At 35.2% G+C, this 70,972-nt stretch overlaps 8 protein-coding genes across 12 annotated transcripts; 5 read left to right on the top strand and 3 right to left on the bottom strand.

Annotated features, from left to right (window-relative positions):
- Positions 1-4,477: 4,477 nt before the first annotated feature.
- Positions 4,478-6,687, top strand: LOC126716589 (uncharacterized). 3 transcript variants are annotated; one of them, XM_050417422.1, is made up of 4 exons: positions 4,478-4,810; positions 4,945-5,147; positions 5,641-5,799; positions 6,438-6,687. In XM_050417422.1, the coding sequence occupies exons 3-4, from the start codon at positions 5,652-5,654 to the stop codon at positions 6,578-6,580; spliced, it is 291 nt and encodes a 96-aa protein (XP_050273379.1). In that variant the 5' UTR covers positions 4,478-4,810; positions 4,945-5,147; positions 5,641-5,651; the 3' UTR covers positions 6,581-6,687. The 3 variants fall into 3 exon arrangements, with proteins under 3 accessions (XP_050273379.1, XP_050273378.1, XP_050273377.1); XM_050417421.1 differs by lacking the exon at positions 4,478-4,810 and having other exon boundaries at positions 4,867-5,147; positions 5,624-5,799; XM_050417420.1 differs by lacking the exon at positions 4,478-4,810 and having other exon boundaries at positions 4,867-5,147.
- A 4,012-nt stretch (positions 6,688-10,699) lies between these two features.
- Positions 10,700-14,593, top strand: LOC126716590 (probable L-cysteine desulfhydrase, chloroplastic). Of its 2 annotated transcripts, none has more exons than XM_050417424.1 (2): positions 10,700-12,378; positions 12,575-14,325. In XM_050417424.1, the coding sequence occupies exon 1, from the start codon at positions 11,013-11,015 to the stop codon at positions 12,372-12,374; it is 1,362 nt and encodes a 453-aa protein (XP_050273381.1). In that variant the 5' UTR covers positions 10,700-11,012; the 3' UTR covers positions 12,375-12,378; positions 12,575-14,325. The 2 variants fall into 2 exon arrangements, with proteins under 2 accessions (XP_050273381.1, XP_050273380.1); XM_050417423.1 differs by having other exon boundaries at positions 10,703-12,378; positions 14,254-14,593.
- Positions 14,594-16,694: 2,101 nt separating this feature from the next.
- On the top strand, positions 16,695-21,566 carry LOC126716591 (uncharacterized). 2 transcript variants are annotated; one of them, XM_050417426.1, is made up of 4 exons: positions 16,695-17,062; positions 18,104-18,453; positions 18,538-20,504; positions 21,271-21,566. In XM_050417426.1, exons 2-3 carry the CDS (start codon positions 18,107-18,109, stop codon positions 20,489-20,491), a joined length of 2,301 nt encoding a protein of 766 aa, XP_050273383.1. In that variant the 5' UTR covers positions 16,695-17,062; positions 18,104-18,106; the 3' UTR covers positions 20,492-20,504; positions 21,271-21,566. The 2 variants fall into 2 exon arrangements, with proteins under 2 accessions (XP_050273383.1, XP_050273382.1); XM_050417425.1 differs by lacking the exon at positions 21,271-21,566 and having other exon boundaries at positions 18,538-20,760.
- A 7,119-nt stretch (positions 21,567-28,685) lies between these two features.
- On the bottom strand, positions 28,686-33,105 carry LOC126716592 (uncharacterized). The gene is made up of 5 exons (XM_050417427.1): positions 32,674-33,105; positions 30,972-31,473; positions 30,665-30,866; positions 29,908-30,429; positions 28,686-29,391 (listed from the first exon to the last, which is right to left on the bottom strand). Exons 1-5 carry the CDS (start codon positions 33,023-33,025, stop codon positions 28,939-28,941), a joined length of 2,031 nt encoding a protein of 676 aa, XP_050273384.1. The 5' UTR covers positions 33,026-33,105; the 3' UTR covers positions 28,686-28,938.
- Positions 33,106-43,472: 10,367 nt separating this feature from the next.
- Positions 43,473-43,970, bottom strand: LOC126716492 (DELLA protein GAI-like). The gene has a single exon (XM_050417312.1). The coding sequence runs from the start codon at positions 43,968-43,970 to the stop codon at positions 43,473-43,475; it is 498 nt and encodes a 165-aa protein (XP_050273269.1).
- A 2,913-nt stretch (positions 43,971-46,883) lies between these two features.
- LOC126716493 (uncharacterized) lies at positions 46,884-51,080 on the bottom strand. Its single transcript, XM_050417313.1, has 3 exons — positions 51,026-51,080; positions 49,657-49,740; positions 46,884-49,201 (listed from the first exon to the last, which is right to left on the bottom strand). Exons 1-3 carry the CDS (start codon positions 51,078-51,080, stop codon positions 46,884-46,886), a joined length of 2,457 nt encoding a protein of 818 aa, XP_050273270.1.
- A 3,716-nt stretch (positions 51,081-54,796) lies between these two features.
- On the top strand, positions 54,797-57,181 carry LOC126716494 (receptor-like protein 9DC3). Its single transcript, XM_050417314.1, has one exon. The coding sequence runs from the start codon at positions 54,797-54,799 to the stop codon at positions 57,179-57,181; it is 2,385 nt and encodes a 794-aa protein (XP_050273271.1).
- A 4,214-nt stretch (positions 57,182-61,395) lies between these two features.
- LOC126716495 (uncharacterized) lies at positions 61,396-64,394 on the top strand. Its single transcript, XM_050417315.1, has 2 exons — positions 61,396-62,570; positions 63,197-64,394. Exons 1-2 carry the CDS (start codon positions 61,396-61,398, stop codon positions 64,392-64,394), a joined length of 2,373 nt encoding a protein of 790 aa, XP_050273272.1.
- The last annotated feature ends 6,578 nt before the right edge of the window (positions 64,395-70,972 follow it).

Here is a 70,972-nt window from a genome sequence, read left to right on the forward strand (position 1 = left end):
AAAAAAAAAAAACGCAGAAAACACAACGCAAGAAACGCAATACCCAAACGCCACCTTAATATCATAATAACAAATGATATTAGATCAACTTGATCACACCGTGACTAGCAATTCCTAATTTAATCCGTAAGAAATTAGATGAGTTCTATTCGTATCAACTTGAATCATGAATGTCTTTATTTGAAACACATAAGCGACAGTTGAGATAACAAAAACTTTTGGCATACTTTAAGATTCTCATCTATATATATATATATATAAAACCGAAGCCTTTGCTGGCACCACAATTTTCCACGTCAGCACAATATTTAAAAATAAAAATATTATAATACCTCAAAACCCTAGCAACCTTACCCCTCTCTCAAGTTAAGAAATATAAAGCCACAGTTTCTGCAAACTCTCTCTCTCCAAACGTAAATATCAAATTCAACCCCTTTAATTTCTCTTTATATTTTTGAGGCCTCTATAGAGTTATAGTGAATAGGGATGGCAATTTAGATCCGACCCGTGGATACCCGGTCTGGCCCGACCCTAATGGGCCGGATTTTATCCGGTCCGATAAAGAATAGGATCGGGTATGGGTTTTAAAAAAAAAAACCCGAAGCGGATCCGGGTCGGGTCCGGGTTTTATTAAAAAAATCCGAAACTCGACCCGGATAAGACCCGGTTACCATAAAATTACTAAAAAACCCCCTATATATATATAGCTAAACAGAACACAAACCCTAACTCCCTCATTTCTCAGCTCACGCCTCCAGCCTCCTCACCCTCACTCCCTCATTTCTGCTCAAACCTTTTTAGTCCTCACCCTCGCCCCTCACTGCCTTACACAGCACACGGCCTCACACCTCACGTAGCCACGCTCCGTCTCAGGGCCTCACACCTCACGCTCCGTCTCACGCATGGTCGTCGCCCCCCTCACGGACTCACTCTCACTCTCCAGGCACAGCCGATCGCACCAGATCCTTCAAAGCCCAGCAGATGTTTTTCCTTGTTGGCTGATTGTAAGATTCATCTAGTCATCTGTGTCAATCAAAACAGTGATGTCTTCCTCCGACGATCTATGCAACCTAGCCTCAGCTGCGCACGCTGCCGTGGCGCGTATGTCGCTCGGCGACATCGACGAGACGACGACGGTATCAGATACAAAAGAATCAAAATAGGGTTTTATTTTATATTTTTTTTTGTTTGTGATTTGTGTTTTTTTTCTTTTAGTAAAAATTATGTATTAACAGAGAAGAGCAAAAAATCAAGCTGATTTGTGTTTCTGTTCATGTTTGGGATTGTGATTTGTATTTTTTTTTTTTTTTTTTTATGGTGAAAATTTTGTATTAACAAAGAAGAGAAAAAAAAGAAAAAAGAAAAAAAAAAAGAACTGATTTGTTTCCTCTTTTTTTTACAAAAAAAAAAAAAAAAGGAAAAAAAATCTTACACTATGGCATAATGCATATGCATATACTGATATACTCAAGATCTTTACACAAGCTGATTTGGTGTGAGATTTTTTTTAAAATTTTTTTCCCCTTCACATTTTAAACTGGTTGGGCCTATTTTTGGCATCTGGGCGTTAAAAAAAAATTGGTTGTGATTGGGCCATGATTTGGTCCGAGAATTAGGCCTAGCTGGACGGGGCCCGCGGGGCCCGTGGAGCCCAGTGGGGCGGGTCTGGGCCCTGGAAAAAAAAAACCCGTTTAGTAAACGGGCCGGGTCCGGGCCGTGGGTCTTGGCCCGCGGGTGGGTCCGGGTATGGAAAAACCCGGCCCGAATCCGACCCGTTGCCATCCCTAATAGTGAGTTATATTGATTTTGTTTTTCGTTTGTGTGTGTATAGATGGTCATAATACTCCGGTATTCCAAGAGAAGTTTGTGTTTACGTTAATTGAAGGCCTTAAAGAGATAAGTGTTGCAGTTTGGAATAGCAATACAAAAGATGATTTCATTGGCAGCGGAAAGTAATTACTTTGTCTCATATTTTTGTTTTTTGAATTGATTTTGTGTGCTTTTTAGACCCTTTTGGATCAATTTTGTTAATTGGGTGTTTTTTTTTTTTTTTTTTTTTTTTTATAGGGTCCAATTGGGGAAGGTTCTTTCAAAGGGTTACGACGACCGCACTTGGTGTCTGTATACTAATAGTGGGGGGTAAGTGTTATAAATTACTAACCCTTTTAAGTGTATAATCTGTTTCTAAAATTATCTATAATATTTTGTCCTCCGAAAATTTTATCTCTTTAATTTTAGTATATTGTGTTTCTTAAACTATAGACAGATTTTCTTTGTTTCTTATTTTCAATAATAAATCATTTTATTGCAATACCGGTAATTGTTTGAGAAATCCAATATGTTCATATCTCTATAGAATAGAGAATAGTAGAAGCCAATTTTATTACAACTACTTAAATTGAGTTGACTTAATTCTGTACAGTTACAAAGTATAGCATGAAAGATAATGGAATTAATTGTTGTAAATTTTTCAGAAAGCTACTTTAAATAATAAGTCAATGTGTCTCTTACATTTGGGTATTAGTTAGAATTATTTTTCAAATGATTGTACTAATAAAAGTGAATGTGTATAAATTTTGTTTAACTATCCCGTGCATCGCACGGGTTAGCGACTAGTAATATAAATAACACCAACTTTTTAACCTACCATACCAACGTGTGGAGCACAAAAGGTCAATTATTCTTTTAAATAAATTATAAATGTGACAATGTTGTGCCACTAAATTCACTTAGTTTTTTAATGAAAAATTTTAATTACATTTCCTTATATATTATATTAAGTTTCTCAATTAAATTTAAACTCTTGGTTGTAGACTTGTAGTGATTAATGTACCACAAATAGTATTATCCGTTGCAAGTACAATTAAATTCAATATAGTTATGTGTTTGAATTTAATTGACAAACCTAATATACAACTACAACATCTACAAATTACTTATGAAAAAATAATTTTTTTTGCAAAATTTTATTATTCTAAATTTCAAATATTTAATGAATTTCTCATATCTTTCAACTAGTTGTCCTAAAAAAAACACCCTATAGTTATCAAGCACCAGTATATGAATTACAGGCCCATTGGCATAGAGACCCAAACTCTTGAAAACAGAAGTACATTATAGGTAACTGGCCCATAATCATGTCTCCGTTGGATAGTATAAGTATTTGATCCAACATCCAAATTTGAACCCGTCCCATCTGGCATTTATTTGGATATTTAGACTATTTGAAAAAAAGTTAGCTTATTTTTTAGCTTATTTTTTCACTTAAAGTGGATTACATTGCACTGTTAAGCAGGTCTTATTATTTCAAAATTCTGCTTTATATATATATATATATATATGAGAAATGCTAATGAATGCGTATTTGTTAATAATCCATTTAAAGAAAATTTTTATGCGAAAAAAAAAAAAATTAGGTTATGTTTGGTAATAGATTTTATTTTCTATTTTCAAAAACTTGTTTTTGGGAATATTAAAAAAAAAAACAATTTTCTTATATTTTTGAAATCAAAAACATATTTGATTAGTTGAAATTAAAAAAATAGTTTTTTTTAAAAAAATAGAAAATACTAAAATATGTTGTTACTAGGATTTGAACTCTAATACTAATTCATTAAATGAGACAAATTTATTAAATTAAATGTGTGTTTTCATTAACTTTTGAAAATTAGAAACTGAAAATAGTTTTTTGTAGGTTTTCAGTTTCTTTCACAAATTGAGTTTTGAGAACATTTTTTTGTTTTTGGGTTGCCAAACAAGTTTTTTAATTTAAAAAATATAAAATTTTTTTTGAAAACAAAAAATAATGGAAAAAAATAGTTGCCAAACATACCCTTAAAATTTTGACAATTTTTTTATTTTCCATAAAAGTTGTGTCAAAACTTTCCTAAATGAATTGTTAACCAATGCCTTAAGAGTATTTGTTAGTATAACCATTTTTCTATATACTTTCAGTAAAAAAAAAAAAAAAAAAAAGTTTTAACAAAATAAGTTGATCTCAGTCCTTTATACACAGAAGTGAGAAAGTGAAATAAGAAATCACACCAGTTTTTCTAAAATTTTTGAACTATTTTAGTATAAAAACTTACCTTTTTTTTTTTTTTTTTTTTTACACAATATAAATCCCTACATTAGATATTTTTTTTACACGTACACTTTTAATAAATCCCTTTATCAGTATACAGTACACTCTCTATTATTTAAATGATATTTGTATTTCTTTTATTATTATTTTATGGGTAAATTTCACAAACTTACCTGAGGTTTGTAATAATTAGGTTCAGAATATTTTAAAACCCATCAATTTAGTCCTTGAAAGACAACTTTGTCCTAATATACCAAACGCCGTTAGTGATCCTCTCTTCTGTCTCTCTTTCTTCACTCTTAGAAAACCTCCATGAATACTCTTTACAAATAATCTAAAAAAAAAAAAAAAAAAACTCACTGACCTGAAAACGCTAAGCACAAAAAAAAAAAAAAACACTAATAGCATTCTTCACTATCCACCACACACAGAAACGATCCAAAACTCGTACTATCGAATCTAATGGCTGCGTTCTGATCTGCCTCCTCGTCAGCCAGAGGAGTGTTCGCTCTTTCGCCGTGGCTAAGATTCAGTTAGAGAGGAAAAGAGAGTTATGAGATAGAGAACTCAGGGAAGAGAGTTTTCTTTTTCTTTTTGAGAAACAGAGAAGAGAGTAAGAGTGGAGAGAAACGAGACAGAATCGAGAGAGGGAGAGAGAGAGAAAGAAGAGAGCAGTAACGGGGTTTGGTCCGTTAGGGACAAAGTTGTCTTTTGAGGATCAAATGGGTAGGTTTTAAAATGTTTTGGATCTGATTGGTATTATCACAAATCTCAGGTAGGTTTGTGAAATTTACCCTTATTTTATTAATATCTCATGTATTTGTCTCTCTTCTCAACACTCTCTCGCACTCTGTTTGTAGTTTTACTCCACGTCTCTCCTCCCTCCTCAACTCTTTGCTGCCTCTCCAGTCTTCTCCCTAACTCTCTGCTTCTCTCGTATCCCAAACCCCGACACTCACACACGGTGGCAAGGTGATATCGTCAGCAGCAACATCGGCTCAACAATAGAGCTAGTCGGCTCGAAGCCATCTATAATCTATAGAATCAATCAAAGCTCAACAAGGTATAACTTTTCTATCAGTATTAGCTCCTTTCTACCTGGGTACTTCTTACATTTTCTTCATTGCTTAAAATTATTTGAAATTTATAGTTGAAATGATGCTCTATGGCCATTTTTGAGCTTGCCTTCTAAATGTTTGACATAATGCCTCACCGAGCTATTGATTTAAAAGCACAGAATATATTTTTACCCAAAACTAATATAAAAAAATTGTTTCTTTCCTGTGGTTCGTATTATTAAACCATGCTTGTAGACATGAGATATAAGTGGGTTTTCCAAATGTTTGATGTTTATTTGTGTATGAATAAGTAGAGGAATCAATAACAAGAAACATTTTGAAGCAGGTTATTTTATATGTAATTGAGTATAAGATGGCCCTTTGGTTGTACTCTCATCTGGGTTTGTGTCAGTTTTCAGTTTCCCTGGTGAAAGATTTCAAATTTTGAAGTTTGGGCATGTTTGTTGTTGTGTGATTAAAGGCTTTGGATTGCATCAGGGAAGTGCTAGATGGCGTTGAGGCGGTTCCTTGGGTTTTCTGATGGTGAGTTGATGAGGTCGGATTCAAAACCTTGTTCCAGACTAATGAGACAGACGGCTGGAATTTTTACCGTTGGAGGAGGATTAGGATTTTGGATTCTTTGTAGATTGCACTATGGTATGTCTAATGTTTTCCATTGCTTTTGTTATTTATGTTTTGTTTGTCTCTGGTAAATGACTAATTAGTATGATCCTTAATCTTTACCTTGGAGGAAGATGTGAGCGGTATTATATTTGCTGTATTTTATGCTATTGCTCTTTCTCAAATTTTGTCGTCTTCTCTAAGTTTGATATTTTGAAAAGTGATTGGTCTTCAATCGGCAATCTACATGCTAAAGTTTGGTATTGATTCTCTATCCTTTCCAGGGAAATTTGACCATTAGGACCCAGCTATTTATTTTTCATTGTCACAAGTACTTGTTTATACTTTATAAAATTCAAAGGCTGTTTGATGCTGAATATTTCATGGTATAAGAAATATCAAATTATGTGAATGTGTTATCTTGTTTATGGGGATGTTTTTAACTAAAGGACTGTTTATGATTGCGTCATAAGGCAATGAATCTGAACTACTGTTTTTATTTCTTGCCATCTAACATGATTGATCTAGTAATAACTACAATAAATTTCAAGATCAAATGCAGGCACTTGAAAGGGACCTTATGCTTTCAGTTCTTCCATCTCCCACTCGTGACTGTATTTTACTTATTTACTGTATCTGTGGTAACAAGAAATACGATTCCTCTGCTCATGCAGGTCCAAGAATTACGGTGCCTAGGAGCCTTCGGTGGGCAGCTTGTGGAGCAGTATCTGTTAGCTCTACGACTGCTTTACTGGTTCGCTTATTTAGTCCTGAATGTGAACCACAGAACATAGCTGCTTATGACAAGGGAAGTTAGTTTTAACTACTAGAGTTTGGTTTGGTTTTTGTTTCTGTGTCTGTAGGTTTGAAGCTTGTCTTGGATCTATTTTCTCATCAATAATGCAAGACCAATATTATTACTCATTCCTAACATGGACTACCATGATATAAACTTGTGGCATGCTAACTCACTTTCATTTACAGGATGAACAGGAATCTGAAATGTTGGTCTCGCAAGAGAAAGTTATCTTTAATTTAGTGTAAGCATACAATTTCTTTATGCATATTCTGTGTTGGCTACCATCACTAAAAATTAATAGATCAAAGTTTTCCTACAAATTGAGTTGGATGAATCTCTTCCAACACACCATGTGCTGGTTCGTAAAACTATCTAAGTTCATTAAATCATTTAAATAAGTCACTTGACTAATTAAATCATGTGGCTAAAAAGTACAGGTAGATAGTCATTGGAATCACCATGTAGTCTTCAACAAAATCAAACTAGTAATCTATATACTTGAAATTCTAACAAAGGTTTGTTTGAAGTTTGAACCGCCATGTAATTTGTTTCCCTTGTGGGTGGCGATATTTGTTCCTTTTTAGCTAGAAACCTTACCCTATATGCGATTTATTCTTTTGCAATGGGCTTAACGGATGAAATGGGCTTTGGAACACAAGTTGGCACGCTAAAAGTTTAGAACTTGCTATAGCCCAATGGACTAAGAATATTGCTTCCTTGTCTATATGAAAACTCTGAATCCCAACTCTTGCCCAATCTAAGACCTAGAAATTTTTCTTAAAAAAAAAAAAATCCATTTGAGCTATAATCAGTGCCCTCAACGTCACCATCCAAAATTTCATTCATGAATTGATAACTGGGGCCAAGGAGCAACCTAGACGCAACCTATTACCTGTCCACCTTATCATGTGGATCTTCACAAATGCCAAATGATATTTGCCAATGACAAATGTGACGAGTACAATGAGAAAAATTAGATTAGCTTTATGTCATTGTAATGTCAGCTGCATAATGCAAGCCAAAATTGAAGCCGATGAGGTCAACATCAAAAAGCCCCAACAAAAAGAAACACACACAGTCCATTATTAAGTTTCAACTTAAAATAATGGATTTGGTTGCCTTGTATTAAGTTTGATTAGGCTGCCACACATTTTCTAACCTCTTCCTTGAAACCAAAGGTAAATATTGATTAGGCTGAATAGAGGCTTATTAGTGTAGTAAAGTATAAACCTCTTTTAAGTAAATTTAAAAAGAAAAAAAAAATGTCGTCATGAGAATATGAATTCTTGTATTATGAAATGAACATCATCTTGTGTTATTATGAAGGATGATTTGAGTTTCAAACACAATCCATCACAATTTATTTTTATTATAATAACATATTCCCCACAATACACATATTTAGTTGACCCCTTATTAGAAGCCGGTCAAGCCATGTTAGTCGTGCATATCCCATTAGATTTTAGATTCATTTTGTTTATTGTTCTCAAGCAATTTAACAAAGCATGAAAAAACACAGTGCATCCCTATGATTCATCTCTATAAAAGTCAAGTTTAGCTTTCATTAATTTTGTTAATAAACTTTCTTGGAGTAACAATACAAAATATTCATCAAAAAAAAAAAAAAAAACAATACAAAACATCACCAATTCATTATGTACATAAACAAAATAACAAAACTTAGGTACAATACTTCAGGTGCAGTTCCTTAGGTTCTTTTTTTAAGATCCTGACATGTAGATACTTAACTAAAAACTAAAGTTTCATTTCATGAGAAAAAATTCACATGACAGAATTTTAAAAGAGAAACCTAAGAAATAGCACCTAAGTATTGTACCTAAGTCTTTCCCTAAACAAAATACATTTCTAACTCATTAATCCGTTCAAACCCATAGAAAATAAACAAATAATTAAGATCTTTTGACCCAAAAAAATGGACAAACATAAACTCAAGCTATATATATCCTAATCTAACTTGGAGAACCCAACCAGCCAATGATTTTACATTAAACAACACTCCCAAGTTCCAACTCATACAAACAAACGTGTCTATAATAATAATAAATCAAGCAATTTGTAATCATATAACATAAACATCCCCAAAATTTAGGTACATGTCACAGGAGAAACAAAAGTGGCAACAAGTATGAGAAGAAAGATGCATAAGATAATTTATCAAAAAGTAAAGAGTATAAGATTTTTTTTTTCTTAATAATTTAATAGTTACAATAGAGTAAGGGAGATTTAAATTTTGAAAATTTCTATAAAAAATTATAGAACTTTTCTTATGGGGCGACACACCTACACAACGGCATGTGCACCTCATTAAATGGGACACAATCACCAAGCTTAAGGTCTGTGGTGGGTTGGGTATTAGGGATTCCAAAACTACTAATGATGCCTTTCTTATGAATCAGGCATGGCGAATATGGTAGAACCTGCATTCTCTATTAGCCAAATTTCTCTCCCAAAAGCATTACCGAACAACTGATCTCTTGCAGACCACTTCGCATACTAGATCTCACTTGTGGAAGGCTCTGTTGTGGGGGTGGGACCTCTTACAGGGTGGTCTGCAGTGGATTATTCATAATGGCCGTAATATAAATTTTTGGACGGATCATTGGCTGCCCCCAAGACCAATCCACGGTCTAGAATGATCACTAACACTCACCAATGGGATTTCACACCTCTTAGTATGATATTGCCATCAACAATAACCCAATTTATTTATGCTCAGCCACTACCTATTCCTGGTTCTCTTGCTATTCTTACTGACGACCGTGTCTGGGACCACCACACGGGTATTTGCTCAGTAAAATCCGCTTACCATTCTCTTGTACCTAAATCCAACGAGGCTACATGGCAGTCTTCTGTATCATGGTCTTGGATTTGGAAGTTAAAAATACCTCCTAAAATTTGACTTTTTGTTTAGAAATATGCGCACCATTGTATTTCCACCAAATCAGTCATTTTCCCTCATGCTGCCTTGAGTGACCAAGTGTGTCCCTGTTGCAATGAGATTGAAACGCCAATTCATGTTTTACATGATTGCCACTTTGCACGTCTTATTTGGTCCTCCTTTCTTGTGCACTTCCTCATTTCTAATTTTTTCAGGCTTGAGCTCCATGATTGGTGCAAGCTTAATTCCAAACTTAATTCCCCTTTGTGTTATATCCCATGGAACATTATATTTTCTTTTATCATATGGGCGATTTGGTTGGGTCAAAATTCTTTGATTTTTACAGGAAAATTCATTCCTTATCATATTTTAAAACAAAACGCTATATTTCATGTCACAAAGTTTTTCTTCCTCAGCATTGTTTCGTTGGGGCACCCATCCCCGTCTTCCCTCAAATACATTAGGTGGAGCTCGGCTCCTTTTCCTTACCTAACTCTTAATACAGATGGAAGCTCTTTAGGCAACCCCAGAGAGTCTAGTGCAGGTGGCATGGCACGCAGAGCTAATGGAGAATGGTTGTGGGGTTTCTCATTACACCTAGGAGTCACCAATAATACTATGGCTGAACTGTGGGGTATCAGAGAGGCGTTGGCTCGAGCATGGGCCAAGGGTCATCATCGAGTTTGTCTTCAAATAGATTCTCTTCTTGCTTACAAATGGTTAAAAACTAATGAAGATTATCCTATGGAATTTGCTAACTTGATCTTGGATTGCAGGTGGCTCCTCAATAGGGATTGGGAGGTGCACGTTGACCATATTTGGAGAGAGGCTAATAGCTGTGCAGACTTATTGGCAAAGAGGGGTATTTCTTAGTCGGAAAGTGAAGTGTTGTATGATACATGTCCTACCTTTTTGTGGCAATTTTTATATTGGGACTCCATGGGTTTTGTCTCGGTTAATAACGATCCAGTAGTGTTTTGTTTAGTTTCAGCTATTCCTCTCTTCGTTTGGTATTGTTTGGATTGTGTTCAATTTGCTTCAGTTTAGTTTGTGTGGTTTGTGTATTGATGTGTTTACTTGTACTGTAGTCCTGTTGTAATATATTCCTGTTTGTAAGACTTCTGTTTATCTTGTATATCTCCCGTTTATGTAAAAAAAAAAGAAAAAAAAAGAAAAAAAAAAGAAAAGAATATTAAGGTTTATTCTTTTCCTTTCTCACAATAATGCGAGAACTATACTGGGATACCAAATTACCAATATCTTTCTCACACGTGAGTAACACACACATAAAAAAGAGTAGCAGAGAGAGAGCGAGAGAGAGAAGGAGACAAGAAGAGTGGAGGGTATGAAATGTCAGAAGCTGATTAGTTTATTCAGTTAATGGAAGGTGGAACCTCCCATGACACCCACTTGTAACTGGTTCTTGTTTTTTTCAACTCAGTTTCTGACCCTTTCTTCTCTCAAATTCAACCTCTTCAAACTCCAAACCCTACAAACTCTACCGCCCCCCACAAAAACCGCCACCACCACCACCCAAAACTCCATCACACCATGGGCTCCCAATCTCACCCTCACCCTCACCCTCATCTCAATGGTGACTCCAATACCCACATCCCAAAAAAGCCAAAGCTTTCATCTTTATCATCTTCTTTAATCACTGAAGCTGAAATCCAAAACGAATTCAACCACCATGACCCCACCGTAGCTCGCATCAACAATGGTTCCTTTGGCTGTTGCCCTCTCTCCATTATCCAGTCCCAGCAAGAACTGCAACTCGAATTCCTTCGCCAACCTGATCACTTCTACTTTTCCGAACTCAAACCGGGCATTCTCAAGTCCCGCATCCTCATCCAACGCCTCATCAATGCCCACCACCTTGATGAAATCTCCATCGTCGATAACGCCACCACTGCAGCCGCCATCGTCCTCCAAAACATCGCCTGGTCTTTCGCTGAAGGCAAATTCAATCATGGTGATGTTGCCATTATGCTTCACTATGCTTATGGTGCTGTGAAAAAGTCCATTGAGGCCTATGTTACCCGTGCCGGCGGGCATGTCATCGAGGTACATTTGCCCTTCCCTGTGAATTCTAAAGATGAGATTGTGTTTGAGTTTAGGAAGGCTTTAGAGAAAGGGAAAGAGAACGGTAAGAAAGTGAGGTTAGCTGTGATTGATCACATAACTTCAATGCCTAGTGTGGTTATACCCGTTAAGGAATTGGTTAGGATTTGTAGGGAGGAAGGTGTGGATCAAGTTTTTGTGGATGCAGCTCATGGAATTGGGTGTACTGATGTTGATATGCAAGACATTGGTGCTGATTTTTACACTAGTAATTTGCATAAGTGGCTCTTTTGCCCGCCTTCCATTGCGTTTTTGTATTGTAGGAAGTCGCCTGGGTGCATAGATTTGCACCATCCGGTTGTGTCTCACGAGTATGGAAATGGGTTGGCTGTGGAAAGTGCTTGGATTGGAACTAGGGACTATAGTGCTCAGTTGGTGGTTCCTAAGGTGTTTGATTTTGTCAATAGGTTTGAGGATGGTATTGAGGGGATCAAGAAGAGGAATCATGATAATGTTGTGGAGATGGGGCAGATGTTGGCAAAAGCGTGGGAGACAAATCTTGGATGCCCTCCGGAGATGTGTGCTAGCATGATCATGGTTGGGTTGCCAGCTTGTTTGGGGATTTCAAGTGATTTGGATACTTTGAAGTTGAGGACACATTTGAGGGAGAAGTTTGGTGTGGAAGTGCCTATTTATTACAGGGCACCAAAAGATGGGGAGGTTGATGTGGTAACTGGGTATGCAAGGATTTCTTATCAAGTCTACAACAAAGTTGAGGATTATCACAAGTTCCGGGACGCAATCAATCAGCTTGTTGGTGATGGGTTCACTTGCGCTCTTCTTTATAATTGAAGAGGTGTGTTTTCCTTTCATCTACTTTTTAATGGTTTATAGGTTATTTGTCGGTCCTACAAGGTACAATTTCATTTCCTTGTGTCTGGTACTCTAGTTGACCTGCTCTTTTGTGAAGTAGTAGTTAGTATTCTGTTGAATGAGTGTGATTTCAGATTTTGTATATTTTAAGCCTGAAAGTATCACTCCTCACTCTTCAGGTATGTGCCATAACTTGTTGAAGTATTCTGCCCCCGAGCAAGAGGATGCATTCATACTTTTCTCATAGAAACAGTAGTTTAGTGCCTTTAAAAAGTGATAACATTGAAATCTGCTGCATTTCATTATGTTGTTTAAATTGGAAGTTTAGTAATTTGTAATATATTTTTTTCTTTTCTGGCAAAAACCACATAAGGTTGTTTTTTTTAAATGCATAAGAAAAAAGAAGAAAAAAAAAAGGGTTATTCCTTGAGATTCAAATGATTATGTAGCTTATGCAGCAGACCCATTAGCACTTGTTTTTGTTTTAGGCAACTCAGTATTTATTATTCATCACTTTATTCATAACTTGGATCTTTTCCTACTCCTTATCTTTAAAATCTTTCATCGACATTTTCTAATTTGCAGACCTTCCACTTGTTTTATACCATCTCTCCTACCAATGAGATTTATAACTTGTCACAACTCAATTCTTACCACAGAAAAGCAAAGCTCCTTTCTGAAAAGGAGGCACATCAAGTACAAATATTTTTTTAAACCTATAGAGTACACTTTTTCTATGAGATTCTTGAAAATTTGTATAATCACCTTAACCACAAGGGTAAGCATTGATATGATCTTTGTGCGTCATTCTCATTACTTGCAACTAGACATTAGTTTGTAATCAGAGTGGTTAGGTCTCTGTGTGTTTCAGATTGCTCGGAGTGTTATTACTTGATCTTTGTTAGCTTGTCTATCTCAAATATAATTTCAATGTGTCACTTTCTGAAAACTCTTTGGATTAGTTGTTGCTGAACAACAAAGGAAAACATTATCAGAACAAATTATTATTCCTTTCCCTTCCCCTGCCCTGTTAATTCCATTATGTGTGTAATTTGGCAATCTTTTCAAGCACAATGCACAGATTGTCTCCCTTCACCCCTTTCTTCCCTCCTTTTGAGATTAAGCACTTCTAATATCTTTCCAATTTTGCTGTTAGATTTTGGTCTCACCAATTTTTGTAAGTCTGAAAACTCATAACCTACTACTCCTTCTTTATTAATCTTATTTTGGTTTGCATTTTTAATTTCTTAATTTAAAAAGCTAAAATCAGTTTCTTGGTTCAGTTTAATGAATCTTGTTTTGTCATTCCTGTCAACTGAAACTAAAAATCATTTTCAATGTTGTGATGAAAACTAATAAAAGCTCAATATTGTTGTCAGCAGCTCAACTAAGAACATTAATTTTTCATGTAGTAGTTAAAGTGTTTGTATGATATTTCTGACTTGGAATATTTCATGTGTGTGTATCTTTGAACAGAAGTAGTTTTGTTAGCACCTATTATTATTCATGGGTATGAAACCAGTGAATCATAGAACTCTTGTTAGCCACATCAAACATGAGGCATAGTAGTGATTAATTAATGCCTTTATGAGATAAGTGGTTTTCCCTAGAAATGCCTTGTGTTGTGATGAGATGAAAGGAGGAAGCCTTCTTTTGGTTCTTCAAATCCTCTTGTAAACATAAATAGGTGAGCAGTATGTTTATCAGACTCTTGGTTAATTCCGAATAGCTATTGCAAATTTGTGCAATAACTTGAGAATCTGATAGTCATTGCTATTCTTTTTTTTTTTTTTTGATGTGTTGTCGATTTATCTTACTTCAATGAGGCACTAAATACGTTTTTTTATTTAAATAACAGCTGTGTCTTGTGTGCTCGGCTACTTTTCATGGTTTCGCTACCATGAACTCCCAAAATCAGAGGAGAAACAAACTGCAGAGATGCAAGTAGCGGGGCAGAACAATAAGCTTTCGTAATTTGAGAAGAGATGTTTATCTATCTGTTGGGCTCCATGAGAGCTATTCTCCTGACTATTTGACATATGTATGCTTTTAACTTTTAGCTGCGAATTGAATTGAGTTTACATTAGTTGCTTGTGCTATCCTCTCTGTGTGATGATGTAAATTACTTTGCTGATTTTACTCTTTAATAAAGGCTAATGGAAGAGGGCATGGCTCTCATCCAAATCCTTCGAATGGTTTGCAACGTGTAAGTAGATAGTACATATATAGCTGATGATATCAGAGATTTGACTTTATGCCAATAAACTTGGACTACCGAAACATTGGAATTTATGCTAATACTCAACAGGGCACAGTTACTGTTTGATCCCTTCAATATCACTTGTCAACGTTGACTTCCCAAATCCTCTCACCAAAAATAGAAAGGATACGAATAAAACATTGCTATCACTTGCAATTTGAGATGTGGACTTTTAATAATGCACAAGTACTTATCACATTTATTCTCCATATTATGGCACATTTCGTACTTTACAAGGGGAGTTTGATTTATTTTTCTTGCCTACCTTATCTCACAATTATTGATAAATTGACTGTCCCAAGGCAGCAGATGGAAGGTAGAGAAGAGTAGAAGATTCTCCCCTCCCATCCTCCCCTTCATTTATGCATCGGGCTAATATCTTGACATTTTTTCATAAAATATGAGAGACACTAAATGACCACAAAGATGGGTGATAAATACTCATTTAGATGAGGTGTAGTTAATAAAGAAGGTACGATTGATAGGTTTGCAAGGCAAGTCTATGAAGTTGTAGATGTACACTCCAATTGCGCATAGTATGGGTGGGCTAATAACCTAATCTACATCCATAAAGGGGTTTTCGTTTTGGGTTTATTTGAGTGAGTTCTTCGAGCATGTGAGGTATTTTGAGCCCCCTCCCACATTTATCACGTAAATATGAGAAGGATTACTTGGAGCTGGCTCTAAAATATTAGTTAGAAGTTTTGAACTTAGAATATCATGAATTTCATAAGACTTTAGAAACCATTACATTAACCTTCAAGAAAAAAAAGAAAAAAAAGAAAAAAAAGAGGGTGGGAGTGAAGAAGGGTTATATGTAATTGCAAGTGGTGCCAACTTGATTCATAAACTATTTGAAAAAACAAATTGAAAAATAAAAGAAAGTACTGGTTTAATTTGATAATTTTAATTTTTAACATGTATTTTGTAAAGGTGTTACCAGTTTATTGGCAAAATCACTACCAAGTTACTTGTAAATTTTTAATAACACCCCAATCCAAAAAGAAAAAAAGAAAAAGAAGAAAAAGAAGAAGAGAGAAAACAGAATAAAATGGTGAATCATCCAATAGAGAAGAGATTTCATCTATTCAAACTTTACCCAATCTTGGTTATGGACCAAAGCATAATATTAGCAACTTTTGTGACCCTCGCAACTCATGAGTGTAATCAAATTTCTTTCCAATTTGATTTAAAATAATCTCACTTAACCCATTGCTTAAATCACTTACATTCGGTTATGATTCTAAAAAAGGGGGGGGGGGTGTTATTGATCACAGTAGAGTTTATCATGCTTAAGTTCTTGAAAAATCATTTTTATCACAAGTATTAGAGAATGACAATTAGTAATCTTTGTGATACTCACATGTCTAACCAAAATTATATTGGACAAAATTTTTTCCTAAAAAACTAATTTGTAAGAATTCTCTCCAAATTATTACTCTATATAATGATTGTTCTATAAGAGTTTGGTATGAACCATCCTCTAACCCAAATTTGGTGGACTATTTAAAACACCAATTGTTGTTGATCTAGTTCTTACTTGAGCAGGTGGGTTTGAATAGAGTCTTGGGTCTAATAGGGTTAGGCCACCCTTTTTAGGCCTTCAATGAAAAAAAAAAAAAAAAACCCAACTTCATATTACTTGGTTCCCTAGAGTTAGTTTGGAAGGTAAACATTTCTCATACTTGACATTTAGACCCAATGCATGGGAAAAACAAAATTACATACTCAATATTCATCCAATCCATCAGTCAAAATCGTTGACAATCCTTTAGGTGGAGCCAGCTCAATTGGGTGGGTCGAGTTTTATGGATGCTTGAGCGGCCCTAGTCAAGAGTTCGATTTAGGAGTTATCACAAACTTAGAGGGGTCAATAATATTTTTTAAAAATGATTATAAGTGAAATAAAAAGAGTAGTACCCATCATACAATTTTGTGTTATAATTTTCTAGGTGGAGAGTTGTGGTATAAAATTGTACTTAAAGTTGTGTCTTGATTATTACTAAAAAAAATAAAATAAAAAATAAAAAAAAAAAGTGAAAAAACAAGAGTGATAGAAGAATAAACAAACAAGAGAAGAGAAACATATCTAATCAAGATCAATTTTTGCATTAATACTAATACTAGGAGTAGTGGTAGTAGTAACGTTTGATTTCTAAGACTTTGGTTTTTTGTTGTGGTATTACCGACATAACTTTCCAGCCTCCCCCAAATTTAACCCTGAACAATTTCTCTCTCTCTCTCTCTCTCTGTGACTCTCTGTTTTTGTGTTTTGGACGTATTTTACGTAGATGTAAGCAAATTGTGGCGAATTTGTGGGCGAGAGAGGCAGAGACAGAGACAGAGCCCAATTTCAATTTAGATTCTGAACCCAACACCTCTCTTTAGCTTTCTTGCCTCCTCTCAGGTAACAATTTTCTATCTTCACATATATATTTTTTTTGAATTTTCAATTCTGTATAATCTTAGGGTTTACCAATCATCCCCTCTAATGCAATTTGGGGTTTTTGTTCAATGGCTTCTATGATCGAAAATTTTGAATTTTTTGTTCTCTAGGGCGCATTGGGTGTTTTTATTATTATTTGTGTTTATTTATGCTTTCTGGGTTAGGCATGGGGATGATTAGTTTCAATTTATTGTGCTTGAATTGTGAGGGTAAAGTTTCGAAATTTTTGTTATTTGGGGCTATTGGTGAGGTTTCTGTGCAATTTTTGCTTCTGGGTTTTTCTTTTGCTGACCTTTTGGATGCACCTTTGCTGTTTCTGAGGTCCCTTCTGTGTTTGGCTGCTGAGAAAATCTCCAAATTATGAATAAAATAAAAATGGGGTTAAAATTATTAGAGTTCAAATCAGTTGCCTAATACCCGCATCTAATGCAATTGGAATTTTCTTTTGCGTGTCAATTGGTTATATAAGTATGCATTAATTAGTGGAAGTAGTAAAAAAAGGCCTCGTTTAGGAGGTAAGAGAGAGTATGATTTCGGATAAAATAGAATGATTAGAAAAGAATACATGTGGGCAAATTCATAGATAACCCAAAATTTTGGTACTAGGGCTTGGTTCTTGTTGTTGTAATTGGTTTTATAAGCTGTTCGTTTTCTTTAATTTATCATGTTGAATTAGCTTTGTTGAGGGCCTGAGGCCGTGCATGTTGATACTTTAATTGTTTTTAGTTGTACTTTCAACTTGTTTCCAACATTTTCACAAAAATCAGAATGGTTTTGGGGATGTTAATTTTTATGGCTTCCTTTTTATTTTCTTTTTTTGAGAAAATTTTTTATGGCTTACTTGAGTGGAGAGGGTTTACGATAATAGTGATTTTGTATGCAATGTGTTAAATTTCAATGGCTTCATTCTTTATGAAAGTGTTTTAATGTCTGAAATTGATAAGTTTGTTTGTTATCCTTTTGAATGATTTGAAATAAGAGTATACTTTTTGACCAAAGCAGGTCATGGCAGGGAAGAAAATTATAGCGATATGTCAGTTAGGAGGAGAATTTGAGACAAATAGAGATGGTTCATTGTCGTACAGAGGTGGTGATGCTCATGCTATAGACGTTGATGACCAAATGAAGTTTAATGAGTTTAAGATGGAAGTGGCAGAAATGTTTAATTGTAGCATTGATACCATGTATATTAAATACTTCCTTCCTGGCAATAAGAAGACTCTCATTACGATTTCCAATGACAAAGATCTAAAGCGCATGATAAAGTTCCATGGAGACTCTCTTACTGCTGATGTTTATGTCATTATGGAAGAAATTGTTGCTCTTGATGTATCAAACTTGCCTGCCAGTAGGTAGTCTTCTTGATGTCTAAGCTTAAGTTTATTTGTTACTTTTGGATCTTTTGGTTTAAATTTGTAAAGCCTTGGATTTTGTAGGTCAAGCAGAACAACTTTGTCAGAAACTGTTCTTCCAGTTGATGCCCCTCTTGACATTGTAGATGGTATTGTGGATGATACCACCCAGCCTGAAGTCACACTTGATGCTGCTCTTGATATTGTAGATGATACCAATCATGTTGACACCCATATGATCATACCTGCTGAAATTTCTCCCATTTTCTCTATAGTTAGTTCCAATGATGAGAAGCATGCTAAAGGTGCACAGCAGTGGCAGAATACCATTACAGGTGTGGGGCAAAGGTTCAACAGTGTTCATGAATTTCGTGAGTCTCTGCGTAAATATGCAATTGCACATCAGTTTGCATTCAGGTACAAGAAGAATGATAGTCATCGTGTGACTGTCAAATGCAAAGCAGAAGGCTGTCCTTGGAGAATACATGCCTCAAGGTTGTCAACCACTCAATTAATATGTATTAAAAAGATGAATCCAACGCATACGTGTGAGGGGGCTGTTGCAACAACAGGGCATCAGGCAACTAGGAGCTGGGTGGCTAGTATTATTAAGGAGAAGTTGAAAGTTTTCCCGAATTATAAGCCCAAGGATATTGTCAATGACATCAAACAGGAATATGGAATACAACTGAACTACTTCCAGGCATGGCGTGGGAAAGAAATTGCAAAGGAGCAGCTTCAGGGTTCATACAAAGAAGCTTATAATCAGTTACCTTTTTTCTGTGAGAGGATAATGGAGACCAATCCAGGAAGTCTGGCTACATTCACCACTAAGGAAGACTCAAGTTTCCATCGTCTCTTTGTCTCGTTCCATGCCTCGTTATACGGTTTCCAACAAGGTTGTCGGCCTCTTCTTTTTCTTGATAGCATACCCTTAAAGTCAAAATATCAAGGCACGCTGTTAGCTGCAACAGCAGCAGATGGAGATGATGGTGTATTTCCTGTTGCTTTTGCTGTAGTTGATGCAGAATCTGACGATAATTGGCATTGGTTCTTGTTACAATTGAAATCTGCCCTCTCAACATCTTGTCCAATAACATTTGTGGCAGACAGACAGAAGGGGTTAAGGGAGTCCATTGCTGATATATTTACAGGCTCGTACCATGCATACTGCCTACGTTACTTGACTGAGCAATTTATTAGAGACTTAAAAGGGCAGTTTTCTCATGAGGTGAAGCGACTCATGGTTGAGGATTTTTATGCTGCTGCTTATGCACCTACGCCTGAAAGCTTCCAAAGATCTATTGAAAGCATTAAAAGTATTTCTCTTGAAGCTTACAATTGGATTGTACAAAGTGAACCCCTGAACTGGGCAAATTCATATTTTCATGGTGCCAGATATAACCATATGACATCAAACTTTGGGGAGCTATTCTATAGTTGGGCTTCAGATGCACATGAATTACCAATAACACAGATGGTTGATGTGATAAGGGGCAAGATTATGGAGTTGATTTACACACGGCGAGCAGATTCCATCCAGTGGTTGACTAGACTAACTCCATCCATGGAGGAAAAACTCAAAAAGGAAAACCATAAAGTTCCTCCCCTTCAAGTGCTACTGTCAGCTGGTAGCACATTTGAGGTTCGTGGTGACACCATTGAAATGGTTGATATTGATCATTGGGATTGTAGTTGCAAAGGGTGGCAGTTAACTGGTTTACCATGCTGCCATGCAATTGCTGTTCTTGGTTGCATGGGTCGGAGCCCATATGATTATTGTTCCAGATACTTCACAACGGAGAGCTACAGATTAACTTATTCAGAGTCTGTAAATCCTATTCCAAATGCGGACGTGCCTGTGCTAAAAGATTCTTCTCAGCTCACTGTAACTGTAACCCCACCTCCCACCCGCCGCCCACCAGGCCGGCCCACTACGAAGCGGTATGGATCACAAGAGGTAGTGAAACGTCAACTCCAGTGCAGCAGATGCAAGGGTCATGGACACAACAAGTCCACTTGCAAAGAGTTCATTTAGAGTTTTAGACATTGTAAGCATCGGCTTCTTGTATATAATGCATCTTTATACCCATTTCATGTAATGGTATGATGCTTGTTTTTATCACCTGTTCTGTGGATTGTCTATCTTCACTGATTATGCTCACAAGCATATGTTCTAGCTCAAATGATTCTTTCCCCCCTTCCATAATAATGGATTGGAGGGTGAGGTTTTGGGTTCATGATCAATTGAGTGTGCATGTGTTACTTCCTAATCAAAGAAAAAGAAAAGTGCAAACCCTGTTCATAGTATTTATTTGCATCTGTAGTTATGGTTCCCTTTGCATTACTCTGTTGTCCATAGGAGCTTATGTCTGTGTATGTTCTGTCACGCGTATATAATCTTCAATGGTTTAGCTGCGCATATCTTATGGATGTTTATCTGTTGTAAAAACTAAGGTGCATCTATTGGTATGGTCTCCCTTTCTTTGCTTTCTTGTTCGTTTAAAAATGTACATATAAATTACCTTTTAACCTCTTAATTTGTAAACAGGATGATCATTTCAACTTTTGCACTGCCAGCCCAGTTGGTAGCTCTTTTTTAATACATGAATGTGCTGATGCATACCTAATTTGATGGACAGTGTTGATTTCTGTTGATGACATGGTTGTATGTTAGCACTGAGTTTTTAGATGACCCAACAGGGTTCCCTAGGAGTCAATGAGCCCGCAGGATTTTATTTTTTTTCCTTTTTCCCCTGTTTAAACAAATTTTGTTGACTATTAACTAATAGAACCTGTTTTGTTTTCTGCTAATAGGATTGCACCAAAGGACACTGCGCATCATAATCTTGTACATCTAACAACTCTTTTGGAGTGGATGAAAAATAGACCTGTAATTTAGTTTAAAATAACCAAGCCATGGGACCTGATGTATGCAATGGAAGTGTTAGAGAAGGTAGTTTCTCTTGTTATTCTGTGTCTTACTAACTTCAGTTTTTGCTAGTATAAGTGACATTTAGCGACTGTGACATAATAATATATAAAGATTTTCTTACTGTTGTTTGAAAGTTCTATACAAGATGCAGTCATTATGCTGATCTAAACTTTAAATATATTCGTTATTTTAGTTTTACCATCCATAAGATTTAAGAGCAACCATATATAATTATGAGTTTACTGGAATGTATTTTAATATGTTATTTCTATTTTTTGAGAATGATAGCTGGGTTTAGCAGCCATGATCTGAATTATTTTCTTCCGATGTGATAAAGCACATCACAAATATGGTTTGTTGAGTATTACTAGCTCAATAACTCCAGAGCAAAAATAATTTCACTTTTTTTTTGGTTGCAATCGTCGAGGCAACAAGTTATTAACAATAAATGATAAAATGATATTAGTGGTGAGTTTAAATGAGAAGTAATAAAAATTTGTCAAATCAATTATTGTGATGGGTTGAATACATTTTGAGTGTGGCATCTACTTTGAACATTACTGGGACCTTGGTGACTTTGATGGCCACAGGAAATCAGCTTCAAAATTCCCAAAATGAGCCTTGCAATTGTGCTGCTGATTTGAACTAATCGTATGGGTATTATCTGGCATGTGGCATAAGCATAAAACCGTAGAATACAACTTTGATATTGTTTGAGGCCTTATGGTAGGGTCACAACAAAAATTCATAATGGTATTACAACAGTCCTTAATTTTCTTACCACCCAGACGGCTGAGACGGGTCATAAAAAAAAGATGTAAATTATGGTGGGCTCAAGTGTGAGATGGTAGGCAAATTGGAGGTGTTAAAGAATTTTGTTGTGGCCCTAAGGCCCCTAACTTGATTGTATTGTTTTCAAGTGCTTGATGTAAATAGAATTTATCAATTTGACTCGAGAGTTCTTCTGGATATTAGGAGCTAAAAATTTTGGCGTGAAAATTTCCAAGAGTATTGATGAATCAACAATTGCTCTATTTATGGCTTCGGATTGTCTATTTGACTGGAAAAAGAAAGTTAGCAATAGCATAACAAAAAATAAAAGAAAAGAAAAGAAAAAAGAAACTCTACTTTCCAATGATATTAGTCATCATGGCATAGAACAATCTCTACAACATGCTTCATGGTGGGTCTTTCATCCTTGTGTTCTGCGCACATTGCAAAGCCACTCTAACCAATAAGCAACTGAGTTTTGCTAAGGAAAAAAAAAAACATGTGTCATTGAATTTTCTATTAGATAAATCCATAAGTTTCGAAAATTTAAACCTAGAAAATCAATGTTCTTTAGATAACAAATAAAACACCTTATATTATCATTTCAATTTTCCAATCATTACTTCCATCTAAAATTCCAAATACATGAAAAAAATTTTTGGGATGTTAAAACTTAGTGGGAGTATTTTAGACATTACACAAAAAAATATTTTAAGAATCATAAGCTTTTATTATGGTTTAACTGAGAGAATCACAATATGAAATATTTGCTATTTTCTAAAATATTAAAGGAAAAATTGCTTGATTTTAAAGTTAAAGAAGGAATTGTAGACTACCTCAAACATAAAGGATGAAAAGTGTTTTTATCCTAAGTTTTTGTTTTTTGTTTTTGTTTTTTTTTTTTTTTTTTTTTTTTTTGTTTTTGTAAAACTATATGTTTTTACTTAAAATGGTGTATAAAGAAAAAAAAAAAAAATTACATGTCAACCCAAGAAAATTGTATGTGAAAAAGTGAATTTTGGCTCAACATCGTTGATTAAACCAATAAATTTTTTTTAGAAACACAATAAAATGGCACAACATTTTTATAATACCTTTATAATTTTGTTATATTTTATACTTGTAAAAAATTGATAACTCAGTAATTTTGAAAATATTTTGATGACAACAAAATGTCTTAACATTTTTACAAAAGAAATTTTATGTCCACTACTACATTTTCATAACAAATTATAAGTAATAGGTTGTTACAAGTTGTTATTGGTGGGCAAAAAAGTTATTTCATTAGCAAGTTTAAATTAGAACCAATAACAATTTACCACTTATGGTTTGTTATGAAAGTGTTGTGAAAAATGTTGTAGATGTAGCACTTGTTTTGCACAATAACTTTATTTTTAGTTGTGATTAGTTCCAATATGATATTTTATTATTTTATTTTGATCTATAAGAAATTAACACTTCAACAATTGTGAAAATATTGTGCCAATTCGTTGTGTTAATATTTTATTTTTTTGTGAAACATTGCGAGTTGAACAAACCAAAATTAATGTAGCAAAACTACTGTAACTTTACGAATTAAAAAAAATGCGGCCGGTGAAATAGTGCAAGTTGAACAAGCGAAAAATACTATAACTTCAAGGCATTTTCTCTTTTTATATATAGATAATATAATATAAAATAAAATAAAAAAACTAATTGGTGTACATGAGAAGAAAAAAAATCCATCTCCCCAAATTGGCCAAATGCCTTGAATAAGTATGAAAAGTTTTTTAGTAGCATTAGAATGAGTCCAAAAACTTGACTAAACCAACACACTATTCCTAAGCCTATTGAAAATAATTTTGTGAAACATTGCGAATAGAACAAACCAAATATAATGTAGCAAAACTATTGTAACTTTATTAATTCAAAAAAAAAAAAAAAATAGTGGCCAGTGAAACAGTGCAAGTTGAACAAACCAAAAATACTGTAGCTTCAAGGCATTTTCTCTTTTTATATATAGATAATATAATATAAAACAAAACAAAAACAAATTAGTGTACATGAGAAGAAAAAAAATCCATCTCACTAGATTGACTAAATGCCTTGAATAAGTATTAAAGGTTATTTAGTTGCATTAGAATGAGTCCAAAAACTTGACTAAACCAAAACACTATTCCTAAGCCTATTGAAAATAATTTTGTGAAACATTGCGAGTTGAACAAACCATAGCAAAACTATTGTAGCTTTACACATTAAAAAAAAAGTGGCTGGTGAAATAGTGCAAGTTGAACAAACCAAAAATACTGTAACTTCACTCTTTTAATATATAGATAATATAATATAAAAAAAAACAAAAATAAATTGGTGTACATGAGAAGAAAAAAAATCCATCTCACTAGATTGACTAAATGCCTTGAATAAGTATTAAAGGTTATTTAGTTGCATTAGAATGAGTCCAAAAACTTGACTAAACCAAAACACTATTCCGAAGCCTATTGAAAATAATTTTGTGAAACATTGCGAATTGAACAAACCAAAAATAACGTAGCAAAACTATTGTAGCTTTACACATTAAAAAAAAAAGTGGCCGGTGAAACAGTGCAAGTTGAACAAATCAAAAATACTGTAACTTCACTCTTTTTATATATAGATAATATAATATAAAACAAAACAAAAACAAATTAGTGTACATGAGAAGAAAAAACATCCATCTCACTAGATTGGCCAAATGCCTTGAATAAGTATAAAATGTTTTTTAGTTGCATTAGAATAAGTCCAAAAACTTGACTAAACCAAAACACTATTCCTAAGTCTATTGACTCTTTATATAGTTAATAGATTAAATTGTTTAATTATATGAGATTATGATGCCGTTTGGATTGCGCTGAAACCTGCGTCTGCATTTGTTGCGTTTGCGTTCCTTCTTCTTTTTTTTTTTTTTTTTTTTTTTCATTTCACGCGTTTTGCTGAAAGGCAGGTGACAATTATCACTGTAGTAGTACTGTTTATGAGACCCATAGCCACTTTATTAAAAAAAAAAAAATATTAAAAATGGGTCCCATGATACTATTCACACATTTAAAAATTACTTTGCTACAGTGTTTTCAGTTTTCAGTTTCAGCAACGTACAATAAGTTCAATCCAAATGGACTCTATTTGTAAATGAACTAATTGAACATTATCATAGTCTTTGAGATGCATTGTATGTGATTTAGTTATAGAAGATATAAATCACAAGTTCCTTATAAACTCGAAATGTAGTTCATAATCGGTGATGAAATTGGGCGTTTTATCTGCGAACATTATAACATATCAATTAAGATGGTTTGTTTTGAACATGGAAGTGAAGACTTCTAGTTAATGTGTCTTAAGTAAGACATATTGAACTTGACCGTTGTGAGATTAATTATTCAACTAACAACTGTCACCTGAATAATAAATCTCACGACTTCTAATTTTATAGACTCTCAAACCTGAGAGGATAATGAATCTGATTATGAAATGTAGGTTACTTTGATATATTAGGAGTGAGATCTAATTTAACGATCAAAATCTTAGTATGTTGGGTAACCGCACATAGTGTTAAGGGAACACATATTCTCAAGATAAAATCTATAATCTCTTTTTATAGAGACACGAAATATCCCCTTGAGATAAGTTTAATAAGAACTGGTTATTTAGGGCCGGCTACTTTAGTAAAGAGTTACTAAAGTTTATATTTAATGAAATTAGATTTTATAAATATGAATAAATAAAAGATTAAATTGGAAACTCAAGGAATAAAATAGTTATTTACAAAGTAACAGTTTATTATGACTTTGTTCACTATGGATATATCATGGAGGGGTCAAATGATATCATATTAGAGTCTTGAGATATAATTTATTAATAAGGCCTAGAGTGTAATTATATTCCATAATGGTACTTTTTATATAATCAATGATAACTCTAGGTTTGTCAAGAGTTGATAGATAAGCCTGAGGCCCATTAGAGAGCTGGAGCCTTATTTGTCTCTTTGGTCTCATCCCAAGCCATACACTAAAACCCAATTAGGCTAGCCCAAAAGGCTAACCCAATTAAATAATTAGTTTTTATTTAATAAGAGTTATTAAATAAAGTAACTATCCAGGCAGTTAAAAGTACGTATGATTAAAAAGAAGGAAAAAAAAAAGTTTTATCTGTAAGATCTTTTGAATACATTTTTCTTTTGGAAAATTAATGTACTTAAGAATTGATTGAGAGACCACTCATCTTGGGCATTATGTGGAATTGTGATGTAAATTGGAGGTTTTCTCAAGTCTTGTTTTTGAATTTTATTACATCAAGGTACACTTTTTCTTCTTTGTTCTAGAATTCAAGGTTATATGTTATTTTTTATGATTGAAGTAGATACTTATGTTGCTTCCGTTGCATGTTTTGTATGAAATACAAAACTAGTTTTTCCAACTATATTATGGTTTGTTTTGATCTGTGTTGGTATTTAAATTGATATAGTTTAATATCAAGAGAAATACAATACAAAATGGTCTACAAAATCTCAATATATTATCAAAGAAACCAAATGGTATTATAAAAATACCTAAGAATTGCATACTAAGCCAAAATGCGAATTAGACACTAGCATGGTCGATATTGATATGGTGGATGGAACAACTCTACAGAGCATTAGCATCAAGTGTGCTAAATCCTAAATTTTTATCAGTTAGCACACCAAACATAAAAAAACAATACCTTATTTAGATGTTTCAAATGCTAAGAGGTGCATATAGGAGCTTGACTTGAAGCTGGGGGCATGTGGCTTGGTTGGCAGATCGTCGGGGGTGGCGCGTGAGGGTGCTGACAGGTTCATTGGGCCATATTCAAATTCTTCTAGCAATATTTTTTAGATGGTCAAGAGCTGAGTGGTATGCTCAGGACTTGAAATTTGAAAAGGAGCTAGGCTCGAAGGGCATAGAGCCATAGACATGAGAGAAACAATGCACTAGTGATATGAGAACACGGGCATTTTTTTTTTAATACTTAAATATCGCTTAAAGAACATTTAGTTAATATTTTATATGAAATTTCTTTTATTATTAAAATATATTATTTATTATTTTTTGATATTACTAATTCACATAATAGTGAACCATTTTTAAAAATTTTTTAAAGTAGGTAAAATTGCATACTTGAACCATTTTTCTAAGAGCTGGCCCCCATACGAAAAATTATTTGGCACCCCCATTTGTCCATGTTTAGTGTTCCTTCCAAACTTGCTTTTCATCTTTTAATATTTTCCCTCATTTATTATTAGTCTTTACTATTGACACACCTTCACATGTCAGACCATTGGCTGATTAAAAGTTTTACTTTTTCAATTCCCAAGCTTCAATATATTTTTCTGATCTAGAGTGAGCTGATATTGCTCTTTATTGTTATTATATTGCTTTATGTTGTAAGCTGATATTGTTGTCCGCATTTGTTTGCTACTTGCTAGTAAATGTTGCTCTTTATTACTGAATATACCTGTTACTGTTTTTTTTTTTTTGCTCTATTTTGCTATGACCCCATTCTTTTGGCTTTGTATTTTTTTTTTCTTTGCATAAAATTTTTAATTTTGCCTCAAAAAAGAGTGCTGAGCTGATGCAACTAGCAAAAATGACTTTAAAATCTTGAGAAGTACTAGAGTATTATTCTCCTTTTTTTTTTTTTTTAATTAAACCAATTGATAAGCTTTATTCAAAATTTTATTTTTTGGCTTCTATTCGACTCAAACAACCAAATGTGAAAGTCATCTTGTATTTTTATATATAATTTCATATTGGCTTATAAGGATTTTGTTATTTTTAATTCTAAAAATTTTATATTTTCTTGTAGATGTAGTTGTTATATTTATATTTAATTTCTTGAATGGTTTGAACTTATGGTTGTTAAAAGGACTAAGAGAAACTTAGAAGGGAAAATGAACTTAAGATACTTAATTGGTCACTTAGGTTTTTTTAAGTGCTAATAAGAATTACATTGATTATACCAATGCACAAAAACATATATGTACCATTTTGAGTTTTTCTTGAATTGTGACTCACTATGAGATAGTTTAACCTCGGTCCCCCAAACCAAAATTTCTAACTCCGCCTTGGATGCATCAAGTTTTGGGCTTTCTTAATGGAGGAAAAATACACAACTCACACACACACACACACACACACACACACATATATTTAAAAAAATCACTTTATTTGTGACATAAAAAAGTTTTAGAAAAAAGAACAAAGTTTAACTATAAAATTGATTGTAACCTAAGGTTATAATTTTACTCAATATCTTTTTATTGGAGGTAATTTTAACAAATTCACCATTGGATTTACATCTTTTTCTTATATCCTCCGTACTTACAAAATTTATAGAAAATTAAAGATCAATAAGTTATGTCATCAATAATTGTTTAAATTGTAAGCTTTTGTAATTTAAAATTATGTATAAAATATAAACTTATAGATCATATAGTAAATAATTTTCGATTAATACAAAATTAAAAATGTGTATTAAGTACATAAAGAACATATAATTCAACGGTTAGATTTTCATAATATGTAGTAATATTTATTTTCTTGAGTAAAGTTGTAGTTTTAGGCTGCCATATTTGGAGGTCTTTCTCTACTAAAGAGTAGGTCATCGCCTAAGTGGTATAAGCCTAGAGAGGCTGTGGTATATATATTGTAAAAAATGAAAATACACAAGTTCAAGAGGTAAATGCAATACAAAGGAGTCGGTGCAGTGGTCCAAGAGATACAGCAACGTACAGATCGAGAAAATAACTAGAGTCTGAAGTGGAGGAGGTTGATATCTGTGTCATTTGGCAGTCTGCGCTGTGGAGGGAACTTGGGGAGGAGACTGGCAATGTACTTAGCCGTTTCCAAATATGCTGTAAGCTTATTTTCGGATCCAGTTTGTTTAGCTATCACATTCACATTCACATTCTCCCGTTTTTTTGAATTGTGATGCTTTAAGTTCACTGTATCTGTATGCATAGCACTGGCCACTGGCAATACGTGAACGTTGCACTTGTTTTCCTTGCTAAGTAGTTCCTTAACTGCCTTTTTCTTCAATGACCAACTACCACTTCTTAAGTTGAAGTTATATAAAGGAAGGAACCGTTGCCCATAAATAGCTAAAAATTCCACTGCTGCTAAAATAAACTCAAATTCCTCTTGGGACATGTAGTAGGGAAAGCTGACCCTAGTCCATCCTGGTTTTACTCCAACATAGCCCTACAAAAATACAACAAAATTTTAGCCCCAAAATCTATATCATAGGTTTCAAGGGTACTTAGGGTCTGTTTGGATATAGTTTATTTTAGTTGAAACTGAAAACATTGTAGCGAAATAATTTTTAAATGTGTAGATAGTGTTGTGAGACCCTTTTTTAATGAAAAAGTTGCTGAAAAATATAATTTGTAAGACCTATGAATAGTGCATCCGTGCATTGTTCACAATTGACTTGTCAACAATTGCGGGCTGAACAAAAAAAAAAAAAAAAAGAAAAAAAAAAGAGAAAAACGCAAATTACAAAACGCAAACGCCAAATTAATTTGAATCCAAACAGGTACTTAGTGAGAAATAGAAATACTATATTTTTACTTCAAATTTTATAATCTACTTTATTCTTTACCAATTATTATATGTTTTCTTTTATTTTTTTGTTTTAATTTTAAACTTTGGTTATTTTATTTAAAAAAAAAAAAAAAAGTAAAACATATACATTGCAGCAATTTAGGGAGTATTTACCTTTTGAATGAGAGCTCTCAGGGCGAGTGAATGAAACTCACCCACATTAAGTAAATCGTGACCATAGGGTCCGGCACAAGCGCATCCACCTCGAGCCTGGATGCCAAACAGGTCATTGAGGAGTGCTGCAACAAATGGTCCATGAAGAGGTTTATCTTTATTTTTCCCTGTCTCTCCCCACAAGTAAAACTCTTTCACCTTTACCTCTCTGCAGCTATCTGTATTGTCAAACGGGTCATTACTCCCATTTTTGAGACCAGCCAATGAGGAATTGCTAGTACTATAAATGAGGAAAGACAATATAGCTTGGCGCTTGGCACTTGTATTTCCTAAAATGCATATGTTCTGATTTAGGAGAAGCCTCTCAAGAGCCTTCTCTATGTAGGTGTGCTCCTGTTTTTCTATCACTTGGTAACCAATGTATTCCTTCACCCACAAGGCCAATGCTGCTCTAACTGTCTGTATTATTTGAGGAGTCCCACCATTTTCCCTTTCTTCTATGTCCTCCATATATAATGTGTCCTGCAATCAATGATAGAAGATTACGGAAGTGTATGTGGGTTGGTTAAGGCCTAAGGGGGTACCATTTTATTTAGGACTTGATTTTACCAGGACAAGACTCAAGAGCAACAGCCCTGCATACTCAATCATCAATCCCATAACTGGGTCAAGTGCCATAAATACCAATTAGAATCAGATATGGGTCCAGTACCAGTAGGCAAGGCAATAACATTATCCATATAAGAGGTTCAATTACCTTTTCATTGAAGCCATTGACATAATTAACAGTTCCACCTCCACAAGTTGATGGTGGAGAAGATTCCAGTCGATAGAGGACCTTTCTCATCAAAAGTATGCCAGGTGATCCGGGCCCACCAAGGAACTTATGTGGACTAAGGAAAATGGCATCATAGCCATCAATCTCCCCAGATCTCATGTCAATCTCCACATAAGGGCCACTGAACACATACAAATTTTCATGTCAGGAAAATTGGCTTCTCTAATCTCTTGATGCCAAAAACTAAGAGAAGCTAAAGAATGAACTTTGCACAAATTGTACACACCTTGCTGCAAAATCAAAGCATGCAAAACCTCCATATTGATGAAGTAATTTAGCAATTGCACGCGTATCCGAATAAATTCCGGACACGTTGCTACAAGCCGAAAAGGAACCCAAAATTGGACGGTTGGCATATTTATAAGTCTCAAGTTGTAGTTTTAGAGCCTCCATGTCTATCAAACCATTGTCATCTAAACCAATCTCTATTACTTCAGCCAAGCTTTGCCGCCATGAGAGAAGGTTGGAGTGGTGCTCATAAGGACCAACAAAAACCACCCACCTTTCTTCACTACGAAGGAATTTAAGTACCCTGTCTTTCAAAATGGATGGTACTGCAATTCCCATTACTTCTTGAAGCCTTTTGATAGCAGCAGTTGTGCCCGAGCCACAGAACAAGATTGCATCTTCCTGTCCACCACCTAAGCTTTTCTTGATGTAACTGGTTGCTTCATGCACCATTTTTGTTGTCCAGGACCCCACGTGACTGTCACAAGTGTGAGTGTTCCCTGCACGCAAATTGGGTACTCAAAGTTAAGCCAAAAAAATCATAATTCTTAAAACACTATTTAATTTGGAAAATAACACTCCACTCCAAATTTAAAGAAAAAAAAATACTCTCCTCTCTTGGGTTGAAGAAAATAGCACCCTATCTTGTTTATATTAATAATAAAATATTCTAAATTTTTATAAGATTTTCTTTAACAAAGTTTAACTATAATTAGTAAAAACGTGACTAATAAATTTATAATTAAAATGCAAACTTCATCAAGCACTAAAAGAATTGCAATAATAAATCTCTTCTCATTTGAAAAAAGAAAAAAAAAAAAGAAAGAGCAAAAGTCATCTTGAATATTTTAAAATACTCTTTATTTAAAAATTCAAAAAAATAAATTTCAATTCCAAAATGAATAATAATTTTGGAAGCCTATTATTAAGTATAAAAGACAAGTTAGCGCATAACATTTTTAACATCAGTTTAACAAAGTTTGGTTATTTTAATGGAAAAAAGCATTTTTTTCCTTTAAATTTAGAGAGAAGTGTTATTCCCTTCAATCTTAAAGAAGAGGAGTGTAATTAACCCTTTAAGTGTTAGGAAAACGTGCAGCATATTGTAAAACGGCAAATCAAAAACCGGATGAGAGCATAAGACAATCTCCGGTCATGTTGGGCAAATGAGAAGAGAAAATCGTGTATATATTTGAGACAGGTCATGGTGTATTGTTTGGTTGATTGAGAGGCAAGATTGTAATTTGGAATCATAGCCTGTCGTGGTTGCAGTTTGCTTAGGTGTATGGTTTGATTGTAATAGCCATGTTGTCGGTAGCTCATTTAGTTTCAATTAATTTTCAGCAGTATAGTTGTCGAGATGCTTTTGTCTATGTGTACTGTTTTTGACATTTTCTTAATGACAAAACTTACTTATTCATCATCAATAAGTTGAGATTCTAATTAAAGATCACGCTATGATAGTATGGATTTGCTTGAAATTCACTTATTTTGTGAAAATTTAAAATTTTTTGTTAAAAGAACTTAGATAGAGATAAAAATTAGTTGAAATAGTATAGCAAAATCTATAAATAGTACCAAGAAGTGCAAGGAGACTCATAAAAATAGCAAAAATAAGTTGAATACTAAAATAAGTTAACTTTTTAATTTTTACTAAACCCATCTTATAAAATAATAGAAAGGAAGAAATGCTTAATTACCATAAAAAGGAAGAACATTGTCAATGATGAAAGTTTCAATATATTGAAGAGACCGGCCAGAGGCGGTGTGATCAGCATAGGTGAGTCTTCTTTTTCCAAAGAGAGAATCGATTTCTGCATCACCGCCAATGATTTGAGAGCGCAGCCAAGTTAGTTTTTCCTCGGTCGAGTTGGCCCTTGGAACACCCATTTCTAGTGTCCTAAAGGATTCAGAACGATGGCAAAGATCATCAGAAAGTTGAGAACTACTTGTTCCATGTGAATTGATGCTCCTCCTCCTAGTACCATTCTTTTGCTTGTTTTTTGGTTGAGCACTAGGAGCTTCTCTTAACATGGGTTTCTCCAGTTCCATGCTTCAAGAAGATAAATAAAAGAAACAAAAATTTTGATGGATAAAATGTTTGAAGAAGAGGATAAAGAAGAAGAATATGATGACTTGGAGAAAAGATATGCATGGTATATTTAAAGAGAGAAGTAATTGATTATCAATGGGTTTAAAACTATGAGTTTGCTTAAATCGACAGCACCCACAAAAATCTGGCACCACTTTAAAATATTGTATATCCAATTCACGTGAAATCGCCCTCGGATCCTGTTCCCACTTTGAAATTGGTAAGACTTGCGTGCAAAAAGACATGGTATTTGAACTTTTTCCCCTTACTATATTAACTTGAGTTGAATGTCTTTTTGACCTTGAATAATATTACAAAAGAAAAATAAGGGTAATATGATGCCAGATCCATACTGAAGTTGATTATGAATTGCTTAAAAGTAAGAGGCATGATGTGTAGTCAGTCTAGGGGTTCTCACCCACATTAACTTGAGTAGCAAGTGGTATCCTAGCTAGTAGTATAAGAATAAAATGGAAGTCAGTTTTTAAAAGATCCATAGATTAGTTTACCCCAATACATGATATATTTTGTTTTCATTTCCTCTCTCTCTCTCTCTCTCTCTCTCTCTCTCTATATATATATATATATATACACATATATATTACTTGATATAAAAAGTAATACATATATTTTAATAATATTTTAATGTAATAAGAACATAATAATAGCATACTCACTATATTTTGTTTATTATCAAAAAAGAACATTTAGTATGAATCTATCTTTTATTTTATTTTTTCAAAGTAAGAATATCACATCTAAATGAAATTGTTTTTAATAGTTTAATAGGTACTAAGTACAACTTAGTTAATAAATATATGTTCTTATGAAATTATCTCAAAAAATAAAATTACATAAATACTAATGATAATCTTCAATAAGGGTTCATCCTTAATATTAATTATAAATTTAGTTACTCATGAATATTGTATACTAAACTAGATAAATAAAATAGAGAAAAGGCACAAAGAAAGCTGCATGGGCTGCCTTTTTTTTTTTTTTTTTTTTTTGGCTTTCTAGTTTAAAAGTTATCGTAATAGCCTCTATTTTTTTTCTATATTCTTACAAACTGACCAAAGCCTTTTTTATACAAGAAAAATCGCCTCACATATACATACTCCCATTACAATTCGGAAAAGGAATTTTTATTGCTTTACGCTCCTTCCAGTTTTACCCACCTAGCATTCAACTTATGAATTGTTCAGCATGTCCACGTTATAACAAAGACAACTTATAATCCCACAAAAATATAGTATAAAAGTAAAGTTTAATATACATACGTGAGAGTAATTTATTGTATATATATACAAGTATTATCCCCATATGATGTACGGCATGATAAAAATTCATATGTTAGCTAATTTTTTTTTTTAAAATAATTAAACCTAAATTATTAAATAAAGAGTAATAAAAATTATAAAAAATTACTTTAAGTTCTAATTTTTTAGAGTTTAGACTTAAATTTTATTAGTGTTTATCTATTTTTATATTTTAAAATTATTTTTGTGCTTTGTGTTAATTTCTTACCATGAGATGTGGTACAAGTCTGATCATTTCTATTTGAGTAATGTTTACTGTATACTGTAGTTAGCACAAACCATAATAAACAAAATAGTTCTTGATCAATACCAATTTTTTTCCTAGTGATGGTCTAATTAAAAATTTCAACAAACTCACAAATTAAATACAATAACCAAAACTGAAAATCGAAATATAAACAAAAGAGTTCAAAAATTGAGAATATATAAAAAAAAATTTAAAAATTAACATAAGAATACAAAGAGCTTAAATGAGTGTCCACTATTTTGGTTCTTTATAGTAAATTTCCTCTGGCATAATACCATGCATGTAAATACAGAAGTAAAGAACAATAAGTAGGATGAATTTATTATATTAAAACATAAGCATAAGTTGCATATTGGGGAAAAAAAAGTGAGTTGTGTGAGATTTAAGTTTAGAAAAAATTTTGATAATAGAATTTTAGTTTTATTTAAATTAAACAATTATTAAATGCTATCCCTTAATTTGAGGAAATAGGTCATAACAAATAATATAAAATTAATTTACTAATTACTTGTTCTTAAAATGTTGATAATAGACTTTTAGTTGGAGCAAAAGTCAAAAAATTAATTCAAAATTTTTTAATTAATGTTAAAAAATATTTGATTAATAAAAAATATATAATGTAAATGTAAGTTATAATTTGTGCCTTTTTTGTGCTTGGTTTCAATTTATTTTTTTGAACTTAATATTAGAGTTAGTATAATCATTGATGATACTTTTAAGTTAATTAATTTATTTTTATTTTTATTTTTATTTTAATTATTCAAACGATCTTTTTGAAATATCTTATATTTATATTAATCTTTTAACTTTCCCCTTTATATTTATATTAATCAAGGAATTCGAGTGTGTGTATATATAATTATTATGATGCATGAGATAGATGTAGCAGCGTTATATTTGTGAAAATTAACCAAATGCTTGAGAGTAATGTTGGGATTTTAGTAGTAATCATCAATTCTATCCCTTGATGTGGTTAGAGTGACGACATTTGTTAACTATCAACTAGATACACATTTCAATCTTATTTCCACTCTTCTCTAGACCTAATTCAATTAAAGTTGCAAACGCTTGCAAGCCATGTCATTTTAAAACCAGTTAAGATCAATTAATATTGTGTGGCTGTCCTATACTTAAATGTTTAATGTATCATCCACTTGGGAAACATTTTCTGTACATGAAGCCAATAACTGTGCAGAGATGGACTGACGAAAAAGAGTCGTGTACTAAAACGTAATGCGGAGGACTATATGATATATACGAGACTTATTGTGCTCGTTTGGATTCAGCGTTTTCCGTTGAATCCTGGCTGCGTTTTATTTATTTATTTATTTTTTTTGTTCCAGCTACACTATTTGACCAAGTCAACCGTGAACAGTGTACGAATTCTGATTTTTTTTTTTTTTTTGTGCCAGCCACACTATTTGACCAAGTCAACCGTGAACAATGCACGAGTTTTGATTTTTTTTTTTTTGGTGCCAGCCACATTATTTGATCAAGTCAATCGTGAACAGTGCACTCGTGCACTGTTCACAGACCCACAAATTTCACTTTTCAGCAATTTTTTCATTAAAAATGGGTCCAATGATACTATTCACATATTTAAAAATTATTTTGCTATAGTATTTTCAGTTTCAATAAAAATAAGCTCAATCCAAATGGACCCATTAAGGCATCTAGGTGTTGGGTCTCAAATAATATTATCAACAATATTAGTAATCCAAAATAACAATGACACATAAGAGCATAAATATTTACGTGAAACATCCTTTCTTTTTTAAGGGAAAAATTACGGGACAAACTCCAAAATAATTTCACTTTTATCAAATCGATTACAAATTCTTATGTATGTCTCACGGTTAAAGAAAAAAATTTCTCTTATTTTCTTTGCTCTCACACACACTAATTGTCTTTCTCAAAAGCGGCAACATTTTGCTCTCTTCTTTTTATTTTCTTCTCCACGCACAGCTCTCTTTTTTGGCTGTCATTTTTCTCTAAGTGGCTCTCTCTTAGATTTTTTATTTTTATTTTTTTATTTTTTTCCTCTTATGTGGCACATTTTTCTTTTTTCTTCACTATAATATGCGGCACACAAAACCTAATAAACAATATTTATATAAAATTTTGCTGCCTCACACTCCTAGGAACATATGGATTCCTAAATCAACTCATATAAAAGACTTCTCATAGAAATAGAATTCTATTCGTGTCTAACAAGCTCATTACATGGGCTATTATGAAATTTGTGGGCTGGATTTAATTGGTGCCTTGCACCTAACAATCTCCCCCTCCAGTCTACCAATGGGAGGAGATTTTCAATCTATTTCTTCAATTCAATTCCATGTTGGTCAAGCCGACTCCAAGCTTGACCTTCTTCATTATTTTCATCAACATTGAGAACACCTCATCAACGTCAATCCCTTTCATTCTCAAATAATTAATCTCATTTTGGATAACCTTAATCCAATCACTTGGCTTGCCCTCATCATAAGCCCAATTATTCTCAAAGCTAACAGTTCGATGTTCTCTAGCAATCCTCTTCTCTTGAGGTTCAACAATCTCTAGTGGAGGATATTGCTCCCCTTGCTCAAGACGTCTAAGGTCTTTCACTTCATCATCATCCAATGTAGCCTTAGCATCTTCATATTCTTGATCACCTATCACTTCCTCTTTTAAAAGCACTATTAGGCAATGGGAATTTCACCCTCTTGACATCATCACCAATCTTAACTCTCAACTGTGCTTCTCAAAATCTTTAATCTCATTGAACTTCTTCTTACATGTTTTCACATGAGTCCTGTACATACCACAACATCACTACAAGAAATCTAGATTTAGGTGGCATTTTTTTTAGCGACGTTTTTAAATTCGCCACTATAAGTAGTATATTGTGAAGTTTCTAAAAAACGCCACTAAAGAGTGATCCTTTCGCGACGTTTTACTAAAAACATTGTTGTAACCCAAAACAATAGTAGTGTTTCTTAAAACGCCGCAAAAAGTACAATTTTAGTGGCGTATTTTTTGTTTATATCGACGTTTTTAGAAAACGTCGCTATAGTTTTTAAATGACTCCCAGCATGCAGTCCAAAAAATTTTGGGGAAACAAATAGCGACGTTTTGTATAAACATATAGTGACGTTTTTAAAAACGTCGCTATATGTTTCCCCAAAATTTTTGTCCTTTTCCCGTTCAAAATTTCGCTGAGTGGGAAAGTTCCCACCGTTTTTTCTTTTTGTTTTGGATAAACATATAGCGACGTTTTGGATAAATATATAGCGACGTTTTGAAAACGTCGCTATATGTTTCCCATTCAAAATTCCCCTGTGTGGGAAAGCTCCCACCATTTTGTCCTCTTTTTATTTTTTATTTTTTTTATTTTTTATTTTTTATTTTATTTTGGGTCTCCTTTCCTTACACGTTTTTTCAGTCCTTTTTCTTTCTTATCATTCTTTTTTTTTCTCAAACAAACTTCCCTTCCCACTTCCATATTCTCCCCCCACCCTTATCACTTCGTCACACTTAGCCATTGCTAGGCACTGCCATTGCCGCTGTCGCCCTTGCCACTACCAACCTATTGATGTACGAGTTCTTCCCTCTCTGGCCACCACCCACTGCCACCACCATTCTTTTCTCCCTCTTTTTTGGTGTTCAAGTTTCTTTAAAGTGTAAGTCTTTGTGTTTTGGCTTATGGGTTTGCTTTGATTTGGTTTTTCTTTAATGGGTCATGGAGTCTTTGTATTTTGGCTTATGAATTTGCTTTGATTTAGTTTTTCTTTAATAGGTCATGGAACTTTTGTGCTAATTTTTTTTGTTTGCTTGTTTTGGTTGGAGTTTGGTACAGAAAACTCTTATTCAAATTTGGATTTTTGAGCAAAAAGACCTGAGCATCGAAGGCTGAATCATTGTAAGTTTGTATACAAGTTTGTAAATCTTGTTTTTTTTTGTTTTTTTTTTTTTTTTTCCTACAATTTTTCTGTAGTGTGTGGATTTTGAATTTTTTTTGTTATTAGTTTTGTGGTTTAGTTAGCTTGAAATTAATTTTTTTTAAAAGCTCACTACCCACTAATGTGTAAATAATCTCAACTAAATGCTCTTTATATGTATATATATATATATATATATATATTGCTACTAAATTTTCAAGCACCATGACTCATTAACATTGGACATTTGATATTGTGGAATAATGATGATAGGTCTATTTAATCTATTACAAGCTTATTGCAAGCATATGTTAGTTATTGTTGAATTTTCAGTAGGTTTATATAGCATTTTTAATATTTTAAAAGAAAAATAATGAGTAGGTTTTGCGACGTTTTAAAAACGTCACTAAAAAGCAAAAGGACAAATGCTTTTGCGACGTTTTTGAAACGTTGCTATTGGTGTGATTATTTGCGGCGTTTTATAAACGTCACTAAATGTATTTTCCTACATCATGTACGAAAATGTTATATTATTTAGTGACGTTTTATAAAACGTCACTAAAAGTTTCTAAACGCCACTAAAGAGTGCCATATAGTGACGTTTTTCGAAATGTTGCAATAGACCTATAGCGACCGCTCTATTGCGACATTTTCGAACGTCACAAAAAAAAAAGTCGCTGTAGACCATTTGTGTCTATAGCGACGTTTTTTGGGTTTTTAGTGACGTTTTACAAACGTCGCCTAAACCCAGATTTCTTGTAGTGCATGCATGTCCTCTTGCAACAACCAATGGCCCTTTAGTAAGTTTCTATCTTCCATTACCAAGGTAGTTACAATAACCAGCTCGATCCATAGCCAATGTAGAAAACACATTCATCCTTAAATCTGGAATGTGTCACACATTCTTCAACATTACAATGATAACAACATTTGTTTTGATGCATACATCACCAATTTCTACAATTTTTGAGTAACTAGAATTACCTATCTTCACTGTACCAAAGTCTCTTGCTTTGTATGTGGTAAACAACCCCTTCATAGAGATAACATGGTGGGGGGCAGCAGTATCAACAACCCACTCAACATCATTATTAGCAACATGCTCACACTTTTGCTCTTCAATAGAGAGCACCATAACATCCTTAGCAATCACAATAGCTGTAGTATTTTTCTCACTATCATTCTTTTCATATTTTCCTTTATTTTGGTCCTTATTCCAATGCCAACAATCTCTTCTTAAGTGACCCTTTTTCCCATAATAAAAGTATTCTCTAGTTTTCTTGAACTGAGATCTATCTCTTGATTGTGACCTACCATTGAATTTTCAATCATTAGGTCCTCTACCTCTACCTCTGCTCTTGTTCTCTATGACAAAAGCTTGATTTTGTGCATTGTCTATATTTGCATATCTCATGCGAACCTCTTCACTTAAAATTAAATCTCAAATATCATCATATTTTAGTTTGCTTTTCCTTGCAGAATTACTCACCGCCATTCTCATGGCTTTCCAACTGTTTGATAAAGAAGCCAAAATAATCAATGCACGAACCTCATTATCAAATTCAATTTCCACCGTGGATAATTGATTTGTGATTGTATTGAATTCATTCAGATGTTGCACTATAGGACCACCTTCTGCCTTCTTCAAATTAAATAACTTCTTTGTCAGATACACCTTGTTGTTAGCTGACAGCTTTTCATTCATGCTAGACAAATCTTTCATCAAAAACACCGTGATCTTTTCTTTTACAACATTATGTGCGACTGATCTTGACAGAGTTAATCGAATAACTCCTAATACTTGTCAATCAAGAAGGCTCCAATCTTCATCTTTCATAGTTTCAGGTTTCGTTCCCAAAAGAGGCAGATGCAATTTCCCTCCAATACCTGGAGTCTATTCCATCAAACTTCTTAATTCTTGAAGCATTGCCTTCTTCTCTTGCCATCACTTCCACTCTAACCTTAGGTCTGATACCATTTACTGGGTCCCAAATAATATTATCAATAATATTAGCAATTCAAAATAACAATCACACACAAGAACACAAATATTTAAGTGGGAAACCTTTCTTTTTTAAGGGAAAAATTCACGAGACAAATTTCGAATAATTTCATTATTATCAAATCAATTACAATAATTCTTGTGTATGTCTTAGGGTTAAAGAAAAAAATCTATCTTATTTTCTTTACTCTCATACACACTAATTATCTTTCTCAAAAGGCGGCAATACTTTGCTCTCTCTCTTTTTTATTTTCTTTTCCATGCATATCTGTCTTTCTTAGCTGTCTTCTTTCTCTAAGTGGCTCCCTCTTGGCTACATTTTTTTTTTTCCTCTTTTCTCTTGTGCGGCACCTTTTTCTTTTTTCTTCGCTATACACAACACACAAAACCTAATAAACCTTATCTAATCTAATCTAATACTATATATAATAGCAGAAGCCTTTAAGGAGGTGCTGCCACATTAGGAAAAAAGACCCCTTAAAATTCTAACACATATAAATTAAAAAGCGATAAATTATGTTGTTTGACAATTTACACACCATTTAAAAGATTCTCATTATAAATAACAAAAAAATAACCGGTTTAAATGAGAGGACACATGGAAATAGAATAGAGAGGCGATGAGAGAGAGAGAGAGAGAGAGAGAGAGAGAGAGAGAGAGAGAGAGAGAGAGGCGATGAGGAAACGAGGAAAGAAGCACAGAAGGAGAAAAAAAAGAGAGAAAAAAGCTTGCGATACGGAGATGAGAAGGAGACAGAGTTCATACGGCCGGCTAGCTATCACCATCATCTTCCCACCACCGTTCGTCCCTTGCCGGACTTAGGCTACCGGAACCGGCACCGGTAACCTAAAGGTGCAGGATTTGAGATAAAGACATAGTATTTAGGTAACCTTGGTTGGATTGATTTGTATTTAGGTATTTGGGTTACATTAGGTTTTGATTTGATTCATTTGATTCAATTTAGTTTCTCAGTATACTAAAAACTTTTGGGAGTATTTGGATTAAATTAATTTTGTGTTCGATTTTGGTTTAATTTTAGGGTATTTATAATTGGTTTTGGACAATCAGGTTTTAGATTCCAAAAGTCCGAGAACGGTAGAGAGAGAGTCGGTTAGACACAGGGTGCAGAGAAATCGACCAATTGGAGATAAGTTTTGTCTTTCTGGTTTTTATTTTTTTTTTTAAATTGATTTTTGTCTATTTGGTATGGTGTACTAGGATGAATATGTGCTAGACTTTTGGGTTTGTTCTGATTTTGGTTTTGAAGGCCTACAAGACATTTGCAATGGTAGGAAGGTGATAAAATTTTGGGAGGGACAGGTGAGCTTGCCGGCGGGACATGGTTGTTTTGTAATTTGTACCAAGGATGGGAGTGTGGCTTTTCTCATAAATGTCAGGGGAGATTGATCTCTGACAGAGGACAAGAGAAGAGGGGACTTCCCAGTTTTGTTCTTGATGGTGTTTTTATTTTTAAATCAACTTTTTTATTGCCTCACACTCTATCTACATAATTACCAAGTTCAGGTACTTCAATTTCTCTTTTTTATTTTTGGTTAATTTCATATGAAATGATTTGTTGTAGCTGTTTTTTTGGTTGTTAGTGCGTGAATTGTATTAGCAAATCAATGAGCATGACTGCTGTTAAGTTGGCTGGTTTTGCTTGTTAGACCAAGTGTTGTGCTTAAAACTGATAAGGACGTTCAAAGATCTAAATAAAAATTTTCTGATAATTTACTATATAAAAATAAATAAATAAATAACTGCACATATGTTGTATTCATAGATCTTTGCATATAATCATAGAGTGAATTATGTCTTTTTGGAGGAACAATTAAATTGAAGCTCACTTATTTCAAAAATTTGATGTTTTCTATCTTGCAATAGGTTTTCTTATATAAAGGATATCTATCAGATGAGCAGTGTGACTATCTTACCACTTTGGTACACCTTTTAATTTTTGAATTGATTCAAAAATATGTTTAGTCCTTAAATATAAATAGATGTTTTGGTTCTGCCGACTGAATATTCCAGTGACTAAAGTCTTAGTAATTTATATTTATAATTATTGGTTATTTATTCCTTAAGCTATTGGCATATCCGGCTGTATTGTAATGAGCTAGAAAATTGTTTTTCCTAACAGAATTGAAGTCATGGAAGCCTTGGCTGCTAGAAGGACTGTGGTGTTATTTTAGATACTAATGGATGTGACTTAAGCTAGAAGGTCAAAAACACATTTGATTTTGTACGAGATAAAAGTTAATGGATGTCAAGTTGAGATGTGCACCAAAATTCAATCAAATGATGAAAATCTATTCAAAGTTCCTATTTCATATGAACCTGGTATCTCTAGCCTGCGAAGTTATAAGCAAGGGGATGCTACTAGAACAGCTGCAAATTGGACGTAGAATTTATCGATGTATCAGTTGCAGGTTATGGCTAAATTCCAAAATCTTGAAGAATGTCATGGTCATTTAGGTCATTTTCTAAAGGTTCTAAAGGTATTTCAATCATATTTTAGGTTTAGAGGGTATTTCAATCATTTTTTAGATTTTAAGGATATCCCTGTAATTTTTGAAAGCTTTGGGGTTATTTTGGTCATTTTCAAGTGTTAAGATGCATTTTGGTAATTTTAATATATTTATGGATATTTCGAAAATTTCAAAGGTTTTAGGTGTTTTTTTGTTTTTTATTTTTATTTTATTATATATATATATATATAGGGATAATTACAATAAACCCACCTGTGGTTAGGCCCGTTTTCACTTTGCCTATCCGTGGTTTAAAACTTTACACTTTGCCCACCTGAACTTCAATCTGTTACCCACCTCTCCCTTTGCCGTTAGAAAAACATATTTTTAAGGAAAAACAAACATAACAAAGATAAAAAAGTTAGGGTTTTTATTGCTTAAAAACTGAGTTCACAGTAACAACCTCGGCTGGATGCCAATAGTTTCGGCCAATTGCGTCAACTTCAAACCCACTTGCTGTAAAGCATCGGTGTTATCCGATTGAGATGGGCCAATTTCAGTTAATCGACAAACCAGTGGCCCACCAGGCCTTAATGCAAGCGCTTGTATTAGTGCTGGCCATTGCATCCCTTGCTTCAACCAAAAATCGATAACGTGTATGCTGCTAGCAGTAGTGAATGCCTGGAGTATCGCTTGGTTAGCTGTGAAGTGAGCAAATTTGAGGTGAGGACAGGTCTCGTAAAAGTGCATCTGCAACATATTGAGCATGGAAGCATCGAGGAAATCTTGTGGGTAAAGTCTGTAAATTCGAAAAGCTAGAGCTTCAGCAAAATAAGTAGCGACTTTTCTCATAGCACTAGCTTGAGACGCCGCGAGTAAATTGATGATCTTGACGAGAGCACCCGCGAGCTCCAAGTTTTCATTTTGGATTGCTTTGGCACAAGCCATGAGTGTGTGCACAAGTTGAACATCGGTCTCTTGCGAATCCACAAGAACCACTGGCTGGGTCTGCTCACACACATTTGACGAGGACAAAGATGAAGAAGACGGTAACAGCGAACAAGACCCAGTTGAGGATTTGAATCGCTTTCGACTTTCTTCACTGATATCCGCTTATAGGTACACAGCAGAACCAGGAACAACTAAGAGTACCCCACTTTGTTCTCATAGAAGTTCTTAAGCAATAAGAAAACCTAATTTTTTGATCTTTGTTATGTTTGTTTTTCCCTAAAAATATGTTTTTCTAATGGCAAAGGGAAAGGTGGGTAACGGATGGGTAACAGATTGAAGTTCAGATGGGTAAAGTGTAAAGTTTTAAACCACGGGTAGGCAAAGTGAAAACGGGCCTAACCACAGGTGGGTTTACTGTAATTATCCCATATATATATATATATATATATTTGTCAATTATTAGGTAATTCGGTGGGATTGTGTTGGGTTGGCTATGCCCATATGTGATGTTAATATTACTTAATGTAATGATGGAACTGTCAAATGTGAGTAAAAAATAAGAAAACAATTGAAGAAAAAAGGCCACTTAAAGTTCTGTCACGTTTAAGTTAAAAAGCGATAAGTTGCATTGTTTGGTAATGCTATAACACTGATTAAAAGCCTCCCAGCATTGGTGAAGTTTAGAAGAATGCAAAAATTGTCAATATCCATATGCTTCAAGAAATTTATGCAAAAGGATTGTGCTAAAAAGCATCAACCAAATGTACATGGCTTTGGAAAAGAGTAGGTAGCTATAGATTTCTCTGTGAGATTTCACAAATGTAACATTGATTTAGTGCCACCATCTTTTAGTTTTTTATGGGGCAGTAGAGTGATTGGTATTCATAAAACTCTACAATTTGAAATATCTTTTTGTGTGGTTTTTGTATGTATTCTTGAAATTAGTTGTCCTCTGTGTAGTTTAATTTGGATAGCTATAATAAGAATCCTATAATCGTGACAACATTGTTTGAATAATTGAGGTTTTTTGTATTTTCTTCATTTGACAATATTTAATGCATAAACACACCTTCAATTCTAAGGGAGTTTCTCATCATTTTAAAAAAATAATAATAATTAAGAAAAATAAAAATAAATGGGAAGTTTTTTTCCTTTTTTTTTTTTTTTTTTTTTTATTATATTCCTTTTCATTTTCTTTAAAAAAAAAATCAATTTATTTAATTTTAATTATCTATGGAGTTGTCATAATATTTTTATGATTTTACATCTTTTTTCATGAATAATAAATAAAAGTAGTCCGCGCATTACGCGGATCATATGCTAGTTTATATAAAATTCTGCCGCCTCACACTCTAGAAACATATGGATTCCTAAATCAACTTATATAAAAGACTTCTTATAGAAATAGAATTCTATTCGTGTCCAGCCAGCTCATTACATAGGCTATTATAAAACTTGTGGGCTGGATTTAATTAGTGCATTGCACCTAACACAGGCACTCCACAACAATGTGTTGGTTTAATTTATTCATTATTTCTTTGATGTGGATAGAGTCATGAGACTCATGACACACTTGTCAAATATCAGCCATATATAATTTCAATCAAATTTTCACATTTTTTCGACGCATGCCATGTCCTTTCAAGTCAATTAAGATCAACGTTTGGCTTGCAAAGGCTATCTTATTATGCTCCATTTGTTTTAAAGTAAAATATTTTTCCATTTTTAGGTGTTTGTTTGCAGGTAGAATATAGCCAAACTTGTAAAATATTTTTCATTGACCATAAAATCCTTTATAAAAAACTGTAAAATGTTTTACTTCAAACAATTTGGTAAAATATTTTTCAAAAACACAAAGTGGCTCCCCCTCTCCCATCTGATTGATAGGTCATCGGTTTGGTAGTAGAAGACACCACTCCAATGACTGGTGCTGACAGTCCGGTGGCTGGAGACTCCCCTACAGCAACCGTGTATTTGCATGTAATTTCTATCTATATTATGTGACTAAAGTATAAAAGTCAAAATGTTGTCATTTTTCTCTAAATTGTAATTAGGAGAAAAGCAATTAAACTTTTATTGTCTAAAACAATGTAATTTGGTTTTTATTCTAATAAAATGTTTTTTATTTTATTTTATTTTATTTATATATTATATTAAATTGTAGTTTTTTTTTCATTTTCTCCGTAAGTAAGTGATTCCAATATAAAACCATCAATCAAAGGGCTAGTAAACACAGTCAATTGAGTATCCAATTTGATACCCATATTTTGAGCTAGCAATCTTGCTCCAGACCATGATTCTCACAGTGGAGAGTCCATTGAGATCGAATGTTGAGGGCTAAGCTTCAATCAGGAATAAATGATCAAGTTATATTATGTGAGATGCACTTGTTTCTTATATGCTTTCCACAAATGTCATCCTTCATATATATGCTCATGCATGGGTGCGTATGCTTTATCATTTGGTTTGAATCGTTTGATTGGCCAGAAGCTCAATAATAGTAGATGTAAAAGAGTTGGGCATCGATAGGTTGGCACATATTGAAATTTTGTACCGAGTTGACACGGTCGATATTCCAGATTCTGGAACTGAGGCACACTACTACAAGGGCTTGTCCAGAAAAATAATAGTGTGCGACTTGGTACCTGGCACATTAGAGAACAAAGTTGAAAGCGGATTTTTATTGTTCTGACGGGAAGCGGCCAGATTGCTCTAGTTTTCATTACAGGCCGAATCGTACCTGAGTTGCTCACATCAGATCTGGACAGGCTACCTGGAGTGTAACCAGTGGCGACTTCAGGAAATTTTTTCAGGGTGTTCCTCAATAAGCATAAATTACACAATCTAATAAAAAGAAAATTTTATATATTGACAACAACAACAATCAAAAAATACACAAATACATAGAATTTACAATTGCTTTCTACGAGTTTTCATATTTTGAAATCGTTGCATAATAGTCTCATTATCAATACTACAAGCTACATCTTTTTCAATATACACAATCAAGCAATCATTCATCCATTGATCTCCCATTCGATTGCGCAGTTCATTCTTTACATATTTCATTGCTGAAAAACTTCTTTCTACTGTTGCAGTAGCAACTGGAAGGGTCAAAGCTAGCTTCACTAGCAAATAGACTAATGGATAAGTCTCGTGTTTTCTTGTGCTCACTAACTTTTCAGCAAGTTCACTAACTCCTTGAAGCTCTAAAAAGAAGTCATTGCTGCGCATATCAAAAATATAATTCTGCAGTTGAGAGTCAAGTGCCAAAATATTTGTCCCAAGAAAATCAGAGGAATAGAACTTAGCTAGACGTATCAACTTTTCCTTATCGAAAGCCACAAATGAATTACTTGGATTCAAGCAAGCCATACAAAGTAGCAAATCAGTATTCGCCTCAGAAAAACGGTTGTTAAGCTCTTGAAGTTGCATATCTATGACTGTGTAGAATAGCTCAACACGATAATGATGTAAATTTGTATTTTGTTGGGTGCTGCGTCGCGGCCTCCCACTAACTACAAATATCGCTTCCATGTCCAAGATAGGAATATCATGTGAGGTACAAAATAAAGATAATTCAGCTAATAAAGATGCCCATCCATCATCTCTCATCACTTGCAACCGTTGCTTAGACACTTTAACAAGATCCATAGCATTTACTATATCTTGATTTTTTTTTTGTAATGCTATTGACAACTCATTTGTGATCCCTAAAATATTTTTCATCAAGTGTAGAGCAAAGACAAATTCAAAAGAAAGAATTGACCTCATAATAGATCGAGCTTCAACTTTTTGGTCGGAAAGGCCATCTTCTTCAATAATCTCTAGTACATCAATAATAGCAGAGAACATCAAAATCAAATTGAGAATGGTCCCATAATATGATCCCCAACGTGTATCACCAGGACGTTTAAGATTTGTCTCTTGATTCAAACCTTGTCCACTTCTACGTACACCATTCTCTAAATCTTCTTTAATTTTGGCAAATTGTGTATCTCGAAGAGCATCTCGTCTCTTACAAGAGCCTCCAACAACAGTTACTAAATGACTAACCACATAAAAAAATTCAGCAATGTTAATGTGATTTTTAGCAACAGAAACAAGTGTCAATTGAAGTTGATGAGCAAAACAATGGACATAAAATGCTGACTTGTTCTCTTTCAAAATTAAAGTTTTGAGACCATTGATATCACCTTGCATATTACTAGCCCCGTCATAACCTTGCCCACGTAGGTTCGATAAACTCAAATTATGTTTACAAAGTAAACATTCAATAGCATGCTTGAGTGACAAAGCGGTAGTACTTGCTACATGTACAATACCAAGGAATCGCTCTATAATAATTCCTTCTTTGTTCACATAACGAAGAACGAGGGCCATTTGTTCTTTCACTGAGATATCACGTGACTCATCAACTAATATTGAAAAGAACCCATTGTCAAGATCCTTGATGATGGCTTTTGATGTTTCACATGCAATTGCATTCACAATATCTTTTTGAATGTCAGGGTGGGTAAGCTTGCAATTTTTCGAAGCTTTTTGCAACACTTCATTGATAGATTCATTGTGATCCCCCAAAAATTGTACAAGCTCAAGGAAATTTCCTTTATCACTTGAACCTTGAGATTCATCGTGACCACGAAAAGCTAATCCCCGGCATAAAAGGAATCTTATGCAATCAACTATTGCATTTAATTGAATCCGATAGTCAATTTTATCTTGATTTGATTGCTTAACAAAAACACTTTGAATGTGTTGCTTTTCCTTCAACAAATCATTACCCTTCTGAACAGCTTGGTAGTGAGCACTATTAACTCCTCCAACATGGGAATTTAACTTATCTTTCTGATTCCAAAGTTTGAATCCCTTCGTTACAAAAGTGTCACCTCCCCCTTGCTTACCAACATCTTGTCCAAATAGGTAGCAATAAAAACAGAATACTGCATCTTTGTCTATACTATATTCCAACCAGTATCTATCTTTATACCATTTGGATAAAAATCGACGGGGCTTTCCAGAAAAAAAAGATATAGGGTAATCATCACTGTGTAAAACAGGTTGACTAGGGCCTTTTGTTAAATAATATCTTCTTATTTCATCATGATGATTAGGATGATAAGATGAAATTTTTTCTCGTAGCCCAGGATCTGAAGGAAGATTCTCTAAGTTAAAGTCAACACGAATTCGCTTAGAAGATGAAGATGAATCTTGTGCAGGAGCTGAATCTTGGGTACGTGGTTTTCTTATCAAATATTTGCCCATAATTCTAGCAAAAGAATAAACAAAAAACTATAAGTTTATTTGAAATATTAATAAAATTATTAATTATTGTTGTTTAGTTGTTTTATTAATTTGTTTGTTTTTTATAAACTATAATTTGTTACATTATTGTTTCATTAATTATAAAATTATTAATTATTATTTAGCCTAACATAATTTAATTTATTTGTCTTTTATAATGCATTGATTAATTATACTGTTTTAATTATTATTGTTTAGCGTAACAATAAACTATATTACTTTAATTTATTTGTTATTAATTATATTACTTTAATTTGTTATATTGTTTAGCTCTTTGTGCACATTACACTAAAAGAGCTAAACATTATACATCTCATGCAGCATAATAAAAGTAGTGTAATGTGCAACACATTACACTGCTTTAATTATCATTTACTACCCGGCCCCATGTGCCCACTGCCTATCAGCCCATTTATCCCTACCCCACTCAACAGACAAGCACAAATCATCCCCCAATCACAACCTGCCAATCAGAAAATTTCACAATCACAATACATATTACTAATCAGCAACACACTGAGTCACTGCCCAACAGACAAAAGCAACGAATAAAGAATAAAGCTATAAGATAAAGCCAAAAAAACAGACAAAAAAACAAAATAAAGTTAAAAGTAAAGATTGGTTCCAAAAAAAAAAAAAAAAAATAGAAAGAAAGAGTAAAGATTCGGCACAGCCAGCCAATCAGATTATTCCAGTTCAAATTTCAAAAGAGAGAGAGAGAGTTAATGACTTAAAGACTATAATAAGAAGAGAGAGAGGCATCAGACTTTTGCATTTCATCATTTCATGGTTTTCATTTCAGTGTGAGAGAGAGAGAGAGAGAGAGAGAGAGAGTCAGAGAGAAAAAGGGGGAGAAATACCTTGAGGCCGACTGGCGACGGGCAAGCGACGACGGCGGAACAGCTGAGACGGTGAGATCGTTCTGATCTGCGACAACGGCCAAGCGACGACGGGCCAGCGACGAGCGACGACGGCGGGCGACGAGCGACGACGACTAGACGAGGAGCGGCGGAGGTCACGGAGCGAGCTGCGCCTGCGAGCAGTGGCGGCGCCACCGTGGGTTTGGTTTGCTCTGGGTTTGGGGTTTCTTTTTTGCTCTGTATTTTGTTTCTCTTTTGCTCTGTATTTGGTTTCTTTTTTTTTTTTGATAAACGCCTCTGTATTGCAGTGTTGGGTAATGGGGTTTGATTTGTTTTTGCTTTGTATAGAGTATAGACTGTCTTGATCTCTGCCAACGACGTGACCGTGGTTTGATTTCTGATTTGCTCTGTTTTTTTTTTTTTTTTTTTTTTCTTTGGGGTGAGAATTCATGGGTTTTGATTATGTTGGGCTTTCCGGGTTTGCCGTGGGCTTGGCTTGCTGTGGGCAGTGGGCTTGGTTCTGTTAACAAATTTTTTTTTTTTTTTTTTTTTTTTTTTTTTTCAGATTTTAGTTCAAAAAATTTTTTTTTGGGTTTTTTTTTTTTTTTTTTTGGCTTGAAAGTAGGACAGATAATTTTTTTTTTAATTATTTAATTTGAGGGTATTCCTAATTTTTTGATTCAGGGTGTTCCTAATTTTGGGATGAGGGTGTTCCTAGCATAGATTAAATATAATTTTTTTTTTTTTTTTTTTTAATTTTTTTTAGGTCAGGGTGTTCCTGGGAACACCCTGACCTGTACGTGGCGCCGCCACTGAGTGTAACATAGACCTGAAACTGAACTCAGATTCAATTTCTTTTGCGACTGATGAGAGACTTATCAACAGTACTAGTGCTGGTGTCATCGCTCATCATGTTGCCTTCAACAATGTCAAAACTTGCCATTTTGGTTCAAGACTTTTTTTTTTTGAGGAAACTTTTGGTTCAAGACTTAGTTTTTAATATTTACCAATATAAAGAATATCTAAACTTTTCCTTTTTCCTTTAGGTTTGGTTTTAGAATCAAAATAAATATAAGTGACCAATCATACCTTAGAATCCTAGTGGTCAGTGACAACTCCAATTTCTTTTTCATAAATCCTCATTTTGCCAACTCACTTCCTTTAACGTGCACAAAGCATATACAGAGAGCACATATATACACTTTTATCACCTGCTTAACAATCTTTCACCTACAAATTCACATTATTATTATTATTTTTGCATCACCGTAGCAAGTGGTCAAAAAATGTCCACAATACATATATAAATATATTATCATTAGTCCCAAATAAGTGTTTCATGTCCTTTGTGTGTGTGCATGCTCGCGTATTATTCTTCTATTCAAATAATTGTTTGCATGTAAAATTGTAAAACAAATGTAATATATTTCAATTTACAATATATGTGACCTGCGTCCAATAGGTTATAAGTTAAAATAAAATACATTATAACTTACATTTATTAGTTATAGAGTTATAATTCAGTCATATGAGAGAGAGAGAGAGAGAGAGAGAGAGAGAAGTTGATAGCCACCTCTTAACCCCATTCAGCCATTGTCTTCTATCCACCTCAACGGGATTTAAGAGGAACTCCTCTCTAGGTTGGAGTCCCTTCAATTTTCAATGTGAATTTTAAAATTATTTGTTCTCTTAAATAATTTTTTTATGAAAACTGCGATTTTGTCGTTTATAATAATTTTTGTTTTTTTAATAACTTTTTGCTCAAAAGTTAGATTAAAGTCTTGTTTTTTTTGGAATGACCCTTAAGGTCAGTAGTTTATGATTTTGCATTTAACTCAATTTTTCTATATTTGGTAAATTTCGGTATTTGGTCACTTGATCGCTTAACTAGTGTGAATTAGAATTTTAGACGTTTCTTAATTGTCCTAGGGTTTTATTTTCTCAGTATTTATATATTTTTTAGCCGTCAGAGGAAAATCATATTATTGTCAATAAAATTGCGGAGTTTAATTTTCTCAAACTTTCTTTGGTAGATTCCAATGTATCACCTTGTGGATTTAAGAAGTCTCTCGTGGATTCGAGATTTACAGTCAGAAACTAACAGTTTAGTTTCTGTTCCATCAAAGAGAGTATCATGTGTGCTTTCTTCAGGCTTTTACGACATCACTCCCAATCTAAAATCCGAGAGAGTAAATAGAAAAGATAAAAAGATAAGATGAAAGATGCTACAATGACATGTTTGTGGTATCAAGTCATTATTTCACATCCATTTTTGTGTTAAAATATGAACATTTCCCTATCAAGCTAAAATAGAGGATGTGAACTAATATTTTTCCTATCCCCAATTTGACTTTTACCAAAGAATGGGATGTAAATGCTCATACCTTTCCTCAAAAAAGAAAAAAGAAAATAATTGGGGCAACAACTCTGTCCATTATCTCATATCTTGCTTAAAATATTTGGTGAAATCTTCTTTGCGTTGACTAACTTTTAAGATTTATGTTCTCATTGGTATTATTTAATCAAGATATTTATGTTGAAATTATTTAGTGGAAGCCTATTCACACAAGACTTCAACTAACATTTAACGTGGTCCAGTCAATTTCATGCCAATACATTATTATTCATGCATGGGAAACACCAAACAAAATTCACAATAAAAAATATCGATTAAACAATATAACCACATGACTGATTAGCACAAATCAAACTCTAAGACCCTTAAAATTAAGGTCGGTAACAAACACTAACCCAAATCACAACACATCCAAATTTAGACAACTGAACTTGATCTTGGATTTGCAACAACAGCAAGAAAGGAGAAATGGTTTATATATGTCATCTCTAGGAAGTGTGGTTTTATATAGTCAGGTCAAACGCGAAAATGATAAAAATACACTTCCACATTTCTGAAAATGAGATCATGAAAGTGTTTCGAAGACACATTTAACAAAGGGACTGTCCACAAGGCCCCAGTGCTTAAGATTATGTTTGAAATTAACTGGAGAAACTGGAGTGCAATTGTATATTATTGGCAAGTGCATATCAAACAGAGAATTGAGCATGGAGATCCGTTTGATACCACAGTACATATATTTATGCAGATAAATGAAAATTTCATCAACAAAAATAAACATAAATGCAACGGATGCAATGAGAAATATTATCTGCAAACAAGTTCAAAACAATCCAAATGACATAAAAGGAACGAAACTAAACAAAGATCCTTAAACAGGATAAAAAATAGACAAAGTGATCCTCATAAGCTGCAAAGAATTCTATTATTTAAGACAAAATTCTAAACATTTCAGCACCTGCAACTAGTCAAGCTCTTTCCGGGAGATCCGTTTGATACCATATTTTTCTGGGCTATGAAGGAAATGCAAATACAAAATCATAATGAATAGATAAGCTCACACCTAATCTAGAGGAATCCAACTAAAAGATAAAAAGCAAGAAAGTTTCCATCTATTGGAATCCACTCAGAGATTTAAACAAATTTTCTTTTTCCTAATTCTCAAAAGTCGCAGACCGATTAATTCAAAACCTCACTCACTAATCTTGCAATTGGAGCAACCCTCCAAGCATCATGAGTAACACAACTTACATTTTCAAGACCTGAAAGTTTAATTGAACTCAAAGAATTAATTGATCAAATATTCAAAGTACAACTAACACGACCAACAAGACAAGGGAAATGGAAATGATAATCTGGAAACCAAATAGAAAAGGAAAACAAAATTTAAAAATTCGCCATTTTAGAGCGTATTCTATCAACCTAGATAGTTGTAAAACAACTATTATATTGCACACAGTTCGTTACTAAACAACTATTTTATATATATATATATATATATATATATATTTTGAGAGTTTCAACTTATGGCATCCATTCCTGATGATAACTCTTTATTATCAGACCAAAACACCAATCAGTTTTTGGTGTAGGCGGGGATTGAACCCTATATCTTTTATACAATTATCAGAGACTTTACTAGTTGAGCTAACTTGAACCCACAACAAATATTATATTGTTTAGTTTTTGTTTTTGTTTTTGTTTTTTGTTTTTAAATTTAACAAAACTATTTTGTTTAAATTTTTAAAAGCTAACTTATATTTTTTTTGTTAAACTTTTACCATAAAAGCTAACAAAAACTATATATTAATATATTATATATTTTGTCTTATATTTAGCAAATAACCTATCAAACAACCGCTTGATACTAAACAGAAATATAATTTCCCATTGATATATGACTTTCTTGCTAATTCTTTTGGGATAATTCCATAATTAATTTTGAAAATTACCTAAAAATACTGATTGGAGTCACATATGTTAATGTTATAACTATACCAATTTGATGATTAAATTTTGCCAAGTTATTTATTTGGTAATGATCGAGACACCCATGTCAATATTTAATTTTTGTGCTCGTCAAAGATATGGACGTGCATTAAGCTTGCCAATTAATGTTTTTGAAGCTTACGCTTTTGACGGAAGAGGGGTTTATGACAACTGGCAGTAGTTGAGCACTTCATATAGGTTGTGTCTATATATAGTAAATACTTTCAATCCAATTTGTATTCAACTACACAGCTAAGGGTGCTAAACATACATAATTAGTGTGGCTTAGGACATCATCATCATTTTACTACACCATGTTCATGTTGATGCGCTTGCTTTACATACTCCCTCTGTTTCATCTTATTCATTCGTTTCCTTCCAAGCAGCCACTATGCCATGATGATGAGAGCTCAGCCTTGTTGCAATTCAAGAAAAGCTTTATCATAAACAAGTCTGTTTCTTTGTATGATCCTATTGCAAATCATAGGATTGAAACTTGGACATTAGAAGGAGAAAACAGTGATTGCTGCTCCTGGGATGGTGTAGACTGTGATGAGGACACAGGTCATGTGATTGGCCTTGACCTCAGTAGCAGTTGGCTCTACGGTTCAATCAACTCCAACAGCACTCTCTTTCGTCTTGTTCACTTACGAAGGCTTAACCTTGCAGACAATCACTTTAACTACTCTCAAATCCCGTCCCAGGTTGGAACTCTTTCAAAACTCACATATCTCAATCTCTCACATTCTGCGTTTTTTGGTCAAATCCCATTTGAAGTTTCAAAACTTTCCCAACTGTCATCTCTGGATCTATGTTGCAACTATGATTTGTCTTCAGGCATATACTTCTTACAATTCAAACAGTTGAGTCTAACAAGCCTAGTTGGAAACCTAGCGCGCATAGAAAACCTTGATCTAAGTGGGGTGAATATATTCTCCACGGTGCCTAATATCTTTGCAAACTTGTCTAATTTAAGGTCCCTTTATCTCCATGATTGTGGAATGCATGGGCAATTTCCAATAGGCATCTTTAAGCTACCAAATTTGCGGGTTCTTGACGTGAAGTACAACCAAGATCTCACTGGTTCTTGGCCTCACTTTCAATATTGGAGTAGTCGTTTGGAGGAGATTGACCTTGGAAGCACCGGTTTCACTGCTGAGCTACCCACTTCTATGGGAAATTTCGGCTCCTTGATTGCTTTGAATTTTGGGGGTTGCAACTTCTCAGGATCCATTCCTTCTTCAATTGGTAACCTCACAAATCTTATTTATCTTAAGCTTTCAAATAACACTTTGGCGGGTAACATCCCGTCTTCAATTGGAAATCTTATCCAACTTGCTTTTCTAGACCTCTATGATAATCAATTGTCCGGTCCATTCACTTTTGGGCTTACAAACTTGACACAACTGGTTGTCCTTAACTTGGGCGGCAATCATTTATCTGGCCCAATTCCTTTTGGGCTTATGAACCTCACAAAATTATATGTCTTGGGCCTTTGGGAAAATGAGTTTGAAGGTCAGTTTACAATCTCCATCCTTAAACAAAATAATCTTTATTTTCTTGATATTTCTGCTAATTACCTTAGTGGAACTTTGTTTATTTGCAACATGACTTCTCTTCATATCCTTGATGTGTCTGATAACTACTTTAGTGGTTCACTTCTTCCGTGCTTGCACAATATCTTGGAATTGAGGATGATTAGTTTGAGAGGAAACAAATTCCAAGGACTATTACCAAGATCATTGTCCAATTGCACCATGTTAGAGGCCATTGATGTTAGTGAAAATCAATTCAATGACACTTTTCCCTCTTGGTTGGGAAATCTTCCAAACTTAAAGCTTCTCCTATTGCAGTCCAACAAATTCTATGGTCAAATATTAGAAAGTCCTGAAACCAATTATCAATTCCCCAACTTGCGAATTATTGATCTTTCTTACAATAGTTTTATCGGAAGGTTGCCATTAAAGTCCTTTAGAAATTGGAACACCTTGAAATTGGACAATGAATTCCACTTGACATATATTCAGGCAAAACTATATTCTAGTGATGGGACATACCATATGTATTACAATTATGATTATACAATGCAACTAACAAACAAAGGTCTAGATATAGCGTACGATAAGGTCCAAGAATTCTATAGAGCCATTGATATGTCAAGTAATAGGTTTGTTGGAGAGATTCCAGGTTACATTGGAGATTTGAAAAAGCTTCATATGCTGAATTTTTCCAACAACATTCTCATCGGACACATTCCACCATCTATAGGAAATCTTACCATGCTAGAATCATTGGACCTTTATCAAAATAGGCTCTTAGGAGAGATTTCATCACAACTAACACAGCTTATTTTTCTCGAATGGTTCAATGTTTCTCATAATCAACTCAATGGCTCTATACCACATGAGAAACAATTTGATACATTTGAAAACAAATCATTTAAGGGGAATGTAGGCTTGTGTGGTAATCCATTATCAAAGAAGTGTGGGGATTCTGATTCTTCACTACCTTTACCTTCAACTTCTAAACAAATTCAAGATTTTGCTGTGTCTCTCTTTGAATTTGGTTGGGAAATAGTTTTGATTGGGTATGGATTTGGACTAATCGTCGGAGTGATAATTGGCAACATTGTGGCTACAAAAAAACTTGATTGGTTGATGAAGACCTTTGGAATAAGGCAACGGACACAAGAAATGTGAGAAGGGAGCATAGGAACTAAGTTTTTTTTTTTTGGTTGAAACTGAGCTTGCACCATGTGAAGATACAATTAAATATGTTTAGAATGTTACAATATCATGTGCATACTTACTATATAATTTAATAAAAATTATGTTCTACTTCTACATGTTCTGATAGATTAAGGTTGTAATACCCCAATTTTGTTTTTATGATTATCATCGTACGTTGTCATTTTTAATATAGAGTTGAGGTTCTATATGTGTGTGCACAGTAAGATGGGAGTAGACAATTTTGTGATGCTACAAATAGGTGAGAAAATTAAAGTTTTAGTGCATATAATTTAATGAGGCAATTAAAATAAATAATAAATAAATAAAAGAGGAAGATGTTTTATGGACTTCTTGGAGACTAAAGAGATAAACTCAAGCGGATTTTAAACTCTAGCTCACTAAGCCCACATCTTTGATGCATTAAAATATAAAGATGAAAAGATAAATTAGGGTTTTCATAAGAAGGGTTTCATCACTAAGGAGGCCAGGATGTGTATTTTTCCCTGGAGTTAATTGAAGGGGCAACCAATTGTTCTAGGTATGATTTTTCACTTGTTAGAATCAAAGAATTAAAATGAGTTAGTGATATGTAAATTTGTTTCAAAGAGATATCTTTTCCTAGAATTTGGTTTACACTTTTGCGTTAGTCCTTGAATCCTAGGTTGCCACTTTACGTATTTTAGAACAAAAACCAAAGTTATTAAATCTAGGAGTATGGCTTTTTTTATTTTCGAAAGATTGTAAAGAGTATTTGGGCTGCAATGATAATCACACATATATCTAGTTTTATATCAAAAAGTTCTTTTGTTTTTACCGGACAGCTTATACCAAAATCCCACATAGTTTTCACAGTAGGTTGCTCACATTTTGTCAAAGTCCAATTTCTCTGATTGATTGATTGATTGATGGCTTTGGTAGTCTTTGCCTAGACTTTGACTAGTCCAAACACAATGAACCATTCAAGTTCAACACTTCTACAATTGTTTTAAAGGATAATGACAAATTTGAGATTCCATACCAAAATTCTTATATTAATCAGTAGGGTCAATGGATGTTAAATTCATGAGTAGAATCATATTGGTTTTGGCCCACCGTTTGCATTGGGGATTATATATTAAATTCTAAAGTGTTGGCTACTGCATTCCTCATGGTAAAATGAGTTTCGATTAATGCCAAGTGTAGAGAGGGAAAATTCCCGACTTATCACAAGCTGACACGTCACATTACCATGTCCACAAAATACAGCCAATTACAGAGCACCATGTATTGCTGCTAGGTTTTGCTATCACTATTCAGAAGCCAACAGAAATTTGCCAAGTGTCATGCAAGAACCAATCACGCATCAGCGCACATGTAAGCGATGACTCAAGCAGCCTCGCACGTGTAAGCGATGACTCAAGCAGCCTCGCACGTGTAAGCGATGACTCAAGCAGTCCAGCACGTGTAAGCGATGACACAAACGGACCAATCAGGCTGTGACATGTGTCACCAATCAAGTTCCGCCACGTATCGCTCACCCACCCCAAAACTCCTATAAATAGAAGCCTTCCTGAGACATTTAGGAGGACCAGAATTCAGAAGTGAAAAAGCTCTGCGAAGATCAAGCCTCAAAGCCTTCAAGAACTTCAACCCCAAAATCGAAGAACATTCGAAGCAGAATCATCCAGATCATCTGCCTAGATCCTAAAGTTCACGGGAATCAAGCCAAAAGTGTCCGAAAACATCAACAAATCACAAATCATTGAAGCTCAACGGATTCAAGCCTCTAAAGCTCCGAAGAACTTCCACCACAAACCTTCGAAGACGAAGAACGCACGAAGAACACGAAGAATGCGAAGAACAAAGGATTTCTAAACAAGCTCATAGCCAGAGATTCATTGTAATTCCGTTTCAGTAATCTTCAATCCATCCCTCAACCAAATTGAAGGATATTTTGTGTTCAAGTCAAATCCACATTACCATAAATCTAATCAATAAGTTTTGCAAGGAGATCGAATCAGAGGATCACTCTTTTGTAATTCCAGAGAATTGTACCACACAATCATCAATACAAAATTCGCATTTGTGAAACTATTTTACTTGTTTGATTAATTTCAAACTAGAAATTTAGTCGCTTACAAATTCTGGCACGCCCAGTGGGACCTCTCTGCCTCTCATCTCTTCCTCCTTCAAAAGAAAAGAAATTCGACATCATTTTGCTACTAGCTTCAATGGCCTCTAGCAAGAATGTCCGAAAGTCAGTGGTTGATGATTCCAGTGCTGATGAGTATGTCGGCCCAATCACTCGCAGTCGGTCCAAAGCTCTTGATCGACTCCAACTTCAACCAACCCAAGAAAGCCAATCTCCTGCTGTCACCTCTCTGGACTTTCTTGCAAATAGGAAAGCTACCACCAAAGATTCATCTGCCTCGAAAGATTTGGAGACCATTAATGAATCATCCCCAACAAAGACCTTTTCTATCAACTCTTCACCCGTGATGAGAAACTTAAGGAGTGAAGTACCATTGACTCATCCTGTTTCATCATTTTCCCCGTCATCTATAGAGGTCATGCCAGTAATGATGACTAATACTTCTACCATGGAAGAAAAGATGGCTGAAATGGAACAAAGGGTCATCCTTCTCACAAAGGCACTTGAAGAAAAGGATGTCAAAATTGCAACCCTAATGAATAAGCTGGAGGTACAAGATTCGGGTGAATCAAGTCTTGGCCCTGAGCAGCCACCTGGCTTTACCTTCAAAGGAGAAAACGCCAAGGGTGATAAAGGAAAAGGAGGTGAAGGCACTTCTCAACATGGACATTCCACCTCAATGGCCTCAATATCTGTCCAACAGCTGCAGGATATGATTACAAATACCATTCGAGCACAATATGGAGGTTCTTCCACAAGTTCTCTCATATATTCCAAACCCTATACAAAGCGCATTGATAACATGAGAATGCCAAATGGGTATCAACCTCCCAAGTTCTTGCAATTTGATGGCAAAGGAAACCCTAAGCAACACATTGCTCACTTTGTGGAAACTTGCGAGAATGCAGGGACTCAAGGAGGCCTCTTTGTAAAGCAGTTTGTCCGTTCACTAAAAGGGAATGCCTTTGATTGGTATACAGACTTAGAGCCTGAATCAATCGATAGCTGGGAACAACTTGAAAGGGGGTTTCTCAACCGATTCTACAGCACACGATGCACAGTAAGCATGATGGAGCTTACCAATACTAAACAGTGGAAGGATGAGCCCGTCGTTGATTATATCAATCGGTGGCGTTCTTTGAGTCTAGACTGCAAGGATAGACTTACTGAAATATCTGCTATAGAGATGTGCATCCAAGGCATGCATTGGGGACTTCTTTACATCCTTCAAGGAGTAAAGCCTCAAACATTTGAAGAGTTGGCAACTCGTGCGCATGACATGGAATTAAGTATTTCCAGCCATGGAAATACGAAACCTCCCGTACCTGAAGAAAGGAAAGAAAGACGGGAAATAAGGAAAAATGACAGGAATGCAAAAAGTAATATCAAAGACTCAATGAATGTCAATCCTGCCCCAATCAAAATTTCAACAAAAAATGTGAAGGCCAATGAAAAGAGGCCCGAAGGAGGTCAACAACGTGAGACGCGTCGCTCATCACTTAAGGAATGGGAACAAAAGGTCTATCCTTTCCTAGACGCCGATATGCCTGAAATGCTAGAACAACTGCTCAAGTTAAAATTAATTGAATTGCCAGAATGCAAACGACCGGAAGAGATGAGAAAAGTTGATGACCCGAACTATTGTAGGTATCATCGCATCATAAGTCATCCAATCCAAAAATGCTTTGTTCTTAAAGAACTCATCATGAAGCTAGCCAAGGAAAGGAAAATCGACTTGGATTTTAATGATGTTGCTCAGTCAAACCTGGTCACATTTTCTTGTGGGTTACCTAGTTCCCTGTCTCCAAATACTAAGCAAGGGGTAAATACCACGCTCATCCATTTTGGTTCTTTAGAACCGGTTCAAGTTCAGCTTTCACAAAAAGCACCTCATTATAGTTCAAACGATGATAAAAGGTCAACGATGGATGAGGAAGAAGGTTGGACAATGATTGTTCGCAAGAGATGGAAGAAGAAACGAGCATTCCCTCTTCATTTGATCACCCAATAGTCCAAAAGAGCACAAAACTAGATTCAGCCTTGGTCAAAAAGAATGAGTGATAAGAGGCAAAGGAGACTGGGAACAAAAGTATATGAAGATTCAGCACAAACCCGAAAATCTCGAAAGCTCATCACATTGGAAGAATTCTTCCCCAGAAAATTCTTTCAAAATAACTCAGCCGAGGCCGTCCACACAGTTTCTCGTTGCGAAATCCAGGACGAAAAGAAGGATGTTGACCATGATGATCCAAAAGAGACCTTATCATCTTTGGAGGAACTCCAATCTCAGGTCGATGAAGTTGAACCCTTGCAATGCTCCACATCACCAAAAGAAGTACTCACCCGAGCTCTTGAGGAGCCAGAGATATACGCCCCTCATACCAATACGTTTCAACAAACACAGGGATGTTACGCATGCTCTCCAGATTTGACTTTCACTGATGAGGATCTATTGTTAGGCTCTAAGCCCCACAATCGCCCACTCTATGTCTCTGGTTATGCTCGTAAACAAAGGATAGAGCGTATCCTTGTTGATGGAGGTTCAGCCGTTAACATACTTCCAAAAATGACCATGAAACGACTAGGTTTTACTATGGAAGAATTATCACACAGTCATTTGGTCATCCAAGGTTTTAATCAAGGAGGACAACGTGCAATCGGCCTAATCCACCTAGAATTATCCATTGGAGAATTGAAAAGCAACGTCTTGTTCCACATCATTGACGCTAAGACGACCTACAACATGTTGTTAGGACGTCCTTGGATCCATGAAAATGGAATAATACCATCAACCTTGCATCAATGCTTCAAGTTCTTTCAAAATGGAATAAAAAAGGTTGATGCCGATTTAAAGCCTTTTGCAGAAACCGAAGCTCATTTTGCTGATGCAAAATTTTATGCAAAAGAAGACATTTCTAGCGAGGTTCTTCCAGTTGAGATCCCGTCTATGAAAGGTAAACAAGATGAAAAGGAGCATGTTAAATTCATCGCCAAAAAGGACATCTCTTCCCCAAAGAAAGGTCCAGAACCATTCCTCCGGTATATACCATTATCACATCGCAAGAATGGACAATCACCATTCGCGGAATGCCTTCAACCTACGAAAGACATGCAGAGACCTGCAAAGCTCACGATGGAGGATGTAGTCATATTGAAAGAAAATCATGTCATGCCTTTAACTTCATCCACAAATCCTTTGCCCTCGAAGCCGTTAAATGGATTCGTGAGGTCTTTGCAAAGTCCGATAGAGCATGGTATTCTACCAAGTGAGCGGACGAAAGAATGGTTCGACCCAAAGGCATATAGGCTATTAGCCAAAGCAGGCTACAATTTCTCAAAACAAGAAGACTTAGGGAAGCTAATTCTAGAAGCCACCGGAGAAAAGATGCATGGCCTTAGCAAAACACAAAGGAAAATGCGGCTTGAAGGGCATAAAATTCCTATCCCAAAGACCGGATTAGGTTATACTCCCGAACAACTAGCTCAGATATGGATCAAGAAAAGAAGCGATCCTTCGAGTTCTTAATACATAACGGTGGAGGTCGGCGAAAGTTCAAATCAAAGAAAAGACCATTCTTCACCCCATGTCTCAGTGTTTGATCGCATCGAGGCCTCGTCATCACGAATCACAGTGTTCGACAGGTTAAATACAACTTGTTTAACACCAAATCGGGACACTCTTGCTTGTAAATCAGTCTTTGATCGACTGGGGGCAACGAAAAGGCCTATTGATAGTCATTCTCAAAGTTCAATAAACTTTGACGTTCAAGGGGAGAAGAAAGCCAATGATGAGATCCGCAGTAGCATTCCTTCACGCATGAAACGTAACTTTACCTTGGAGATCAACATTGAAGGATCGCTCAAAGTCAAAAGACGAACGATTGTACATACAAGTCAGTCACCGTCCATGATGAGGAAATTGAAGAGGTATCATCCTCGTTTCATATTACAATAGAAGAGGGTACACTGTCAGATGCTGAAGCAACCAATGAAGAGGTCGATGAAGCTCCTCCAGCCTTGGAAGATGGAGGACAAGCTACAGTTGATGAACTTAAAGAGATCAATTTAGGAACTGTTGAAGAACCCCGGCCAACTTTCATCAGTGCGCTTCTTACCCCTGAAGAAGAAGAAGGATACCTCAAGCTCCTAGTAGAGTACAAAGATGTGTTCGCTTGGACTTACAAGGAAATGCCTGGGCTCAATCCGAGTATTGCTCTACACCATTTGGCAGTAAAGAAAGGCGTGCGCCCAATCAAACAAGCTCAAAGACGCTTTCGGCCAGAGCTTATCCCTCAAATAGAAACCGAGGTCAATAAGCTCATTGAAGCAGGCTTCATTCGTGAAGTGCAGTACCCGGAATGGATTGCTAACATCGTCCCTGTCAAGAAGAAGAATGGACAAATCCGAGTGTACGTTGACTTCCATGATTTGAACAATGCATGTCCCAAAGATGATTTTCCATTACCCATCACTGAGGTCATGGTTGATGCCACTATCGGTCATGAAGCTTTATCTTTCATGGATGGATCTTCGGGTTACAACCAAATTCGAATGAATCCTAAGGATGAGCAGCTTACAGCTTTCCGTACCCCTAAGGGAATTTACTGTTACAAAGTGATGCCTTTTGGACTAAAGAATGCCGGTGCTACTTATCAACGGGCCATGCAGAAGATCTTTGATAATGTACTTCATAAATACGTGGAGTGTTATGTCGATGATTTGGTGGTTAAAACAAAAAGGAGGGAAGACCATCTGGCAGATCTACGATCCGTGTTCACCCGCTTGAGAAAGTATCAGCTTAAGATGAACCCCCGCAAATGCGCTTTTGGCGTAACATCTGGAAAATTTCTTGGTTTCATTGTGAGGCACCGCAGTATTGAAATTGACCAGTCCAAAATTGAAGCAATCCAGAAAATGCCAGAGCCCAAGAATCTGCGAGAACTTAGAGGCTTGCAGGGAAAACTGGCCTACATACGACGATTTATCTCGAATTTGGCTGGTCGATGTCAACCTTTCAATAGATTGATGAAAAAGGATGTGCACTTTGAATGAGATGAGGCTTGCAGCAATGCTTTTGCACGCATCAAAAGATACTTACTTAATCCTCCAATTTTAGGTGCTCCTATCCCAGGAAAGCCTTTGGTGTTGTATATTGCGGCCCAAGAAAGGTCTCTAGGTGCTCTTATGGCGCAAGAAAATAAAGAGGGGAAAGAAAGAGCCCTTTATTATCTAAGTCGAACTCTCAATGGGGCTGAATTAAATTATTCTCCTATTGAAAAGATGTGTCTCGCTATTTTCTTTGCCATAGACAAACTGGAGCACTACATGCAAGCATATATGGTCCGTTTGATAGCCAAGGCAGACCCAATCAAATATGTCCTCTCCAGGCCAGTGATTTCGGGTCGAATAGCTCGATGGGCAGTCTTGCTTCAGCAATATGACCTTGCATACGTTCCACAAAAAGCTGTCAAAGGACAAGTATTGGCAGATTTCTTAGCTGATCACCCAGTTCCGTCTGATTGGGAGTTCTCTGATGATTTCCCAGATGAAAATGTGTTTTACATTGAAATAATGCCACCATGGGTGATGTTTTTCGATGGGGCTGCACGTCAAGAAGGAGCGGGGGCAGGTGTAGTGTTTGTTTCTCCACAATGGCATATACTTCTTTACTCGTTCTCATTAAGTGAACTTTGCTCTAACAACGTAGCTGAATATCAAGCGTTGATCATCGGTCTCCAGATGGCTATTGAGATGGGCATATCACAACTTGAGATTTTGGGGGACTCCAAATTAGTTATCAACCAAATCTTGGAGCAATATGACGTCAAGAAAGAAGACCTCATCCCCTATTGCAAATATGCGAAGAAGTTGCTAGCAAATTTTGAAGTCATCACATTGGAGCATATATCGAGGAAGAAGAGACAGGCTGATGCTTTAGCTAATTTGGCTACTGCCTTAGCATTATCCCAAGAAGAGACAACCAAAGTCGCTATTTCCCAAAGGTGGGTGGTACCTCTCGTGGTTGAAGAAGAAGAAGAAGAGCAAGCCAACATCATTTCTGTATGCCTTGTCGAAAAAGAAGATTGGCGACAAGTGATCATTGAATACCTTCAACATGGAAGACTCCCGGATGATAAACGCCACAAGACTGAAATTCGGCAGAGGGTTGCTCGATTCATTTACTATAAAGACACTCTCTTCCGCCGTTCATTTGATGGATTGTTTCTCCGTTGCTTAGGAGAGGAGGAGGCTAAACAAGCTTTAGAGGAGGCTCATTCTGGAATATGCGGCGCACATCAGTCAGGTCCTAAGTTACATTATAGGATCAAACGAATGGGTTACTATTGGCCTAAAATGGTGCAGATTCTATGGAATGTGCTAAAAAGTGTGAAGCTTGTCAGTATCACGCAAACTTCATCCACCAACCGCCAGAACCTTTACACCCAACTGTAGCTTCTTGGCCTTTTGATGCATGGGGACTTGATGCAATAGGGCCATTACCAAAGTCATCCGGTGGCCACTTGTACATCTTGGCCGCAACTGACTACTTCTCGAAATGGGCGGAAGCTGTACCCCTTAGGGAAGTGAAGAAAGAAACGGTGGTCAATTTCATTCGAACTCATTTGATCTATCGGTATGGTGTCCCTCGGTATATCATAACTGATAATGGCAAACCCTTCTACAATAAGCTGATGACGGAGCTATGCGAGAAGTTTGAATTTAAACAATACAACTCCTCCATGTACAATGCCCCGGCAAATGGACTAGCTGAAGCGTTTAACAAAACACTTGGCAGTTTGTTGAAAAAAGTGGTATCCAAGACAAAGCGAGACTGGCATGAAAGAATCGGAGAAGCATTATGGGCATATCGAACAACATTTCGAACGCCTACTCAAGCAACGCCATATTCTCTTGTCTACAGAGTAGAAGCCGTCCTTCCTTTAGAACGCCAAATCCCATCATTACGGATTGCCATTCAAGAAGGATTGACTGGAGAAGAAAATGCCAAGCTCAGGTTGCAAGAATTAGAGGCACTTGATGAAAAAAGGCTTGAGGCCCAACAACGCCTTGAATGCTATCAAGCTCGTCTTTCAAGCGCATTCAATAAAAGAGTCAAACCACGATCATTCGAAGTTGGTGACTTAGTCCTCGCCGTTCGAAGACCTATCATCACAACTCATCGTACAGGCAATAAGTTCACTTCAAAATGGGATGGACCTTATGTTGTGCAAGAAGTCTACACCAATGGAGCTTACAAGTTGATTGATAATGATGGTGTAAGGATCGGCCCCATCAATGGGAAGTTCCTCAAACGCTTCTATGCTTGAAAATCGAGGATTGCTCCTCGGTAAGAGCTTAAACTACCCACCATAACGCTGCAAGGGTACATGATGTCTTTCCATTACCTTTGAAAGCGTACAAATAAAGAAAAATTAATCCCCCTTTATGGCACCATTTGCGAGTGTGGCGTAGTGGTTGGATGCCTATGTCGCCCTTGAGGCCAAGGTCTCGGGTTCGATTAGTGGTGATACCCACTATGCGCAATTGGTATCCATGAAATACCGTGGGGCGTAGGGCGAGGATTACACACGTGAGCCCTCCTTTTTTGCCAAAGAAAACAAGATTGATCTAGACTTCAATGAAGTTGTCGGGTCAAACCATGTGATCGTTGCTTATGATGTACTTCCAACTCTCAAGCAGGGGGGCAAACACTAACCAAGCTCACAAGTTGATCAACAATGACGATGCAAGGATCGGGCCCATCAATGGGAAGTTCCTCAAATGCTTCTATGCTTGAAAGTGTACCAATAAGGAGAAATTAATCCCACTCCATGTCAACAATTGCGAGTGTGGCGTAGCGGTTGGACACCCATTTCTCCCTTGAGGCTGAGGTTTCGGGTTCGATCAGTGGTGATACCCACTATTACACACTGCGCCCCCTTTTTGCAAAAACACATAAGAAAAAAAAAAGAACCAAAAAAAAAAAAACAAAAAAAAAAAACAAAAATCTTTTGAACAACGTGATGACTTGATCCCTCTCCGGGGTACGTAGGCAACTTAGTATCTTTTGCTGAGTTCAGTCACGCACTAAAAAAAAAAATTATTAAAAAAAACAAAACAAATAAAAAACAAAAAAACAAAAAAAAACAAAAAAAAAACAAAAAAAAAAACAAAAAAAAAAGATCATCAAAAAAAAAAAAAAAAATCATAAAAAAAAAGGATCATAAAAAAAAAAAAAAAGGAAATCATAAAAAAAAAAAAAATCTGTTGAACTACGTGATGACTTGATCCCTCTCCGGGGTACGTAGGCAGCTTAGTACTTGTCACTAAGTTCAGTCACATGAAAAGAAGAAGGATGGCCAGTCTAATTTGAGGAGTTTTCCAACAGTCATCAATGCGCTTTTAAGGTCCCTTCGGTTGGCAAGGCATTGCTCAATAGGATGATCAAAGATCGACGTAGTAGAAAATGAAGACTGTAAGGAGTTGACGTTGTTTAACCTTCTTTGAAATGATGATAAACATAGGTTGATGCTTGGTTGTGGAGTAAAATAAAATCTCCAACCTCTTTTGCAAGAAATGAAATCTTCATAGCATTGCTCATTTTCTGTGGCCATCCTCCCACATCTCTGAGGTATACTTTGCATCATTTATTTCCTGAGGACATCTCCTTGTACCTTCCAAGTCTAGGCTACATAGTCTCTCTTCTAGGTTGTGCCACTTCATAGCTCCGAAATTAGAACCACATCGTCTCCCTTCTGAGTGGTGTCACTTCACATCATGTCTCTGAAATCTGGATGACGTCAACTTCCTTCGGAATGATGATAAATTATATATCTGAAGTCGGTGTGGCATCATCTCTCCTCTACGAGCATGTTCGTGCAATATCAAAATTCTTGGTAGCATGCTCTGGCGTCTTCAAATGTTATGCACCCTTGATGTCTGAGCTATGTTGCCTCTAAAAAATTTGGTGCGACTTCAATGCGAGTGCAAGTGCTAATGTGAAGTGTTGTCGTGACTTTATGGCAAAAATGAACGTTGGCACAGCTTCGGCGAAAATGGAGTGTTGACGTGGCTTCATGGCTTTGGCAAAAATGAAGTGTTGACGTAGCTTCATGGCAAAAATGAAGTGTTGACGTAGCTTCATGGCATGGATGAATGTTATCACGACTTCAGTGCAAATGATAGTATGACTTCAATACAAGTGTAGGTGCGAATGGAGTGTTGTGATGGCTTCATGGCAAAGATAAACGTTAGCATGGCTTCATGGTAAAGATTCTTGATGTCTGGCTACAGTGCTATACACCCTTGTTGCCTGGCTACAGTGCAATACGCCCTTGATGACTGAGCGATGTTGCCTCTGAAAAATTGCTTTATGACAAAGATAAACGTTGGCACAGCTTCGGCGAATAAAGTGTTGACATAGCTTCAATGGCAATGTGAAGTGTTGACATGGCTTCATGAATGTTGACATGACTTCTATGCAAATGAAATTTCGACGTGGCTTCATGAATGTTGTCACGGCTTCGGTGAATGAAGTGTTGACGTAGCTTCAATGGCAAAGATGCAATGTTGGCATGATTTCTGTGCAAATGAAGTTTCGACGTGGCTTAATGAATGTTGTCATGGCCTCGGTATAAATAAAGTGTTGACGTGGTTTCATGGCAAAGATGAATGTTGTCACAGTTTCGACATGTTTGAAGTGTAGATGTGGCCTCAATGCAAATAAAATGTCGAGGCAGCTTTATGACAAAAATGAATGTTGGCACGATTGAAGTGTTGACGTTGCTTCATGACAAAGTTGAATGTGGGCACGGCTTCAACACAAGGACAGATGCTGGCACGGCTTCGTGGTAAAAAAACTCTTGATACGGCTACGTTACAAAGACTCTTGAAATGGCTGCATTGAAAAGACAAGTGTTGGTGCAACTTAATTGCCAAGGAAAGCATCCTACATAACAAAAACAAGCAACAACAAAGAGCTTATCAGAAGAAAATCTCATGGTACATCTAAAAAAAAAAAAAAAATCAGTACGAATAAAGCAAGTCATAAAATATATATATATATATATATATGTAAATATAAATAATAAAAAAAAGGAGAAGAAGAGAAAGACATAATTTCTCTAAGCTTAGAGAATTATGCTACTCATCAGAGATGCTGCTTGTACAAGTTAGTGCATGTCTTGAATGGCCTTATATAGAGATCCATAGAAGCTAGCAGACAAAACGAAAAAACACATGTAAAAAAGTTAAAAGTGCCATATTTTCAAAGGGTGACGTACCCATTTGAAAAAATCAGAAATGACAAAGCCCATAAATGTATCATGCTGTCAGAAAGAAAAAATTACACTAGACCTCGGAAATTATGACACTAGACTGTGAATGAAGTCCTAGACCGACGAAGGGAAGCTTCTTGTTCTACTGTGTCACCAACTCCTTTGTGAACAGCAGAGACACTCAGTGGTTACTCTGGAACCGCTCCCTGCTTGGATTGTCAAACGTTGTCAGAACGGCCACCATCAATGTAGACAAAGGTGCCAACAAGTCCAGCAATGCTTTCAGTCTCCCATCCTAGACCGATGAAGGGAAGCTTCTTGTTCTACTGTGTCACCAACTCCTTGAGGACAACAGAGACACTCAGTGGTTACTCTGGAACCACTCCCTGCCTGGATTGTCAAGCGTTGTCAGAATGGCCCCCGCCAAAGTAGACCAAGGTGGCAACAAATCCAACAATGTGTGCGGACTCCATTCTGGATTTCTAAAGTTTTTGACAAGATTTCACAAAGAAATCAACCCACAGAAATCTTCTAAGGACTTTGGTGTACAAAACCCAGAAAAATCTTCAGCAACGGAGCCACCACGAACCGCCACAAATTCCCAAACGTTTCGCGAAGTTTTTCGTTCAAATCTGCACAAATCTGAGAAAATCTTCACAAAACAGGTGTCACCACTAGATCCATCGGCCCACGATTAACAAAGCCCAGAAATCTCAAGCCCAGAAACGGCCGCACGCGCCACTACGCGCCACCTCGGATTCGTGAAGACCCACGGCCTAGTCTTTCAAATCTGTGAAAATATGCCGGTTATTTTAGAAAAATTATTGCACCATGGTCTTTTACGGCCTTAGAACTACAAAATCTGAAATTTTCAGGTCCAGAAAGTCACCCACGCGCCTACACGCGCTGCCAGATCGTTCGCCTCAATGAACACGCGCCTCCATCAGATCTCACGCGTCGGGCTTCCTTCAAGCGTGTAGACAGGCCACACGTGCCACACGTGTCGCACGTGCCACACGCAAGGTTTTCAAACCCGGACCGTTCATTGAACCGTAAAAGGGAGAGGTTCAAGGTTTTTAAGGTCGAACCGAGGTCGAACCGGAGTCGAACCGTGATGACGTCATAATTAATTTAATAATTATTTTAAATATATATAAAAATATTAAATTAGTAAAAAATATAAAAATTAACTAAAATAGTCAAATTAAAACTATAAATCCATATTTTAACTATGTCTAATATATCCATCTATAGCCAAATATGAAATATCTATTCAATAATAATAATAATAACCATTTTTTTATAAAAAGAAAATTAAAAGCATCAGATTGTCTTTCCAAGTTTCACTTTCCA

This window comes from Quercus robur, chromosome 3 (genome assembly GCF_932294415.1).
Source record: "Quercus robur chromosome 3, dhQueRobu3.1, whole genome shotgun sequence".
Lineage (NCBI taxonomy): Eukaryota > Viridiplantae > Streptophyta > Magnoliopsida > Fagales > Fagaceae > Quercus > Quercus robur.

Excerpts from the sequence above, each read along its gene's own strand:
- LOC126716589 (XM_050417422.1), top strand. The coding sequence starts at position 5,652 with ATGGCGTTGAGGCGGTTCCTTGGGTTTTCTGATGGTGAGTTGATGAGG. Across the intron at positions 5,800-6,437 it reads TCTTTGTAGATTGCACTATG|GTCCAAGAATTACGGTGCCT; the intron begins GTATGTCTAATG and ends CTGCTCATGCAG.
- LOC126716590 (XM_050417424.1), top strand. The coding sequence starts at position 11,013 with ATGGGCTCCCAATCTCACCCTCACCCTCACCCTCATCTCAATGGTGAC.
- LOC126716591 (XM_050417426.1), top strand. The coding sequence starts at position 18,107 with ATGGCAGGGAAGAAAATTATAGCGATATGTCAGTTAGGAGGAGAATTT. Across the intron at positions 18,454-18,537 it reads TCAAACTTGCCTGCCAGTAG|GTCAAGCAGAACAACTTTGT; the intron begins GTAGTCTTCTTG and ends TGGATTTTGTAG.
- LOC126716592 (XM_050417427.1), bottom strand. The coding sequence starts at position 33,025 with ATGGAACTGGAGAAACCCATGTTAAGAGAAGCTCCTAGTGCTCAACCA. Across the intron at positions 31,474-32,673 it reads CAATGTTCTTCCTTTTTATG|GGAACACTCACACTTGTGAC; the intron begins GTAATTAAGCAT and ends ATTTGCGTGCAG. Across the intron at positions 29,392-29,907 it reads TGAGAGCTCTCATTCAAAAG|GGCTATGTTGGAGTAAAACC; the intron begins GTAAATACTCCC and ends GTATTTTTGTAG.
- LOC126716492 (XM_050417312.1), bottom strand. The coding sequence starts at position 43,970 with ATGGCTTGTGCCAAAGCAATCCAAAATGAAAACTTGGAGCTCGCGGGT.
- LOC126716493 (XM_050417313.1), bottom strand. The coding sequence starts at position 51,080 with ATGGCAAGTTTTGACATTGTTGAAGGCAACATGATGAGCGATGACACC. Across the intron at positions 49,741-51,025 it reads GAGCGATGACACCAGCACTA|GTTGTGATTGGGGGATGATT; the intron begins GTACTGTTGATA and ends TCTGATTGGCAG. Across the intron at positions 49,202-49,656 it reads CAGTGGGCACATGGGGCCGG|ATTCAGCTCCTGCACAAGAT; the intron begins GTAGTAAATGAT and ends CACGTACCCAAG.
- LOC126716494 (XM_050417314.1), top strand. The coding sequence starts at position 54,797 with ATGTTCATGTTGATGCGCTTGCTTTACATACTCCCTCTGTTTCATCTT.
- LOC126716495 (XM_050417315.1), top strand. The coding sequence starts at position 61,396 with ATGAGTGATAAGAGGCAAAGGAGACTGGGAACAAAAGTATATGAAGAT. Across the intron at positions 62,571-63,196 it reads CCGTTAAATGGATTCGTGAG|GATCGCTCAAAGTCAAAAGA; the intron begins GTCTTTGCAAAG and ends TCAACATTGAAG.